General features: G+C 38.1%; 1 protein-coding gene and 1 non-coding gene across 2 annotated transcripts; one reads left to right on the forward strand and one right to left on the reverse strand.

The window, feature by feature from the left end:
• Positions 1 to 23,837: 23,837 nt before the first annotated feature.
• On the forward strand, positions 23,838 to 27,994 carry LOC100805790 (TPR repeat-containing thioredoxin TTL1). Its single transcript, XM_003556758.5, has 7 exons — positions 23,838 to 25,091; positions 25,710 to 25,905; positions 26,000 to 26,184; positions 26,274 to 26,607; positions 26,692 to 26,896; positions 26,987 to 27,093; positions 27,214 to 27,994. Exons 1-7 carry the CDS (start codon positions 24,241 to 24,243, stop codon positions 27,364 to 27,366), a joined length of 2,031 nt encoding a protein of 676 aa, XP_003556806.1. The 5' UTR covers positions 23,838 to 24,240; the 3' UTR covers positions 27,367 to 27,994.
• A 15,219-nt stretch (positions 27,995 to 43,213) lies between these two features.
• Positions 43,214 to 43,320, reverse strand: LOC112998662 (small nucleolar RNA R71). The gene has a single exon (XR_003263756.1). It is a non-coding gene; the product is annotated as a small nucleolar RNA R71 (small nucleolar RNA).
• Positions 43,321 to 72,089: the final 28,769 nt, after the last annotated feature.

The following is a 72,089-nucleotide window of genomic DNA, read 5'->3' on the forward strand; positions in this document are numbered from 1 at the left end:
CACACTCGCTTAGCACCTCTGTGCAACACATCCTTCTTCCAGATTCTTCTGCACACTTAGCCGGAGCATGGTGCGCTTAGCAGATGGCTCGCCCAGCACGTGGCCTGGCTTAGCGCGTTCATAAATTCTACACTTCACCAATCTTGCCCATTTTTCCTGAAATTGAAAAGGAATGATCATGAAATACACAAAATTGGGATACTGAGCACCTATTACTTAAATTAACAAAAAGTAATTACTATACTATCAAAAACAACCATAAATGGGAGAAGTCATACAATTTACAATAGTTTCTTACACAAAAGTTAGTCGTATTTACCGACTAACAGTGACCTGACTTACCAGTGTGTGGTTTGTCTTGTCATGTACTCCTGGGCGCCCGACAAGTTTTTTCACTGACATGGTACCACATTGCATCTAAGATTGAGTCTTAGTATATTTGCTACATAATGCTTGTGTATTGATCATTATTGACTAGTTCAGTGATATTGTATTTTGATCCTTGAGTACGTTAATGATGTGAAAATATGTGAGACGTGTTATGTTGAGACGTGATGTTATATGATAAGTGTTGGATCAAGTGGCCTCAGAATAATTAAGAAGGGGGGTTGAATTAATTATTCCTAAACCTTTACTAATTAAAAATTTACTCTTCTAAGGCTTTTACTATGTTGTTAAGTAAATGAAGAACAAAAAAGAAACTTAACCAAAAGTAAAAGCGGGAATTAAAATGCACAACGGAAATTAAAAGAGTAGGGAAGAAGGAGACAAACACACAAGAGTTTTTATAGTGGTTCGGCAATAACCCGTGCATACATCCAGTCCCCAAGCGACCTGCGGTCCTTGAGATTTCTTTTCAACCTTGTAAAAATCCTTTTACAAGCAAAGATCCACAAGGGATGTACCCTCCCTTGTTCTCTTTGAACAACCTAGTGGATGTACCCTCCACTAGAACTGATCCACAAGAGATGTACCTTCTCTTGTTCTCAGTCAACAACCCAAGTAGATGTACACTCTACTTATACCACAAAGGATGTACCCTCCAATGTGTTAAAACAAAGTTCTCAGGCGGTTAAACCTTTGAAACTTTGTGAATGGGAATACAAAATAATTCTCAGACGGTTAGTCCTTTGAAATATTTTGTATATGGGAAAGGGAAGAATTAAAAGTGTCATACACTAATTTCGTCCGGGGACCATTGTTTGATGGCATGCAACCTTTGTTTGACCGCTTCGAGGTACTTGGCACCCTTTGTTGCACATTACATGAAGTTCCGAGACATGCCGAAAATCAAAAGGAAGCATTGTTACGCAATCCGTGAAATTCCGTAACATGCCGGAAATCAAAAGGAAGTATTGTTACACAATTCGTGAGTTTTCGTAACATTCCGAAAGCTAAAAAAGGAGTAATTACATGACTCGTAAGGTTCTGTAACCTTACGGAAAGAAAACAAGTATCGTTATGAAATTCGTAAAGTTTCGTAACGTTACAGAAAAAGAATCACCAAAAAAGCAAAGGGGTGTATTTAGTAAAAAAAGGGGTGCAAATAGCAACCATGCCCACTTGGGCCTTCCAGGATGTTCCTCCAGATGGCGGTTGCTTCTGGAGGAAGCAACCTGGCTCGCCTGGGCGAGCTGGGTGGCAAGCTCCTCCCCTATTTTCCTATAAATAGAGGGAGGAGTGAAGGAGAAAGGGGTTCAGCCCTTCTGGTACTTCGTAATCACTTAAAATTAGTGAGGAAAATTGTTTCCGTGAAGAAAATCCAAGTCGAGGCGCTTCCATAACGATTCCGTAACATTTCCGTGGGTGATTTCGCGAAGATTTTCAACTGTTCTTCGTCATTCTTCGTCGCTCTTCGGTCTTCAACCGGTAAGTTCTCGAAATCAAACTTTTTAATTCATTCTATGTACCCTTGGTGGTTCCCATTTGTTTCGCGTACTTTTATTCTCGTTTCATTTACTTTCCGTACCCTCTTTTGACGTGCTTTAGTCATTTACTTAAGTCATTTTCTCGCCTAATCAAAAAATAAAATAAATTTCCACCGATCATTTGATTTGTAATATTCGTTAATTTCTGTTAAAATGAAATCCAACCGTTCGGTCATGCTGTAACCACGTTGGAAACCAAAAAGAGGTAAAATAATAATATAATAATCAAAAAATATCTTTTAGTAAAATAAACCAAAAAAATCAATCGGACGTTTCTCTTTGGGATATCTCTTTCTTAATTGAATTGACTAATAACTAAAGTGAAACTAAGGCTAAAATCAACTCACAAAGTCAAGCTCGTCCTCAAAAAAATCACTAAAAAGGATTTTAAGGTTCGATACCTCAATTTTTCTCACCAAGTAAAAATGGGTCATTTTAAGGTCCAACGCCTTAAAAGGACCTCCTTCCAAGTAAAAGGAATCGCTTGGCTCGCCCTTTAGAAAGAACTACGTAGGTCTGATTTCCTCTTCAATGGAGGGTACGTAGGAGCAAGAGCCCCGCTTTTGTCGACCTCAAAATAAAAAAGGAAATAAAAGTTTAGATACATAATTTCACACAATTCTAATCTAAGGATGTTGTCCTTTGGGACAAACGTGAGAGGTGCTAATACCATCCTCAAACGTAAATACAACTCCCGAATCTGGAATATTTTTCATGACCGGTTTCCTTTGGTTTTTCCGACGTTTTCCATAAATAAACGTTGGTGGCGACTCCGCGCATTTTCCTTCTTTGGAAGACGCACCCGTGAGCCTCACCTCGCTCGCCCGCCAAAGGGTAGGTTGCAACAGTTGGCGACTCCACTGGGGACTTTTTTTGTGAGTTAGGCCTATTTTAGGAAAGTGTGGAATTATGAAACTTTGTGTGTGCGTTTTTTTCTTGAACTTTGTAAAAATAATAAATGTTGTCTTTTCCACATTTTTACACCGCATTCTAAGCACCCACGGGTTTGAGTAAAAAAGGGGCCCTATACCCGGGTTCATGGAAATCTAAGGAGTGGAGGTGAGTCTATGGTCATGCTAGGTCTTCGACTTGCTTGATAATAGTGAAACCTCGTCTAGAGCTTTCTCTCTTTATAATGTGTTGTCACTGGTATTCCATACTGCCGCAATATTATTATCTTGAGTGATGATATCTCTAGAAAACAGCCATATGAGATATCGATCGTTGGGAGTAGTTATTAGAGACCCCTAGATATTATCCTATAGGTCCCTAAAATAGGGGCACGGAGCAAACACGCTGCGTGCCATTTTAAACACTGTCATGCATGTAGTCCTAAATGTCATGTACGCCTTTGCTCGTAATTATTTGTGGATATTGTCGTACTCTATGCATCCCCGTGTTATGCTTTTGCGCGTCTACATTATGTCGTCACGCACGCGTTGTATGTTGGTCTCATCTTTTGTCATGGGAAGCCGGAAGATCCATATCACCTTCTTAACTACACATATGGGGCACTGCTATAATTTTTCGGGGCTCCCGTGTCCGTAAATGCATTCATATCATGCATCGCATAAGCATCTCTTCATGGCATCATAATGAACATATCGTTCCTGCATTTGTCCGTTATCATATTCCAGCTTCACATTTTGCATAAGTCATTGTATCATCATGCATATGCGTTCAACAAACTTTTTTTATCTACAAATTGCATACCAATTGTTTTCATGTTTGCTCATGCATGATCCTTGCATTTTCCTTTGCAAAACAAAAACAAAAAAGGAAGCTTGAAAATTCATGATGCATTCTTAGTTTCATATATTCGGTACCATGAGCCAACCATGTTGGGATCATAAACTCGTTTCACTTAAAAACAAAATGATTGAACATGGTACCTAATGCGTGGTTAACTAGGAAATGATGTCTCTTTGGGCATCTCAATCTCATAATTACATTTTCCATGTGTAGCATGCGTATTCCCAAGTCTTTCATCCCTATGAAATGTTGTCGAAGTATTGGCGATCAAATTGTCATTCTTTGGATTATGGGGTTGAACCAAGCTCATGCTTTTACGAAAAGGTTCATCAAGTCAAGTTGAAGCATGGAAGTAACCATTTTGCAAAAAATTGGGGCAAAAGATGGATCGAGTTACATCCTTGCTTCGTCTACTGCCAAACACGTTTAGGATTGTTGATATCCTTGTTACTTCCAGTTTCACCTTGACAAAGATGTCATGGACCATGTTGAAAATCTAAATTGATTCAACCCCATGTCCTGCGTAAAAATTCGCAATACTTCAACTATGCATCATTCGCATACATCCATGCTTTTCATTGGTTGCATTGCTCATTGCATTCTTTCCTTGAAAAAAAAAAGAACTTAATCATTGTTATAAAAAAGAAAAGAACACGCTTTACGGCGCCCTTGCCGAACCTGTGCTAGATCAAGAGTAATGGGTGAAGTAGAGGAGGTGCAAGAGTAGATGGAGGCCGACATGGAGGCCATGAAAGAGCAAATGACCGCAATGATGGAGGACATGATGAGCATGAAGAAGATAATGGAAGCCAATGTGGTTGCAGTTGCCGCTACCAGCACTGTTGCTAAGGTGAACCCGACGTCCCCATCCGGCCTCAACCAAATGAATCATCCAACCTTAGCTATGATTTGGGAAGTACCGGCGGCCCCTATTATGTGCAAATTCAAAACAAGCACGTCTTCCCGCCATATGGCTTGCCTCCCAACTTACACCACCCAATGTGGCGCACACTCCCAATGAGAATGTCAAAAACTTCACTTCTATACTCATTGAGAGCCAACAACCTCAATCTGATCAGGCACATGTCTCTCAAACCATGGGGGAGACACATGAAATTCCCCACCACAATCTATCCGACTTCGAGCCTTGCCTCGGATATGCCATTGAAGGGCAAGCAGTTGGTGGTATACCCCTGCAAAACACTTTGGAGGGCCCTCAGTATCACCCACAATCACACCCCTTGCATTCCACAGCGGGTAAAAACCCTCATGCTATGGAAGAAATGGGAAAGTTGGATCATCTAGAGGAAAAGGTCAGGGCCATAGAATGAGGCGAAGATTATGCCTTAGCTAACCTAGAAGAGTTGTTTCTAGTACCCAATATCATCACCCCTCCCAAGTTCAAAGTGTCGAACTTTGACGAGAACAAGGGGACTACTTGCCCTAAGAACCATTAAAGATGTATTGTCGGAAGATGGGGGCATGCGCAAAAGATGAGAAACTGCTGATACATTTCTTCCAAGAAATTCTTACTGGGGTGACTGCTACCTGGTACACTAACTTGGAACCTTCCTGAGTCCATTCTTGGAAAGACCTAATGGTTGCATTCATTGGGCAGCATCAGTGCAATTCTAATATGGCTCCGGATAGGATGCAACTATAGAAAGTGTGCAAAAAGGGGCACAAATCTTTCAAAGAATATGCCCAAAGGTGAAGAGACCTGGCAACTCAAGTGGCACCTCCAATGATGGAGAAAGAGATGATCACAATAATAGTAGACACATTACCAGTGTTTTACTGTGAAAAATGGTGGGGTACGTGCCTTCAAGCTTTGCGGATTTGGTCTTCGCTGATGAAAGGATTGAAGTGGGTCTAAAAAGAGGCAAATTTAATCATCCTGCTTGGACAAATGAGAAAACTGGGGCAAATGAAGAGGGTGAGAATAAAGGAGAAACCCATGTTGCGACTGCCATTCCTACATGCCCAAACTTCCCACCAGCCCAATAATGTCATTACTCAGCCAATAACAACCCTTCTCCTTACCTACCACCCAGTTATCCACAAAAGCCATCCCTAAATCAACCGCAAAACCCACCTACCACACAACCAATGCTAAACACCACCTTTAGCATGAACCAAAACACCAACCAAAAAAGGAATTTTGCAACAAAAAGCTTGTAGGATTCACCCCAAATTCCGATGTCATATGTTAACTTGATCCCATATCTACTTGATAATGCAATGGTAGCCATAACCCCTGCTAGGTTTCCTCAACCTCCATTTTTCTGAGGATACGACTCGAACGCAACGTGTGCTTGTCATGTAGGGCCCTGAAGCGTAAGGTGCAAAGTCTAATTGATGTGGGCTAGCTGAAATTTGAGGAGAATCGCTTGTGAATCCTAACATTGACAAATGACACCACACATGGGGCAATTTTGAAAGCTGTTGTTAGATGTCTCTAATAACTCGTCAGGATTTTCAAGTTTATGCCATTATTATAAACCACAGTTACAATGCTAAAATGGATGAATTTGACATCTTTGTCCCTCATCCTCTCACAAACACATCTTTTGCTTATTCAAACTTCCACCGGAATATGAGTGCAAGCCATTGGTCTGTTTGCTCAAGCGACCTGCGCTCCTGAGTGTTGACTTCCAAGACTTTTCAATCAGAGATTACTCGTCTTGCACATTGGTGGGGGTGCCGTAAAACGACGAGTAAAGTTCAAAACAATAAGTTTCAAAATAAATAAATAAAAAAGCATTTGATTGACTGTGTTTTCAAGTAAAAATATAGACGTTCATGTGACCTCATTTTATCATTCCAGAAAGTTTGTCTTTTTAGAGAGAAGTGAGTTATCAAGAATAGGATGTGGGACAAATGGCCTCAGTTATCTTAAGAAGGGGGGGTTGAATTAAGATACAAAGACTATTCCCCAATTAAACTTTCACTCTTTCTTTTTTGGATTAACAATGCACCCTTAACATGAATTACTCAAAAGACAATTCAAAATAAACTTCTTTAAAGCAAAAGATAAATAGCAATAAATAAAAGAAGTTTAAGGGAAGAGAGGAATGCAAACTTGATTTATACAGGTTCGGTCACTTCCAGTGCCTACGTCCAATCCTCAAGCAACCCACTTGAGATTTTCCACTCTCTTTGTAAAACTCCTTTTACAAAGTCTGAACCACACAGGGACAACCCTTCCCTTGTGTTCAGGAATCCTCTACAACAAGAGACCCACGGTCTCTTAATCCCTTTCCAGAAATAAGAAGAAGAGAAGGAGAAATCTCTCTTAAAAGAGATAGATTGTACAATGAAGATCAATCAAAATTCCTTATTGAATATGCAAGTGGTTGACCAAGGAATCTTTTTGAGAGGATAAAACTTTTTGGGCAATGAAAACTCTCTTTAAATTCGTGTTTCCAGGTCACCTTTGATGGCCATTCATAAACCATTTGAATAGATGTGACTCTTGGAAATTATTTTCTGAAAATCCCCTCTAGTAATCAATTACAAGACTTGTGTAATCGATTACAGGCTTTAAAATTTGAATTAAAACGTTCAATAAACTGCTGGTAATCAATTATCATCCATGTGTAATCAATTACACATTATAAATTTTGAATTTCTAGTGACTGTTATAAACATTTTCAGCTGCTGGTAATCAATTACCAGAGAGTAAATCTCAATTTAAAATTATTTAGATAGAATTCTTTGGTCAAACCTTTTGCTTTTTCAAATTGGAAACTTCTTCCTAAGATTCTAGAGATCAACTTGATCATATATCTTGATTTTCTTGGATTCTTGGATTTTTGTCTTAGAAGCACTTGATCCTTTGGCATCATCAAAACATCAAAACATCTTGCTTCTACATAGGAGTCATTTGACTTAATCCATCAACTGAAAAAATCCTTCAACAATTTCTCGTCCTTGGAAAATTCTTTTTGCAAGAATCAACTACTTCTTTCATTCTTCCTCACTACGAGGTTGTGAAAACAAGACAATGATGGTTACCTCATAGCCCTACACTGGGGCAATGAAAGGCACCATGCAAAAACCTTAAGCGAACCTAGGGGCAGATTAGAAGTTCTCACCCAATAGGTTCCCAGCTACAAGGTCATGACGAAAGATAACAATTGGTACCTCAAAGCCTTACACTGGGGCAATAAGGAGCCTCAAGTGAACATAGGGGCAGATCAAAAGTTCTCACCCGTCGATGTTTTTAAAACACAAAAAAAGGGGGGGACAAACCTTGGAATTTCTATGGATTGATTAAACGTCAAACGGCTCCATTGCCGTCACTCCAAAATGGTCAAGTGACTAAATCAAACAGAACAAACACTCGGAGGGAGTTCCCGGTGAGATTAGCAAAGATAGGATAAGGTTGCATGAATTATCGCCTCTTTCAAAAGGACAGTCAATCTGTGTTTTCCAAAAAAAAATAAATCAAAATCAAAACCACAAAATAGTGAAAGAATGTCATGAACATTGTACAACTTTCCATTGCCTTGCATTGTTTCATATGAGGTCCGCATTTACCAAATTTCATGACAAAGGTTGCATGCATCTGCATCCCTAAAAAAATCATGTTAACTGCATAGATTTCCTACTTCTTATGTCCAATCTTTTGAATTTGGGATGATCGGCCCTCTCAATGAGTCAATCTCTTGCTTACTCATAAGGGTGGACCCTTGGGTACTAGTGCCCTCACCTTTAGAGGGCTACAAGCCCTCGCTTTCAAAGGGCTGCACGCCCTCGCCTTCAGAGGGCTGCACGCCCTCGCCATCAGAGGGTTGCACACCCTCACCATCAAAGGACTGCACGCCCTCACCTTCAGAGGACTACACGTCCTCGCCTTTAGAGGGCTACGCGTCCTCATTTTCAGTGTGCTCCATATCCACGCCTTAAGAGAATTTAAGGTCCTCTGCCCTTAAATGCTTAACCGAGACTTGCGCTCCTAATTAAGGGGCCAATAGTTCCCTTTTATTAGTTCCTGGGCCACCCCCTGATATTGAAGGGCGACCAACTATGCGAACACAACTAGAGAGGAAGGCTATCACGCAGCTACTATGCATACCGGGGCAAGATTTCACCCATGCCACTGCAAAGAGACGAGTGCGGATCATGCACACCAACATGACCACTCTTACCCCCTGCGAAAGTATCAGTTGGTCTGTGCCGTCTCGACATAGGTAAGTATGCATTTGGTTCAAATGATTTCTGATGTCATCTATTATTTGCAGGGATAGCGCCCACAAGACACCCAGTGGACCCGGAGGAGCCCAACAGGGCCCTAGGGTTTCCAGCTCTGGTTACGGGTCTCTGTCAGTCCTACAGGGAGCCCGTCCCCCCAGCAAGTTCATGCCATCGTGACATAGGTAAGTATGCACATCTCTCAACTGATTTCTGATGTCATCTATTGTTTGTAGGGATCATGCCCGCAAGACACTCTGTGGACCCGGAGAAGTCCAACAAGGTCTTGGAGTTGCCAGCTCTAATTACGGGCCTCTGTCGGTTCTACGGGGTGCCTGTCGCCCCCAACAAGGTCATCAGGCCCCCTACTAATCGAGCTTTCATCAAGAAGTACTGCGCCCCCAGGCAGGCGCAGGGCGAAACACCCCAGTAGCCTGGGGACGGCCGACAGCGGGCAACAGACGCACCGCCCCCACCTCTAGAGTTCACCTCAGCTCATCCACAAAAAGGTTAAAGCATTGCCTACGACACATGGTTGACCAATAGACGACCAAGTCCAAAGCCAAAGGTAAGCAAAGTACTAGGTCAGTGACCGACAAGTCATAAGGGGTCTAGCTCAAGACGTTAAAGAAGCGCTACTAGGAGGCAACCTAGTAACTTTTAAATCTCTACTTGTTATTTGATCACCATTGTTTCTCCAGTCATAGTAGGACACACCTAGTTGCTCATGATCCTAGGAATTTAGATAAAACAAGCACAAGCTCAGAAGGTAGTCATACCTCACAAAACATATATGTGTATGTTTAGGTAGCAAGATACCTTAGATATGCATGTATATAGCAGAAATACCTCACAAAATATATATATGTGTATGTTTAGGTAGTGATGTGCCATCATTTTCTTCTATTTTCTAAACCCTTTTTGCACCATTTTAATTACTGATTGGTCTTAATTGTCAATTAATTAGGCAGTTTTATTATTTGGGCTCATTTAGCTAATTTGATGTTTTTAATCTAATTTCAGGAATTAATGAAACATTGGGCTTAATCCGGATTTTGGTTGTGGACTTGAAGAGGGCAAATAAAGCAGCGCTTACCTTAGTTAATTTCTAATTAGGAAATTTCGCAATTTTATTTTATGTGGTTCAGTGTTTATTTCGTTTTGGGCCAGAGTATTGTAATAGGGCCCAGTGACTTTGAGTGACTCTTTTTAAATAGCAGCCTTGGGATTCGTGCAAGGCTATTCTGTCATGTTATTCATTATTCAGAGCTTTGTTTAGGGTTTTTACGTTTTTCTGCTTGAAGGCTACTGTTTCGTTCTTAATGCAATTTTCCATTTTCTGCTTCTAATAACAATTTCGTTCTTTCTTCTTCTTCTACTTTCATTTACGTTTCTGCTTCATTTACATTTCTGCTTCATTTACGTTTCTGCTTCATTTACGTTTCTGCTTTTAGTTTCATTTGCGTTTTCTGTTTGAATTTATGGAAGGCTAGATTTTCTGGTGTTGTTTCTTTTTTAGGATGAAGCCCAACTCTCTTTGAGGTTTCGTTAATAATGTGGCTTCCTGGCAGTTTCCCCTTCACCAGTTAACCCAAATTCGTGAACATTAATCAATGCACGCATTGTGTTCGATTAATTGCCTCTGAGCCTAACTTGCGTTCATGCTTAATGGACGAAGGGCTAACTGGTGTATGTGTTGCCTAATCACGTATTGACAACCCTAAGTTGATTTTCGCTTAGTAAATTGAAATAGGGTTGGATTAAGTGGTTAACTGTTAGGGACAAATTCTCCATAACCCAGGATAAGAGAATGGCTTCTGAATCAGAGGAAACAACCCATTTTTAATATTAGTAGTTTCGTATTCCAGTTTACTTGTTCTGTCCTTTAAATCACAAAACAAACAACCCCCCCCCAATCGTTACTGTTACTGCAAGTGTATTATGAACATTTGGTTTATCATTGCTCGTTGGGAAACGACCTAGGATCACTTCCTAGTTACTGCATTTTCATGTTTATTTGATTCGGGTAGGGCCTCGATCAGGTAGCAAAATACCTTAGATATGCATGTATATAGCAAAAAATACCTCACAATATATATATATATATATATATATATATATATATATATATATATATATATATATGTATGTATGTATGTATGTATGTTTAGGTAGCAAGATACCTGGGATATGCATCTATATAGCAAAAATACCACACAAAAATATACATATGTTTAGGTAGCAAATACCTCATGAAAAAAAAACAAAAAATAGAAAAATAAGTTGTCTAGATGAAAAAAAAAAAAAAAAAAACCAACATGCTTTTGAAAAAGAGATAACTTCCAGCTTTTCTTTGAAAAAATTCACTGATCATAACTAGTTTTTGAAAGAAAATGTGTGTGATACACCTGAAGAGTGAATGCAGTGAAAATTTTCCTGAACGCCCAAAAGGGACTCGGATGAATGCATAAATTGATAAAGGAGCATGTTTTGGAAACACTGGGTTGACTAAAATAGGGAAAATGAATCCTGAGCCCTAGTGTCACATGACCATAAAAACTTGATGCTTGAGTGTCCACATGGGTGCATGCATGACCAGTTTTGCATAAAATTTCCTAATCATCATTGTTGCATGTGTATCATGGAAATAATATGGGACATCCCCTTTATCCCCGAACCGCTGGCCAAACCCTGACATATATCATGACCAGCCGTTCTACAAGCCTTGAGCCAAAATCCCAACTTATCATAAACCTTGACCCAGGGTGAGAATGTCAATCCTTGCCCTCGGAAGAAAACAAAAAAAAAAGAAAAGGAAAATTCCCAATCAAAGAGTGGGAGAAAGCAAAAAAGGAAAGAAAGTTCCTGATCAAAGATCGGAAGAAAACAAAAGAAATATGCAGAAAGGTCTTTGGACCAGACAATATCTGAACAATACATAATTGTCACCAAGTAAACAAGAAAAAGAAAGCAAACCACAACCTAAAGTGGTCATCTCCCTTTGATTGCCAACCAAAATCCTGTGCGCTTGCGACTTTCTCGCCCCGCACTAAACAAAAATAGAAAAGGAAAAGGCAAAAACACTCAAAGCCAAATTCCCCACCAAAAAACCATTCCCAAGAAAAAGTTCTATTGATCCATGATCACGCATGTAATCTTTGATTTGATAGGAAATAATTTGCAAAATCAAGTCATGACATATCTATGGTTCGGAATTAGGATAAAACACTTACCTGTGTGAGATTGATACACTTTGAGTGATTTTCTTCTATTTTTGTTGAACCCAGTGCTTCCTCTAAATAGTAATTTAGAAACGAAAGGCTAACATCCAAAATCTCATTTACGGTTATGAGAAAATTTCATCAGCATACTCTCCTTCCCCGATAGACACATTGTTTTTCATCTAAAAAGCATATGTTGCTCTAATCAATTGGAAGTTTTGTCTCTTTACTAAAGCATGTTCGCATTTTAGTGAAGAAAACACTGAGACTATTTTTAGTCTCACAGTTATCAAGAACTACATAGGTCTGAGTTCCTCATCACAAATTGAGGATACGTAGGAGCAAAAGCCCTGCTTTTGTCAACCACCCCACCTTTTGTTACCGTGACCCAAGAGTCTGGTGGCATGCAGAGCCACATGACCGTGGGATCCCCAAATTCGTATGTTCCATCATTTATCATTTGTATGTTATCTTGATTCTATGACTTGAGGGACTAACGTTTTCGATTGTCTTTTGTTTTGTGCATACATTTTGTTTGGACTGTTGCGTTAGTGCTTACTTCGTTATTGTCAATAATGTTTGTTGAAATTCTGGAACCCTGTAGAGTTTTCCTTTAGGAACGTCGTCCTAAAAATAAAACGAACAAAAATCATGATAACACCAAGAATAGAAAAAGAAAGAGGCGTTGTGAATAAATGTCGTGTCTATATATAAAGAAAAGAAAAAAGTTTTTTATATGTAAAAAGTGTATGGAAAGATTTTGTGTGTGTGTAAATAATGTGTGAAAAGAAATTCTTGTGTGTGAGCAATGAGTGTATATAAAGAAGTTTTTGTATAAACCACGAGTGTATGTTGAAAAACGAAAAAGAAATCTTTGAACAGGAATAGAGTTTTTATATAGACCGTGTTGATATAAAGAGAAAGAGTTTTTAATGCGCGTGTATACAGAAAAAGTTTGTCGTGTATAGGAATGTAGGTGTACAAAGAAAAGCTTTTCTCATAGATGGCGATGGATGTATAGTTTTTGCAAACATAAAAAATGAAACAAAAAGAAAAAGAAAGAAAGACCTCGAAGGTCGGCATGTTATGGTCATAGGAAGCATAAATCATTCGTAGAGAGCAAACATATCTTTTGGAAACAAGAGACTGACGCTAAGAGTTTATTTTCCAGAATAACTGAGATGAGAATGGATGGATTCATTGAACCGATGAAAGAACATAATTTGGAAATATTGGGTCTACTTGCGTAAATCCCAAGCCCTAGTATCACAATGCCATAAAATGGATTCTTAAGTACCCACCTAGCTGTATGCATGACTAATTTTGCGCGTTGTTTCCAAATCATCATTGTTATGCGCGCCTCGTAGAAATAATATGGGAGTTCAACCCGAGACCAGCACCTTGACACACGAATTTGTTTTGCCCCAAATATCAAAATCGGGCACATGCGGTGAAAAGACCATATTGAGACACAACCTTAAGCTACCTTGAACCTTGGCCCATGAAGAGAATCCTCACCCTTTCCCCCGAAGAAGTGGACAGCAGAATCTCCTCAAGGGAGAGCGAATAACGAATGCAAAAATTCGAATTCCCAATCAAAGATCGGAAGAAAATGAAAAGAAAGAAAAAGAAGGAATGAAAGCAAAGAAAAGAAAAGGAAAAGAAGGATTCCCGATCAAAAGAAAGTAAAAAAGAAAAAGATCGGAGGAAAACAGAATAATTCCCGATCAATAATGGAAAGCAAGAAAGAGAACAGGAGATCTCTGGACCAGATAAATTTTCGGCGAGGTAAATAACCGCCGACAAAGAGAAAACCCATTTTTAAAGTGGTTCTTCCTTTGGGATTGCCATTCGAAGTCACTCTTGACTGGCGATTTCTCTCCCCACATAAACAAAGAGAAAAAGACCGAAACACCCAGCTTCCTCTCCAAAAACACTACCCTCGAGAAAATCCTATTGATCCGTGATCGTGCGTGTGATCTTTTGGTTCGATAGGAAATCATGTGCAAAATAAAGTCATGGTGCAGTTATGGTTTGGGATTAGGGTAAAACACTTGCCTGTGTGAGTTTTTATATACTATGAGTGATTTTATTCCCAGTTTCAGTTTGACCTGACGTTTCTCCTGAATGTTCATTTAAAAGCTAAATGTTGACATTCTACCCTTCATTTTCGGTTACAAGGAAAATTACTTTTGGCATGGGTGTATTGTTTCTCTAAGATATGGTGCTCTCGAGAATGATTTATTTTTCCTTGCTAAAGCATGTTCGCCTTTTTAGGTGAAAAAAACCGGTGGACCATTCGGTCCTACCCTCAAATCTTATCCGGAGCCCCATGAATTGATTGTCATTCATGCATCCTCCACCATCGAGTATGGAGCCCCACGAATTGATTGCCTAGCGCTGTTCGTCTATCCTCCACCCTCAAATCTTATTCGGAGTCCCATGAATTGATTGCCTAGCGTTGTTCATGCGTCCTCTACCATCGAGTCTGGAGCCCCACGAATTGATTGCCTAGCGCTGTTCGTCTATCCACCACCCTCAAATCTTATTCGGAGTCCCATGAATTGATTGCCTTGCACTGTTCATGCGTCCTCCACCATCGAGTTTGGAGCCCCACGAATTGATTGCCTAACGTTGTTCGTCTATCCTCCACCCTCAAATCTTATTCGGAGCCCCATGAATTGATTGTCATTCATGCATCCTCCACCATCGAGTCTGGAGCCCCACGAATTGATTGCCTAGCGCTGTTCGTCTATCCTCCACCCTCAAATCTTATTCGGAGTCCCATGAATTGATTTCCTAGCGTTGTTCATGCGTCCTCCACCATCGAGTTTGGAGCCCCACGAATTGATTGCCTAACATTGTTCGTCTATCCTCCACCCTCAAATCTTATCTGGAGCCCCATGAATTGATTGTCATTCTTGCATCCTCTACCATCGAGTCTGGAGCCCCACGAATTGATTGCCTATCACTGTTCGTCTATCCTCCACCCTCAAATCTTATTCGGAGTCCCATGAATTGATTGCCTAGCGCTGTTCATGCGTCCTCCACCATCGAGTCTGGAGCCCCACAAATTGATTGCCTAGCGCTGTTCGTCAATCCTCCACCCTCAAATCTTATTCGGAGTCCCATGAATTGATTGCCTAGCGTTGTTCATGTGTCCTCCACCATCGAGTCTGGAGTCCCACGAATTGATTGTCTAGCATTGTTCGTCTATCCTCCACCCTCAAATCTTATCCAGAGCCCCATGAGATGATTGTCATTCATCCATCCTCTACCATCGAGTCTGGAGCCCCACGAATTGATTGCCTAGCGTTGTTCGTCTATCCTCCACCCTCAAATCTTATTCGGAGTCCCATGAATTGATAGCCTAGCGTTGTTCATGCGTCCTCCACCATCGAGTCAGGAGCTGTACGAATTGATTGCCTAGCGCTGTTCATCTATCCACCACCCTCAAATCTTATTTGGAGTCCCATGAATTGATTGCCTAGCGCTGTTCGTCTATCCTCCACCCTCAAATCTTATCCGGAGCCCCATGAATTGATTTTCATTCATGCATCCTCCACCATCAGGTATGGAGCCCCACGAATTGATTGCCTAGCGCTTTTCGTCTATCCTCCACCCTCAAATCTTATCCGGAGCCCCATAAATTGATTGTCATTCGTGCATCCTCCACTATCGAGTCTAGAGCCCCATGAATTGATTGTCTAGCGCTGTTCGTCTATCCTCCACCCTCAAATCTTATCCGAAGCCCCATGAATTGATTATCATTCATGCATCCTCCACCATCGAGTCTGGAGTCCCACGAATTGATTGCCTAGCACTGTTCGTCTATCCTCCACCTTCAAATCTTATTCGGAGTCCCATGAATTGATTGCCTAGCGCTGTTCATGCATCCTCCACCATCAAGTCCGGAGCCCCACGAATTGATTGCCTAACACTATTCGTGTATCCTCCACCATCCTATTCGGAGCCCCATAAATTGATTGCCTAGCGCTGCTCATGCGTCCTCCGTTATCAAGCGCGGAGCCTCCGGTGACTGGGAAATATGGTTTTTTGTTATTTTCCCGATTGGTTCCTTTGCCAAACATGTGTATATGTGTATATTATGTTATTAGTGTTTTTTTGTTGTTTGTGTTTGTTTTGTGTTGTGCAGAGAAAGAAGAAGGAGAGACGGAAGTCGTCATAGAATAATCACGGAAAGGGTGAAGACGGACGAAATCAGTGTTTTATCTTTGCTTTCCTCTTATCTCCGATAAAAGGTAAGTAAAGAGGGGCAATTGTCATTCCCTAATTTCGTCTAGGGACCATTGTTTGATGGCATGCAACCTTTGTTTGACCGCTTCGAGGTACTTGGCACCCTTTGTTGCACAATACGTGAAGTTCCGAGACATGTCGGAAATCAACAGGAAGCATTGTTACGCAATCCGTGAAATTCCGTAACATGCCGGAAATCAAAAGGAAGTATTGTTACGCAATCCATGAGTTTCCGTAACATTCCGAAAGCTAAAAAACGAGTAATTACATGACCCGTAAGGTTCCGTAACCTTACGGAAAGAAAACAAGTATCATTACGAAATTCGTAAAGTTTCGTAATGTTACGGAAAAAGAATCACCAAAAAAGCAAAGGGGTGTATTTAGTAAAAAAAAAAGGTGCAAATAGCAACCAGGACCACTCGGGCCTTCCAGGATGTTTCTCCAGAAGGCGGTTGCTTCTGGAGGAAGCAACCTGACTCGCCTGGGCGAGCTGGGTGGCAAGCTCCTCCCCTATTTTCCTATAAATAGAGGGAGGAGTGAAGGAGAAAGGGGTTCAGCCCTTGTGGTACTTCGTAATCACTTAAAATTAGTGAGGAAAATTGTTTCCGTGAAGAAAATCCAAGCCGAGGCGCTTTCGTAACGTTTCCGTGGGTGATTTCGCGAAGATTTTCAACCGTTCTTCATCATTTGTCGTTCGTTTTTCGTCGTTCTTCAGTCTTCAACCGGTAAGTTCCCGAAATCGAACTTTTTAATTCATTATATGTACCCTTGGTGGTCCCCATTTGTTTCGCGTACTTTTATTCTCGTTTCATTTACTTTCCATACCCCCTTTTGTCGTGCTTTAGTCATTTACTTAAATCATTTTCTCGCCTAATCAAAAAATAAAATAAATTTTCACTGATCATTTGATTTGTAATATCCGTTAATTTCTGTTAAAATAAAATCCGACCGTTCGGTCATGCCGTAACCACGTTGAAAACCAAAAAGAGGTAAAATAATAATATCATAATCAAAAAATATATTTTAGTAAAATAAACCAAAAAAATCAATCGGACGTTTCTCTTTGGGATTTCTCTTTCTTAATTGAATTGACTAATAATTAAAGTGAAACTAAGGCTAAAATCAACTCGCAAAGTCAAGCTCGTCCGCAAAAAAATCACTAAAAAGGATTTTAAGGTTCGATACCTCAGTTTTTCTCACCAAGTAAAAATGGTTCATTTTAAGGTCCAACGCCTTAAAAGGACCTCCTTCCAAGTAAAAAGAATCGCTTGGTTCGCCCTTTAGAAAGAACTACGTAGGTCTGATTTCCTTTTCGATGGAGGGTACGTAGGAGCAAGAGCCCCGCTTTTGTCAACCTCAAAATAAAAAAAGAAATAAAAGTTTAGATACATAATTTCACACAATTCTAATCTAAGGCTGTTGTCCTTTGGGACAAACGTGAGAGGTGCTTATACCTTCCTCAAAGGTAAATACAACTCTCGAATCTGGAATATTTTTCATGACCGGTTTCCTTCGGTTTTTTCGACGTTTTCCACAAATAAACGTTGGTGGCGACTCCGCACATTTTCCTCCTTTGGAAGACGCACCCGTGAGCCTCGCCTCGCTCGCCCGCAAAAGGGTAGGTTGCGACAAAAATGTAAATCATGAAGATTTTGATGATGTCAAGAAGAATTAAGAATTTGCTTGAGAAAGGGGGAGAATGTAAATCATGCAAGCTTTGATGGTGTTGAGAAGAAATCACATGTTTGTCATCATCAAAAAGGGGGAGAATGTGAATGTATGTATACATGATTTTGATGATGTCAAAAGAAGAATTAAACAAGGCTCATTTTGCTTCAAGATTAATACAAGATTGTTTCAACAAACAAAGCCTTGATTCAAGATTTCTTCAAGATCAAGCCTTGCCTCACAATGAAAGGTTTCAAGTCATTCAAGGCACATGTAATCGATTACCAATACATGTAATCGATTACCAATGGTTTGAAAGTGTGTAATCGATTACACATCATATGTAATCGATTACTAGAGACTCTGAACGTTGGGAATTCAAATTTTAAATGAAGGGTCACAATTGTTCAAGAAAAACAACTGTGTAATCAATTACACTAATTCTGTAATCGATTACCAGAAAGGATTTTCAAGGAATATTGCCAACAGTCACATCTTTTCATTAGATTTGTGAATGGCCATCAAAGGCCTATAAATAGGTGACTTGGGCACGAATTTTATGTAGAGAGTTTTGCTTGGCAAAAATGTCTTATCCTCTCAAAAGACAATGAGAGAGATTCCAAAAGAACTTCATTGTCAAATGCTCTCTCAAGAAATCCTTGATCAAACACTTGCAAAATCTATAAGGATTCTTACATGATCTTCATTGTAATATTCTTCTCTTGAAGAGAGAATTCTTCTTCCATTCTTCTTATTCAATGAGATTGGTTAAGAGACTGTGAGTCTCTTGTTGTAAAGGATTCCTGAATACAAGGGATGGGTTATCCCTGTGTGGTTCAGACTTTGTAATGGATTTTACAAAGATAGTGGAAATCTCAAGTGGGTTGCTTGAGTACTGGACGTAGGCACGGGTTGTGGCCGAACCAGTATAAAACTGTGTTTGCATTCTCTCTTCCCTTATCTCATTTATGTTATTGCAATCAATTTTGCCTTGCATGTTTATAAAACATTATTAAATTGATTGTTGTTGCTTCTTCTGCATTCTAAGCCTATCCCTCTTAAGATTATTGAGGCCACAAGGTCTAACAAAAAAGAATTCTCAAACTGTATCATTTTGAATTCTTTGACAAGGGAGAAGGGAGACACAAAAGAATTCAGGCGGTTAGTCCTTCGTTCTTTTGGAAAAGGGAGAAGAGAGACACAAAAAGAATTCAGGCGGTTAGTCCTTGGAGAATTCTTTTTGGCAAAGGAAGAAGGGAATGAAAAAGATGAATAGCACAAGTTTTGTTTTCAAGGTTTGGAAAACCAGAAAACTTTAGAAAGCTTTTGGCAAAGGAAGAAGAAGAAGGAGTTCAAAGAGATTCAGAAATCAATTGGCAAAAGTTTGTTGTCTAAAGAATGAATTAATAAAATGCAAATCAAAGCCTTGCTTCTATAGACTCTTCAAGTCTAGTCAAGAGACCATTAGAATAGTTATAACCTTTAGAAAAACTTAAAAACCATTAGGAAAAGTTACGACTTTTAGAAAAACTTGAAAACTATTGGAAGAGATACATCTTTTGATTTTGTTCAGAAAGTATCGCTGGTAATCAATTACCAAATCAGTGTAATCGATTACACAAAGCTTTTTTGTGAAAGGATGTGACTCTTCACAATTAAATTTGAATTCCAACGTTCAAACATACTGGTAATCGATTACCAAATCATTGTAATCAATTACAACATTTTGAAATCAATTGGAACGTTGTAAATTCAGTTGAAAGCTTTTTGAAAAACATTTTGCTATTGGTAATCGATTACAATATTCTGGTAATCGATTACCAGAGAGTAAAAACTCTTTGGTAAAAGGTTTTTGAGAAAAATTCATGTGCAACTCAGTTTTTGAAAAACTTTGTAATACTTATCTTGATTGAGTCTTCTCTTGATTCTTGAATCTTTAGTTTTGAATCTTGATCTTGATTCTTGGAACTTGAATCTTGAAACTTGATTCTTGATTCTTGAAATCAAATTTCCTCTTGAACCTTGAAGTGTTCTTGATTCAATCTTGAACTCATTCTTTGATTCTTGAGATCATCATCTTTGTTATCATGAAGTGTTCTTGACTTTTGAGCTTTGCTTTTTGTCATCATCTTTGTTATCATCAAAACTCTTTGAATCAATCTTGATTCATCATGAAGCTTGCTTCTACAATAAGTGGTGGAATGACGTGAGTTGTGTTTAAGTTGTATTTCATTTATATGATATGCATATCTACATGTTGTCTCATTTCTCTCTATTAGCTATGAATGTGATAACTCACTCCCTGTGTGTTGTTTGTGTTTGGATCCTGTGATGATCTCAAATCTTGTATTCATGGGAGCAGATGATTAGGTGGATGGTTATGGAGAACCTCATGTTAAAGGACGTTGGGATATCGTGCTCTAATAGGATGTGACATTGGGGCATGGGTTTCTGTATTAATTGCATGAAGTTCTAGACATGTAATTTTTATCATTTTTTTTCATATGTTGAGTCTTTAGTTCATTCTTTGGAGTTTTGGACAACCTTGTTTGAGCCGAAGATGTTTTCATACCCTTAATTGATAAGTTTTTAATTTGGTGATTAACACGAATGTGAACAAAAGTACCCACATGAACTTTTTTATGCTTATTGAATAAAATCATTGTATGTAATTTCGTATTTTCATGTATTATATTATATAAATATGTATATCGGGGTAGAGGGTGTCCCAGATTCTAGAGGTATAAATTGGCTAGCTTGGGACAAGTTGTGTGTCTCAAAAGAAGATGGTGGATTGGGTTTCAAGAATCTGTTTTCTCTCAATTTGGCCATGTTAGGAAAACAATGGTGGAAATTTATTTATGCTCCTAATGCTTTGCTTACAAGAATTTTCAAAGCTAAATATTTTCTAGGATTGGACTTTATGGGTTCAACTTTAGGGCATAACCCATCATTTACATGGTAGAGCATATTTTCATCTAAAATGGCTCTTAGAGAAGGTTTGAGATGGAAGCTTGGAAATTGGTCTAGCATCGATGCGCGTGAGGAGCCATGCTTATAGGATGAGGGGAAAAATTATTTCAACATCAGTCTATGTTGGAATGAAGACCTTAAAGGTGGGAGATATTATTGATCATTAAAATAGTTGTTGGACTAATGGGTTGATAGAACATGTATTTGACTAAGAGGACGTGAAAAACAATCAAAAGAGTACCAATTGTTGATATTACTAGAGAAGATTTACAATTATGGGCAACTACTAGTGATGGAATCTACTCGGTGAAGAGTGCGTACAAGATTATCATGGACAAAGTTCTTGACCTTAAGCATCTTAAGGTGTCTAGAAACTAGAAAAGTGTGTGGAAGATTCATGTTCCACCTAGGATGAAGTCCTTGGTATGGAGACTTGCTCATGAATGCCTTCCTACAAGAGCTAATCTTAGATCAAGAGGAGTTGATTGCTTTTTGGTATGCCCTCTTTGCGAGAATGATGTGGAGACTACATTCAACATCTTCTTTGACTGTCAGGTAAATTTTGGTTGTTGGGACATCATACAACTGCATGATACTCTAGAGAGAACTATTGATGGTGCTGACTCTTGTAATGAGTAGTCATGAAAAAGTTAAACTAAGTCATCCCTCATCAACAACAGAGGGTAGTTGTGTTGCATTGGAACACGTGGAGAAGGCAGAACGATATGCTTTGGGAGCTCAAAGAGAGGTCAGACAATGTTGTTTGATGCTTGGAGATGATTTCTTCCAAGATTGGGCTCGAGTTTAGAGAGTGGAAGAGAACCATCAATCCTATTTCGGTAGTAGCATCGATAAGTGGATGAAGCCACCACAAGGGCATTTGAAATCTAATGTAGATGCTAGTTTTTATTTGTGTCCAAAACTACGAAGGAACTGCTATATGCTTTTGTGGTGATATTGGTAGACTGGTGGTAGCAAGAACAATGTTGAAGAAGCCATGTATGAAAGTGGACGAAGGAGTGATGTGGGGTTTGGTAGTTGTGCTGGAATTCGCATAATTCATTGGCCTTCATCACATTGTGTTTGAGACAAATAATGAAATTGTGGTTGATAAGATATCAAAATTTACATCGGGTTTATCAGAAATGAGTGTCTTGGTTAAAAGATGCAAGATAGTTCTAGGTCTGAATCCTACATTTAATGTATGTTTTCTTAGGAGACAAGTCAATGAAGTGGCTCATGCATTAGCTAGGGCTACTCCATCTTTACCTAGTATATGATTTCATTTCAATCATGTAATTCCTTGTGTTGAACACTTGATTACCAATGAAATACTATAAATAAGTTTTCATAAAAAAAATAAAGGAAAAATATGTTTTTTACATAAGAAAAAAAATTATATTCTTGTTTGGTTAAATTGTAATTTTGATATCTTTAATTTTTCGATATGAGATTTTAGCTCTCTTATTTTTTTTTTTCACAAATTTAATTCTCACATTTTAAAAAATTTATAATTTAGGTCAAAATTTTAATTTTATTTATATTTTTTTAATATTTTAATTAATTAAATTATTTTGATGATACTTTAAATCAATATATTACTGTTCAATTGAAAAAAAAAATAAAACATAAGCAACTTAAAAATTAGATCAACATTTTCTAAAAGATAAGAATTAAAATTATCGAAAAAAATAAGAGACTCCAATTGCCAATAAAAAAATAAAACTACAATTTAACCTCTTTGTTTTAATATAATTAATTAAATTAATATGCACGACAAGTGTCAAACGAAAGGTAAAAATGACAGATGAATGGGAAACTTGGCTTTGGCTCCAACTGCACCCATGAGAGAGAGGGGGGGAGCACCAGAGCAGATTGATTCTCACTTATCTCAATTGACAGTAGGTAATTTGTTTTTTCCTCAAAAATAAAATAACAAATAAAGTTTTTGTTTCAATTTTTTTCTCACTTATCCCTTTTTTTCTTTAATTTATTTTATTGTAGCATATTTTAGTATAAGAAATTAAACTATCTTTTTTTTTTACCGATTATGGCCATTTTTTTATACGAATTATAACAGTTTTTATCGCTATTAAAATTAATAATTTTAGATAAAAGACCAAATTAAAACGAAAAAAATAAATGACTGTAAAAAAATTTTTAAAAAAATTTGACCTGAATTAAATCAATCAGTATAATAATTGAATAAATTTGTCAATATACATCAACACCATTTTCTAAAAGGAATGTATTTTTTGGGTACATTTTAAAAGGGCTGTATTCTATTTTAATTTTCTTAAAATATACTTAAAAAATGATTTATTAAAATTTTTTGAAACGAAAATTATATTTATATATATATATATATATATATATATATATATAAACCCATAATTATTAACATATTCTCACTTTTTTTCAAAGGAATATATTAATAAATTATAACTTAATTTTCTTAAGATATAACTTATTATATTAATTTTCTTAAAAAATAATGTGCATTAGTAAATTTCAATATTAAATAATCCATTAATTCGATCCTTAATTTTATTAAAAAATATCAAATATAATTCTTTATCCTTATTTTTATAATTTGAAAATTTGAAAACAACCGTCATTCAATAATTATGGAAATAAATTCAATATTTTATAAAAAAAAATAATTTACTATTGACAATTTCATTTTTCTGAAGAATTTAAAAATTAATTCAATCCAATATATTATTCCTTTCAGAATTCCAGAATAATTACAGGCAATTGACAGAAAAAATGAAAAAAACAAAAAAAAAAAGAGAGAAAGGAAAAGGAAGTAATGATAATTGAGGAACAGTGCATAAGAAAGACGAAAAATTAGAAAGATAAACAAAGAAGATAGAAGAGAGAGAGAGAGAGAAAGCTGTCTCGTGAAGCAGCAGGTGAAGCTCAAGCAAAAGAAAATAAAAGCTCACCTCTTTCATCCTTTCTTTCTTTCTTTCTCTTCCTTCTTCTCTCCATTTTCTCTCTCTCTCTGCATAGCTTTCAACACTTCACAACACAACACACCCCATTTTCTCTCTCTAACAATTCATTCCTCACTTTCACGAGATCCCCATCACCGCTTGTGACATTGCTGCTGCAAATTCACAGAGAGAGAAAGAAAGAAAGAAAAAAAATTCAAAAATTTAAAACAAAAGAGAGATTTTAGTTTTTAAGATACCCTTCTTGTTGTTTCGGTTAGTGAGTGAGTGAGAAGAAAAAGAAAAACGATGTCACATTCCAGGAAACCCGTGTCGTCCGAGTTAGGGTTCACCGAGCGGTTCCGCGACTCACTGAGTTGCTCCGACGACAACACCAACAAGCCCGATTTCCGAGAACTCGATTTGGGTTCACCGGTTTCCACATTGCGGCCACGTCACTACCACAGTGCACCCACTACAACGAGTAGCACTAGTACGAGCACTAGCAGCGGGTCGACCGGGTCGGGTTCGGGTCGAAGCGGAAACAATAACGCGGTTTCCAAGAGATCCCATTCCGGCGAGTTGTCTGGGTCGAGCGAGACCAATAGTCCGACCCGTGTTTCCAAACCGGGTCACCGGAGATCCAATTCGGGTCAGAGCCAGAGATCTCCGTCGTCTTCCTCCTCCTCCGCCGCGGTGAATTCACCGCCTCTGAGCGTTCTCCCGGCCGGGAACATCTGCCCGTCCGGGAGGGTTCTCAAGGCGGCGACCGCAGCGGTGGCGCCCAGCCGGAGCTCCCGGTCGGATGTTCTGGGATCCGGCACGGGGAATTACGGCCACGGGAGCATAATGCGAGGTGGAAAAGGTGGTGGTGGTGGGGATGTGAGGATCGCCGGAGATTCAGCGAAGCGCGTGGATCCGGAGGAGGTGAAGAGGATGGGAAATGCGGAGTATAAGAGAGGGCACTTTGCTGAGGCGTTGTGTTTGTATGATCGGGCAATTGCGATGTCGCCGGGCAATGCCGCTTACCGGAGCAACCGTGCGGCGGCGTTGACCGGGTTGGGACGGCTGCCGGAGGCGGTGAGGGCGTGTGAGGAGGCTGTGGTGTTGGATCCTAATTATGGGAGGGCGCATCAGCGCTTGGCAATGCTGTTTCTCAGGTGAATCTAGTGTGTGTTTGGATGAGTGTTTGCAAGATTGATTTTGATGGTAAAGGTTTTATATAAAACCTGATTTTGGCTTCAGTGTCAAGGTTTTTGCAACTGTGATTTTGGGTGCAATGTCAACGTTTTTGGGGCTGCATTTGTCTGCAATATCAAGAATCTATTATCCGCATTTTAAAATCAACTAATTTGATGACAAAAGTTGTTGCTTTTCATGTGACAAAATTGAGTTTAGTTGAAAACAGATTTTCAGAAAACGGCTTTAATTTTGATTGATGACAAGGTTTTTTAGGGTTTCAGAGGCCAAATTTGTCAGCAACTTTCAGCAACACCAGGATTGCAACTGAAATTTGAAACCTTGGTTGAAAATGAGTTTGAAGTGAAGTGATTGATGTAGGAAAACAAGTTTCGAAACTCTTTTTCTTATGTGAATTTATTAACTGAGCAATAAGATCTGATTCGAATTAATGAATGTTTCTTAGTTAGTTAGTTACCACAATATTGGATTAGATGTCTTTTTGCTGTTATGAATTTTGGACTTGTTGCTTTTTACATTGTATGTGGTGTGTTAGTGATGTGAAAGTTGTGTGGTGAATAATATCTGAAATGTGACAGGTTAGGACAGGTTGAGGATTCTAGGAAGCGCCTTTGTTATCCTGGGCTGCAGCCAGATCCTGCTGAGTTGCAGAAGTTGCAAATTGTGGAAAAGCATATTAACAAATGTGGTGATGTGCGGAGGATACGAGATTGGAAAAGCGTACTGAGGGAGGTTGATGCTGCTGTTGCTGCTGGAGCAGACTCTTGTGTTCAGGTACTTTTTAATCATATGTGAGTTGATCTGAATATGTTATTGAGGTGTGAAACGTGTGAAAAATGTCTGAACTGGTTGGAAAATGAATTTACAGCTCTTTATGTGTAGAGCAGAAGCCCTTCTCAAGCAACACCAGATGGATGATGCTGAATCATGTTTATCACAGATTCCCAAAAGCGAGCCACGACCTGGTTCCTTATCACAGGCAAGATTTTTTGGGATGTTTTCCGAGGCTTATTGCTTCTTCGTTAGAGCTCAGATTGAGATGGCTTTTGGAAGGTGAGTTCAGAAACTGTAAGCTTCATCAGAAATCTAATCTGGAAAAGGTATCTGTTGCAGAGTGAGAATGGATGATGGATGTGTTGCAGGTTTGAGAATGCAGTTACAGCTGCTGAGAAAGCTAGTCAGATTGACCCCCGAAATGTTGAAGTTGCTGTTTTGCTCAACAATGTGAGGATGGTTGCTAGAGCTCGACTGCGTGGTAATGATCTTTTTAAGTCAGAAAGGTTCACTGAGGCCTGCTCGGCATACGGGGAAGGTTTGAGGCTCGACCCTTCAAACTCTGTCCTCTATTGCAATAGAGCAGCATGTTGGTTTAAGCTTGGGCAATGGGAAAGATCAATTGAAGACTGCAATCAAGCTTTATGCATCCTACCAAATTATACAAAAGCCATTCTTCGAAGGGCTGCCTCAAATAGCAAGGTAAATTTGACTTCTTATTCATTTTGTTACAGTACTTTGTCATACTCAAAGGTAAATGGAGTCATCTCTTGCCTTATTATGCAGCTAGAACGGTGGGAAGAAGCAGTAACAGATTATGAACTTTTGCGGAGAGAACTACCAGACGACAATGAAGTTGCTGAAAATCTGTTTCATGCACAAGTAGCATTAAAGAAATCTCGTGGGGAAGAAGTACATAATTTAAAATTTGGTGGTGAAGTGGAGGACATATCAGGTCTTGAGCAGTTTAGAGCTGCAATATCTTTACCAGGTAATTAAAATGGATAAGGAAAATTTTCTGCAACTCATTTTACTGATTGGTTATTTTGCAAATCTCCTGTTATTAACTCTAATTCTACAGGTGTTTCTGTTGTCCTTTTTGAAACTGCATCAAACATGCAATGTAAGCAGATATCGCCATTCATGAATACACTATGTAGTCGTCATCCATCTATTAACTTCCTTAAGGTAGCTCCCTTCACATTGTACTTTTGACTTGCCTCCATCATATTTTGATAATTAGAGATAAAAACAAAGCTTTGTGGTAGTTTTCTTATGCTTTCAATTTTGTGTTTGATTTGATCAAAGGTGGATATTCAAACAAGCCCCGCAGTCGCCGCTGCTGAGAATGTTAGGGTTGTACCAACCTTCAAGATCTACAAAAATGGCAGTCGAGTGAAGGAAATTATATGTCCTAGTCATGATATGTTGGAACACTCCATTAGGCATTACAGCTTGTAGAACTTTTGACCTTGTACTGCTTCTGATGTATACTGCATTTCTATCCTGCCACCTGAACATGCCGCAAAACTCTCCACATTTCATCCAGTCTTATGTTCCCTCACAAAATGGTCTCTTGATACCTGTGGCATATTCAGAAACCACATAATAATCTTGTTAGCAGCCAGTGCTAGTGGAACCAGGAAATAGTCTAGTTACTTTTGCAGTTGTTATTTATTCATTCATTTCTAATTGCTTTCTGGTTCCATGTTCCTCCAACTTTCCCTTTGTCAGTTTTCTTTTCTCTTCTCCTTTTCAGTTCATGTAGACCAGCTGTTCTTGTATCCCCAATTTCCTTGTGGGTGAAAAAAAGGGAGATTTTTATGTATGTACAATTGATTAAATTGTCAGTTTATATTTACCTTTAAGATAGATAGACAAAAGGGAGAGGAGGTTGGTCCGCTGCCAGAGGAGGATTCTGTACATGTATATATGTGTTGATTATATACCAAACACTGGAAACCTTAGAGGGAGATAGAATGAGTGGTGGGTACTTAATGGGTTGGTGAAATGAGGATGAATATGTTGTTATTGTTATTATTTTTCTGTCTTAGCCATTTAATCAATAAAATTTCCCATTTTTTCTGTTGCCACGTTGTCATAGCCTTTTTCTGTTGCCTACATTATTATGTTCTGATTGGATAAACTTATTCCTAAACACTAATTGGAAAATAAGATAAGAAAGTAAAATGCAATGAATTTTTTATAAGCTAAAATTAACTTATCTGCCTTAATTTTTCCGAGAAGTTAAATAAAAAAAACTTCAATAAAAGTAAGTGTATAAATTGATTTTAGCTAATGCAAGAACTTTAATTTATTTATTTTCTTATTTTCTTCTTCTATAAGTATTAATAGGAGAAGTTTATTCCAATATGATCTTACTGTACAATGGTAAACAATGTTGAGAATGAATTGTCATTTATTCAATTGGGCAGAGGTAGGAAAAGATGACCTGGTCTTGAGATTGGGAAGCAAGCTGTTATGGCATTTAAGTTCCCTGGTGGTTTTTCATGTTAAGTTTGACACTAGAGGGCAGGTGCATGTGTTTTTAAGTGAAGACAAATGCTAATAAGTATCTTAAGCAAATTGGTCAAGGAACTTAAAGTAGAAATGTTTTATTGGGAGAAGAAAAATTACACTACTTAAGATTATTTTTATGTTTTTTTATGATTTATACAATAAATATTTTTTTCTTTTAATTTTTTAACTAATACTTTAAGAAGATTGGTTAGTCAGACTCTTAATTAAAGTTTGGTTGTGTAGACTTTAGAGTGGAGTGTACTTGGGTGGTTGATGCAATTCAGAGATCTTAGCTTTTATCACAGCCCTTATTATTATGGAAGGTGGACAACCAAATTATATTTAACATGTAAATCCTGATGATAAAATATACACTAAGATGATACATGGGAAGCACAAGAATAAAACTAATGTGAGAGAGAGAGGGAGGGAGGGAGAGAGAGTCACGTGGACATTTAAGATGTTGCTCTCAAATGGAAAGAGTACTCAACCTTCCCAAAAGCCAGCAAAATTTCGGGAGGTTTGACTAAAAGGAGGTAATTTCATTTAGAATTTATTAAATGGGAGTATTTTTTAATTAATCTCTAAATGGGGATAAGTTGTAGGAATTTGTATGATTTTTGAGTATGAAGTCGTAAAAAAAATTATGACTTTGGTTGTTTTTTTAATAGTAAAGTTGTAAAAAAATCTAATGACTTTAATTTTTTTAATTATTTATATAAAGTCGTAAATTTTTCTCTACTTCAAAGTTGTGATTAATTTTTTTATTTTAAAATTAATTTTAAACGACTTTAAATTCATTTTAGTTATAATTTTATATTTTGTTTTCTAGTACTTTTATTTTGATATAAGTTCATTTTTCTCCAGTCTCTTTTTCTTTTAACATATTTTTAATATACTTTTCAATCAATATAAAAAAATATATTTGCACAAACAATGAATATTGTTGCCTTTCTTTTATAATTTTATATTTTATGTTATGGTGTTTTTACTACTCTATTTTTCTATCATGTCGTTGTGCACGATAATAAGTTCATTTTTCTCTTATTTTATTTAATATTTTCTATATTTTGTTTTGTAAATTATTATTATTTGTCAAATTTGGAAACAAAAAGGAATCTAAACCATATAAATTAATAATCTAAAAATAATTCCTTGTTCATTTTATCTAATTATTATTGGTTAAGAAAATATTAATTAAAAAATAATTAATGGTTAAGAATAAAAAAAAGCCATTGGATTATAAAAGAATTAGTCGTTTTAATTATAATTATTATTTGAACGATAATAAAGTCGTAAATTATAAAAAAAATATTAATTATAATTATTTTTAATTTTAAAATAATAAAACTACTAATCATGGAATATAAAATTAAAATTAAAATGACTTTAAATTCATTCAAAATTAATTTTGAAATAAAAAAATTAATCACGATTTGAAATCGTGAAAAATTTATGATTTTATGTAAATAATTAAAAAAAATGAAAGTCATTGGATTTTTTACTTTACTATTAAAAAAAGTGAAATCGTGAATTTTTTTTATGATTTCATACTCATGTAAAAATTCTTACTACTTATCTCCTTTTGAGAATTTATTCGAAAAATATTCCATTTGATAAATTCCAAATTGAATTACGCTCTTTTGGTCAAACCCCCCAAAATTTTGTTTGATGTGCTGCTCTATATATTACCTGAAGTAAAGGAGGAAATGACAACTCCTAAACCCTACCTTGGTGGCCTTAATGAGGGAGCCATCCTCAAAATGTTTCCTTTTAGTATTTTAAAATATCTTTGTTGGATAAAATTGGTCTTTTCATCCACTTTCAAGTTCAACAATGGGTATTAGTTTTGACTAATATGAAAAATGCTCAAATTAAAGTAAAAAAAAAAAAAAACTTTAGGGGCAAAAATTAAGATGGAAAGACTAAAAGTATATTTTAATTTTAAATAATTAAAAGTAGATATAATCCAACAAATTATTAGAAAGTACAAAACAAGTCTTTAATTTTATGATAAATGAATTTATACACTTTTTCTATTAATGTTGCATTTTTGTAAACTGTTGAATTAAATACTTATTCAATAAGTTGTCGCGTGACAGCTTATGTTTCATATTTGATCATGAAATTTATTGAAATAAGCATCATCACAGATGTTTCAATAAGTTGTCAAAAGTTCAAATACTTAATAAGTTGTTGGTGTGCCATTTGGAATGTGTAGATGAATTGAATATATGAATAGATGCTACAAGCGTCCCTGTCATCTATAACAAGAATATTATAAGTTTAAATAAGCTCTGTAGAAAGTTCTTTCAAACATTTCTTAAATAAGAAAAGTGCAAATTGAAGATGGTTTCTAAAGGAATTTCAAGAAAGAAACTGGACAGAGGGAAGACAAAACCATAGCTTCTTCTAAAAAAGCTTCAATGGTAGCCAGACAAAGCTAATAACTTCTCCAACAGAAATATAAGGTAGTTGGATGGTTTAGGAAAAAGAGAAGGGAGAAAAGGTGACTGGTATGATTCCCTCTACTAGTAAAACTAATATTTTTTTGTGTCAAACAGGGATTAATGCCCCATAGAAGATATTATTAAACACCACTCATGGAAGACATGCAAACTACATCAGTAAAAACATTAATTGAAGTGAAATCAAGTATAACGTCAAAGACTCTCCCCTCGCCATCTAAAGAAAGGTCGAATTTAACCAAAGAGTCAACAACACAATTTGCATCCTTGAACTCCAACTCTATCTGTAACCCCTTTAATATTGTGGATCATATTGTAGCAAGGATGGTTTTGATGACATTCCTTTTCAATCATGGAGATTGCACTTTGAATTAACATTCTAACAACAAATATTTGCGGTTTAAAAAAAAACTAATAACTTTTGTTGTATATTTCTTAGATGAAAAAATATACACTTCACAGATGATGTCTATAGATGATCTAATAGGATAAGTGGATCATGATGATCAAAATAATAAGGCTCGTTAGATTTATTATAAAACTAGAGAGACGTCCGTGTCGATGCACGGGCTCATACTCCTATTTGAGTATTGATAAATGTAAATTATGACTACATGTATACAGTTTGATAATTTTGTTTATTGGGATGATAATAATATTGAAGTATTGATAAAAAAAACATTAATTTAAGTATGTATTTGAAACTAACCTCATTGTATTGTAGAATGTTTCAGATGGTGTTGGTGTGATTATCATTAGTAATATGTTGATGTAGTGAATGAGAGGCTGGACAATGAACAGAAATGAATGAATTGGTTGCATATGTTGATAAGGTGAGTGAATATTTAAAAATCCCAAGTAGGAATTTGCTACTATATACATCAACACTAACCTAAAAAGGGGTGAATTGAAATGAATACGCATTAGTGGGTATGATTCCATAACAAATTTTGATCATTTGTGTTGTTGTTGATCTCCTGCAATAGTAAAGAAATAAAAGTATTATATCAAATTAAATTGAGAACTGAAGATAATGAAATTGCAATAGAGTGCTGATGTTGAACAAAGTATAAGTAACAATAAAGTAAAAAAAAACATAGTATATTGTAATTATATTATTAGAAATTGATAAATTGAAAATGAAATCAACGAATAATATTTTGATAGAAAATGAATTTGATTAATGATAATGCATATGTAGAAATAAGAATTTGGGAAGCATACCGTGTTTATAAGTTTACAAATACTTCTTTGTATACTGCATTAATGGTAGTATTTTTTGGAGTGCCTTGATTATCATGAATAAGAATATGGAGTCCTTTTTTGCTTTGAACTCGTGAAAGTGCAACATATAGCTGGCCATGAGAAAAAATTGGGTTTGGCAAATACAATCCTACATGTGCCAACGACTGTCCCTGATATTTGTTAATGGTCATTGCAAATGAAACCATGAATGGAAACTGTCTTCTAATTAGCTTGAATGGCCATGGAGAATCAGAAGGAGACAAATTCATTCTTCGTATGTATGTCCTATGACCTACATTGGGTCCAGTAATAATCTCTACTTCAACCACATTTGAACCAAGTCTTGTCACATAAGCCTAGTTCTGTTGCATAACCCATCAACATTGTCCAAATTCCATAGTAGTATGATGGGAGTACCAACCTTGATTTTGAGCTTGTGATTAGGTATTCCTGATGTTTTCAATGAGTTTAGAAATTCAGGTGTTAGTACTCCGAAAGCAGGATTGAGTAGTTCATCAGATTTATCAATACTATCAGCACTACAATATTCTTTTTCCTCACTAGGAATCAAAGATAGGGCATAGTCATTTATTTTGTCAACAACATGTTTCGTAGAGGCTACAACATCTTTTTTTTTGCAAGAAATCTTCGTTGCTATAGTTATTAAATAAATCTGGATATGTTGCTTGAACAATTGCCTGGATAGGATCTTGAGCGTCCTTGATAAGAAACTCATCTGGGATGGTGATTTCGCCATATCCATCATTTGGTTCTCCAAGTTTACCATCACCCATGTCTAGGAGCCAATTAGAAAATAGTTTGAGGTCATCACAATTGGTATGGGCAACAGGATTGCAATCACATGTTTTTTGTCAGCTTAAGTGATGGAAGCTTGCTTGTGGGGCTTCTATGGAGGCTGGATCTTTGAGCTTCAATGAGGTCCTTTAATGGTGATTTTCTACCATGAAGATGCAGCGAAAGACAAAGGAGAAGAGGTGAGAGGAGGCACCATCCACTAGGGAAAAAGCCATGGAAGAAGGAGCTTCACCACCAAGATGAGCCTTGGATAAGAAGCTTGGAAGGATGCTTCAATGGAGGAAAAGAAAGAGGGAGAGAAAGAGAGAGGGGGGAGCACGAAATTGAAGGAATAAAAGAGGGAGAGAAGTGGAACTTTGAAGTATGTCTCACAAGACTCTCATTCATCATAGTTACAACAAGTGTTACACATGCTTCTATTTAAAGACTAGGTAGCTTCCTTGAGAAGCTTTCTTGAGAAAACTTCCTTGAGAAGCTTCTTTGAGAAAACTTCCTTGAGAAGCTAGAGCTTAGCTACACACACCCCTCTCATAACTAAGCTCACCTACTTGAGAAGCTTCCTTAAGAAGATTCCTAAAGAAGCTAGAGCTTAGCTACACACATATCTTTAATAGCTAAGCTCACCTCCTTGAGATGAGAAGCTAGAGCTTAGCTACACGCACCCTATAATAGCTAAGCTCACCCCCATAACAAAATACCTGAAAATACAAAAAATTCCCTACTACAAAGACTACTCGAAATACCTCAAAATACAAGGCAAAAACCTTATAATACTAGAATGACCAAAATACAAGGCCCAAACGAAGGAAAAACCTATTCTAATATTTACAAAGATAAGCGGGCTCATACTTAGCCCATGGGCTCAAAATCTACCCTAAGGATCATGAGAACCCTAGGGTCTTCCCTTGGATCTCTGGCCCAATCTGCTTGGAGTCTTCTATCCAATGCCCTTGCGGGGTAGGATTGCATCATTAAGAATCTGACAATGGTCCCAAATATATGATGCATTTAGAGTTGCATGGACAATATCATAGCGATTACCTCTTGCCACAACAGGTAGTATTTGATGGAAATCACCACAAAAAACAATGACCTTTCCTCCAAAAGGTTTATCGTTGTGCATGATGTCTTTTAAGCTATTTTCAAGTGCCTCAATACTGTACCTGTGACACATTGGAACTTCATCCCAAATTGATAGTTTTGTGATGTGCAACAATTCAGCCAAGTCACTCCCATGATAAATGTTGCATGTAGAATTTTGTGTTGCAGACACTGGGATAGCAAACTTAGAATGTGTTGTTCTACCCCTGGGCAGCAATATTGAAGCAATCCCACTTGAAGTCACTGTTAAAACAATCCCACTTGCATGTATTTATTTCTAATTATCCTTTTCTTTTCAGTTTTTTAAAATTCTCATTTTGTCCTTATTTAAGTGATGTGTCGACAATATAGGATTATTGGAGTCATATACTTGGACCAACAATTTATTTATTAAAAAAATGAATGGAAATGACTTATAAACTTTGATAATTTTATTCTTCTCAACTATAATTGAATAAATGAATATATTGGGCACAAATTATATTGTTATTTAATAACAAAATTATCATATATGATAAATTTATTATTTTTTATAATAATTATTTTATAGGTTATACGAAAAAAATTATGATTGATTAATAATAGAAAAACTTTGATAAGAAATCAAACTTTTGAATAAAATTTCATATAAAATTTCTAATATTACTAAAAAATGTTGTATCTATTATTATATTTTGTATAGATAAGGAGGTCATCACGTGGTGGTAAAAGGGCTTGAGAATTAGAAGGTTTCAGCAAACTATACTTTTAATATATTTATATATTCTTTTAAGATGAATGAAAATGACTTATAAACTACTTGTTGTATCTATCATATAAAATTATTATATTTGGTATTTGGGTTTGGATAAGGAGGTCATCCCATGGTATATGAAGGTCCTTTTAGAAAGTCTCATCAAACTATACTCCTTTACATATATATCTATGTATTCTTTTAAAGTGGATGAAAATGACTTATAAATTTTGATAGTTTACCCTCTCCAACTATAGTTTAATAAATAAATAATATGTGCACAAATTATATTACTATTTAATTACAAAATTATCATATATGATAAATTTATTAATTTTTATAGTAAGTATATTGAAAAAAAAAATTATTAAATTTTACAATAATTATTTTATAAGTTATGTTGACAAAATTTATGATTGATTAATGATATAAATACTTTTATAGAAATTAAACTTTTAAATAAACTTTCACATAAAATTTATTATATTATGAAAAAACACATCTTCATTTCTACTTTCTTTCCTTTACATATCACATGATTAGTGTTACGTCCTCTTCCTTGTGTTTATTTTCCGGTTATCTTTCTCTTTTAAGTTTTAAAATTCTCATTTTGTACTTGTTTAAGCGATGTGTCAACAATATAGGATTATTGGAGTCATATAATTAGACTAACAATTTATTTATTAAAAAATGAATGAAAATGACTTATAAACTTTGATAATTTTACTCTCCTCAAGTATAATTGAATAAATGAATATATTGTGCATAAATTATATTGTTATTTAATCATAAAATTATCATATATGATAAATTTAATAATTTTTATAATAATTATTTTATAGGTTGTACTAAAAAAAATTATGATTGATTAATAATAGAAAAACTTTGATAAGAAATCAAAATTTTGAGTACACTTTCATATAAAATTTCCTATACTACTTAAATTGTTGTATCTATTACATTAAATTTCTTATACAACTAAAAATTGTTGTATCTATTAATATATTTCTTCTCTAGGTTTGGATAAGGAAGTCTCAACAAATTATACTCTTTAATATATTTATATATTCTTTTAAGATGAATGAAAATGACTTGTAAACTACTAAAATTGATGTATCTATTATTATGTTTGGTATATGAGTTTGGATAAGGAGATCATCCCATGATATTAGAAGGTCCCATCAGAAGGTCTCATCAAACTATACTATTATATATATATATATATATATATATATATATATATATTATTTTAAAGTGAATTAAATGACTTGTAAATTTTGATAGTTTTACCCTCTCCAACTAAAATTTAATAAATGAATAATATGTGCATAAATTATATTATTATTTAATCACAAAATTATCATATATGATAAATTTATTAATTTTTATAGTAAGTATATTGAAAAAAAATTATTCAAATTTATAATAATAATTTTATAAGTTATGATGAAAAAATTTATGATTGATTAATGATATAAAAACTTTTACCAAAATTAAACTTTTAAATAAACTTTGATATAAAATTTCTTATATGATGAAAATTGATGTACCTATTATTATATTTTAAAACAAAATTAAGATAATTTTTATTTAATATATTTTAAAATCAAAAAAGTTGATAGGGTGCAAAGTGTTTGCAAGGAAAAAAAGCGTGTGGACTGGGAGTGCAAGCTATGGCTATGGCAGAAGACAAAAAAGAAGGGTGATAACAAAAACAACATTCAATACGACAGTATAAAAGCTAATGCCTCAAAAGCTTTAGAAATACAAATAAAAAATAAAAGGTGAAAAATCATTTTTTTTTTTATCAAAACTCTCATGTGTCAATAATATAAAATGTTTGTTTCGATCATTGAACCTATCTATACTTTTTATATGTTTAAAATGATGATTTTGCTAGGCTACTCTTCTATATATTTATATACTTTTTATATATTTACTACTATTATATATATATATATATATATATATATATATATATATATATATATATATATATACTAAAAATAACTTTTTAAAAATTTGAATGACTAATAAAAAAATACTATTTGAAGGAATTTTTAAAAATAATTAACAAATTTTAAAAAACATATTTAAGCCTTAAAAAATTAATCAGTACTGGAACGGTGGGAAGGGAAAGGAAGATTCTGGAGTTGGATGGGGAAGTGGGAAAGGAAAGTGTGGGGGAAGGGAGAAGGTTCTGTGGGAAAAAGAAGAGGGGTGTGGGAAGTGGGAAAGACAACATTAGGAAGGGGGAAGGTTGTGGTGGGGAGAAGAAGAGGGTAGGGAAGTGGGAAAGGCAACATTGGAAAGGGTGAAGGTTCTGGTGGGAAAGTGGAAAAGACAACATGAGAGGGGTGAAGGTTCGTGGGGAAAAGAAGAGGGTGGGAATATGAGAAAGACAACATAGGGAAGAGTGAAGGTTGTAGAGTAAAAAAGTGAAGTGGAGTAATTGAAAAAAAAATACAAAATAGTGGCAATAATAAATGGAGAATTAGAGTAAAATAAAAAATTAAATGAATTATTTTATTGCAATAATTATTGTGGATTATTGCAATTTAGGCAGAGCTACAGAGGAAGAAAGGTCTAGTGCCATTTCTAAATTGCTTGTTCCAATGTGTATGATTTGATGGGTTACTTGATGTAACTGTCCTGCAATTATTGGGGAGTGGAAAAGTCTGTGTTCAAGTCACGTCTAATAAAAATAAAAGTACAAAGTCTGACTAAATATAATATTTAAATATTAAATGTAACTGAAAAGATATATTTGATACATAATAAATAATTGAATAAACATAATGAAAAAAATATAAATCTAATAAAAATAAAAATACAAAGTCTGGAAAAAAAATATATTTAATATTTAAATGTAACTGAAAAGATATATTTGATACATAATAATAATATGAATTTTGAATAATCGAATAAGCATAATGAAAAGAAATATAAATCTAATAAAAATAAAAGTACAAAGTCTGGCAAAATATAATATTTAATATTTAAATGTAACTGAAAATATATATTTGATACATAATAATATGTATTTTGAATAATTGAATAAACATAATGAAAAGAAATATGAATGGAAAAGGTGATTGCTTCAAGAAACACCGAAATAGTGTGAAATAATGAGAGGAAGAGGTTCAAAATCTTAGAAATAAATGGTGTTGAGCTAACTTGATAACATAATGAATGGCTTTAAACTTAAAGCTTTAAAATGGTCATTAACAAATTGAACCTCACTCTAACAGAGTTCACAAATAACAATATAGTTCATGCTTGCATGTCGTTTGAAAACTCATATAACAAAAGGTAGAGGAAATATGGTCAAAAAAAGGAAAGAAGAAAAAATGGTTCATCTCATCTTGATAGCCGAGGGTGCAACTGCAATTTGTGAGTTACAGTCCGACCAAGGTGACCTTCAACAACAACTTTTCTCAACCATGGAATTTTCTTCAATGCAGCAGCAGCCTTGTAGACAACAAGCGACACTGCCAAAATAGCATTGGCTCTAAGCTGAAACTTTCAACTGTAGAAATGGAAGATTCAATAAGTCAAATTCAATGTATGATGGATGAGAATAGACACTTACTCACGACTTGTGGCTACTCGTAGAAAACATCTTGATTCATTAAATGAAAAACATCAATAAATCCATTATATCTTGAAAAACGAAAATGAAGAAAATAAAAAAATAATGAAAGGGAAGATTTAATAAGTCAAATTCAATGTGTTAGTTAATGAATTATCAGCTGCTATCTATGATAAGTAACTTATAATTTGGTATAATCTTGGCAAACTCAGATGTATGATTGAAAATTCATAATAAATTAGTATAAAGTGCCTCTATTCCATACAACTACATTGTTCACTTTCAAATTTAAAATCACATGTTCTTAAATTTATTTGATATATGTAACTATTGGAATAAAGTTTCGAGCATTCATAATGTCACTTTATGCTAAGCATTTTAGTCCTAACAAAATAACACAATAACTACTCCTACACAAACTTAATAATGAAAAACACTTAATGCCAAATTGCAAATAAAGCCAACACCACCACTACTCAAATTTTCCCTTCATAACAGACTCAACCGAGCATGAACAACATTGAGAAAGAATAATTGCAAATAGAAGTGTATTTTTAATTAGTTCATAGAGCTATAAATCATGTAAGAAATTTAGAGCACACTCATAATTTTATAATTTTATTTTTCTTAAATTAAACAAAAGACACATTTTCAATATATTTTGACCTTTTTTTTTGTATCATACAATATGTGCAGATTTTTAATCACAAAAAAAGATGAATGAGAATAGACACTTACCCATGGCTTCTTGTTGCTTGTAGAAAACATCTTGATTCCTTAAATGAAAAACATCAAGAAATCCATTATACCCCAAAAATGAAAATGAAGAAAATTAAAAAAAAATGAAATAGTAGTAACAAATCTGCAATGCGTGAGAGATATCCTATATCGACACATTTGTGAGGAAGGAACTTGAGAATAGTGTAATTTTTTTTTTACAGAGAAAATTGCAGCTTTGATGTGTTTATGAACTGCTACTCATGGAGTTAAACCGTAAATTAAAGAAACAAAGAAAAGGAATATTGATGTGTCATTATTTTCTCCTATTTCTTAACCCTTTTGGCACCATTTTAAGTACTGATTAGTCTTAATTGTCAAATTAATTAGGTAGTATTATTATTTGGACCTGAAATTCTGATACCAGGGGACAGATGTCGTACCGGATGTCACGACATCACGCTTCAGAACATGCAGATTATATGTGTCCGTATGAACAGATTAAACAAGTAAATAACACAAGAGAATTGTTTACCCAGTTCGGTGCAACCTCACCTACATCTGGGGGCTACCAAGCCAGGGAGGAAATCCACTCTCAATAGTGTTAGTTCAAGGTCTAACAGCCCCTGTTTACAACCTTCTCACCTAACCACTACCCGTGCGATCTCTACCTAAGAGCCACTCTTAGATATGAGAACCTCCGCTCACTCCCTCTCACTCACACTCCCGTGTTTACAATTAAGTCAAAGACACACCAGAGATCAACTCTGAACAAAAGAGATCAACTCTACACACTAGAGATCAACTCTAGACACAAGAGATCAACTCTACACACATAGGTCCAACACTTGATGTTAGGGTACCATCAAGGTGGCTCACAAAAGACTCAAGTCCCAAAACTCACAAAATAACTCTTCAATCCCGGACTTGGTACAGAACTCGTGCAGCCTCCATGATTATATAGCCGTGTACGATTCTGGGCTGCAACTCCTTGATGCTGGAGGAGATCTATCTTCTTCTGAAAAATCTGCAGTTAAAGAACTAAAAGATAACTTTTGATCTTTTAGTTTGAATCTTTAATCTTTAATCTTTAATCCCTGAACGAACTCTTCTACTTTGAAATTCGAACTTTAATGATCTTTTAATTCGTTCCTAAAGATAGATCTTCTAATCTCTTGCTAACTGCACAATAATCTGTTAAAGATATAACAGATTTATATGTCCAGTATTATCGGGCCGGATGTCAGGACATCGTGTCCGACATCGTGGATCCTGCAGCTTCACTTCTGCACTTGACTTTTATCTTGCATTGTACAGCAACTCCAGTATTCTCGGGCAGGATGTCAGGACATTGTATCCGACATCGTGGATCCTGCAACTTCACTTCTGCACTTGACTTTTATCTTGCATTGTACAGCAACTCCAGTATTCTCGGGCAGGATGTCAGGACATTGTATCCGACATCGTGGATCCTGCAACTTCAATTCTTCATTTGACATTTTATCTTGCCTTGTGCATTGTGCAGCCCGATCTCATTCCTTGATATAACGTTGGGCATCATGTGCAGCAACTCCAGCTTTCCTTCATTGTCTAAGTGCTTATGTTTTAACAAAATCTTAGCCAATCTTTTAAAGCTCAGTAGAGCTAAACACTAACAGGACCCATTCAGCTAATTTGATGTTTTTAATCAAATTTCAGGAATTAATGAAACATTGGGCTTGAATCCAAAATTGGGCTTGGACTTGAATCCAGAATTGGGCTTGGACTTGAAGAGGGCAGACTATTTTATTCTACAAAATTAGATCTTATCTTATCTTATCTTATCTAGATATTATTTAGATTTGATCTCATCTAGATATTATTTCATCTAGATCTTATCTTATCATATCAAGATTTGATTTGATTTTATTTATGTGCTTGGATTTAAAACAGATTTGTAAGCTTTCGGGCTGAAAAACTATATAACAGCACCAAGGTTCTAGTTTAAACTCTCTCTCTCTCTCTCTCTCTCTCCTGTTTTCGTTTTTAGTTTTAGGCTTTTCTTCTTTTAGACATTTTTTCGTTTTGCAATTCCAGTTTTTACTTTTCGTTTCAGCAATAAAATTTCGTTCTTCAATCTATAATTTCGTTCTCTATTGATTAATGGAAGGGTAAGTCTATAGCGTTGTTTTCTCTTGAGGATCAAGCACAGTTCTCTTTGAGGTTCTATTATTACTATTAAATTATGTTCAGTTTTTCCTCTTCACTAATTACTTTGAATTTGTTGCTATTAATTCATGCATGCTTAGTGCTTGATTAATTGTCTCTGCGCTTAATTTACGTTCATGCTTAATGATCGTTTATGATTAATTGGTGTATGTGTTGCTTAATCACATAATGAATGCCTTATGTTAAATTTTTCTTAGTAATTTAATTTAGGGTTGGATTAAGTGGTTGAACTGATAAAGGATAAACTTTCGTAACCTAGGATAAGAGACTTGCTTGTGAATCAAGGGGAAGCAACGTGTTTTAATTTTGATATTTTATAGTTCACATCTATTCGTTGTTTAATTTACAAAAGCAAAGAACCCCCCCCCCCCCCCAATTCGTTACTATTTTCCTACTATCTGTTATGAACATTTGGTTTATCATTGCTCGTTGGGAAACGACCTAGGATCACTTCCTAGTTACTGCATTTTAATGTTTATTTGATTCGGGTACGGCCTCGATCAAATTTGGCGCTGTTGCCGGGGAGCAGTGTCCAAAGGTTCATAATAGCTAGTGTCGTGTTAGTGTTTAATTCTTGTGTTAGTGTTTAATTCTTTTGTGCTGTGTTAGTATTGTTTAGTACTTTGTTATTTCATTTATTGTGTGTTCTATTTTAGTTTTTTTGTTCAGCGCTTCCCTTGTTTCAGTTTTGGTGTGTTGCTGTGAATAGTGTTTTGCGACGGATTTAGCGACCACTTTTGCTGAATAGAACAATTGCTTGAAAACAGGGTAGTAGTGGAAATCCCTTAGCGACGGATTTTAGAGACCACACTTGCTGAATTAATTGGGATTTTTTTTTGGTAGATATAGTTGTTATTTTTGGCTGAATTTTTGTGTGGTCACTTCTTTTGATCCATATTTTGTGAGAAAAATAGTTGGAGCCCTTAGTTTGGTCAGATTTGAAAGTTCCAAAAAAGTAGCAAATTTGATTTTTGTCAAAACTTCAAACAACCATAACTTTTGCTCTGATTATCAGAATCACAATTATTATATATGTATTTGGGGTAGAAAAAAATTTCCTATGCCATGGCAGCCCGCCATAGGCTGGCTAAGGTCTCCTTCTTCCAAAAATTGCGATTCTGTCAAAAGTTTTTTATTTTCCAAGTATTATTCTCTTATTTTTCTCAACTTATCATTTTTAGCTTCTATAGTTAGACTTTGAATTTTTGCTTGAAATTTTTTGTGCTATCTTCTCATCATTTTATAAGGTTGTTCACAAAATTTTAAGTCATTTGGATATCATTTAATGATAGCTGTAGTTCAAACCTACACTGTTACTTGCATAAGAAGGCAACTAGCTGTGCATGCTGAATATAGTGTATGACTAGAGGCAATCCATCTGACTTACAACCCTTTGATCCTGAGATAGATAGGACATTTCATAGATTAGTTAGACATCATTTAGTACCTTTTGAGCATCCTGAGCATTCTGTTATTGGTGATTTTGAGCATTATTATTTTGAACATTCTGATTTTGAACATTCTGAGAACATGGCACAACCTCCACCCCGTGAGAGGACTCTAAGGGAAATGGCTGCACCTGATTTCACCTACAAAAGCTTGTGCATCCAATACCCTGATGAAGATGTCCCATATGTTTTTAAAACTGGACTGATCCATTTGCTTCCAAAGTTTCATGGCCTTGCAGGTGAAGACCCGCACAAACATCTGAAAGAATTCTATATTGTCTGCTCCACCATGAAACCCCTAGATGTCCAGGAGGATCACATATTTCTGAAGGTCTTTCCTCATTCTTTAGAAGGAGTGGCAAAGGACTGGCTTTATTACCTTGCTCCATGGTCTATCACGAGCTAGGATGACCTCAAGAAAGTATTCTTAGAAAAAATTTTCCCTGCTTCCAAGACCACGACCATCAGAAAGGATATTTCAGGCATTAGACAACTCAGTGGAGAGAGCTTATATGAATACTAGGAGAAATTTAAGAAACTATGTGCTAGTTGCCCTCACCACCAGATTTCAGAGTAGCTTCTTCTCCAATATTTTTATGAAGGACTCAGTAACATGGAGAGAAGTATATGTAGGAACACTATCTATGGAGTTTGGTGATATAACTGTTCATTTTAATATTCTTGATGTTATGAAACACCCATCTGAAGATCTTTCTGTATTTCGTGTTGAAATAATTGACCATATTGTTGATGAATACATGACTGATCTTCATTCTAATCTGCATGCCTATCACTCTTCATGCATTGAATCTGAATTTGTACCTGATCATATGACTGAATTTGATGCTGAGAGTGAATCTGAATTTGATATTGATTACATGTATGATGTTTTACCTCTTGAGATTGATTTTATAAAGTCAGATAGAACTAACCATGTTTCAGGAAGTACACATACTTCTGACTTTCTTTATGAGGTACAGGCTGAGAAACCATCTCTTTCTACCACTATCTAGCCGGCCACACCAGAATTGAAGCCTCTACCATCAAATTTAAAATATGCTTACTTGGATGATAACAAAAGTTTTCCAGTAATTATATCTGCCTCCCTTGCTGATGAGCAAGGGAGAGGCTGTTATCAGTTCTCAAGAAGCATAAGAAGGCTGTAGGCTGGACCCTGGAGGACATTCCTGGTATTAGCCCATCCACATGTATGCATCGAATAAATTTAGAAGATGGGGCTAAACTAGTAAGACAGCCACAGAGAAGACTCAACCCGGTGATTCTTGATGTAGTGAAGAAGGAGGTAACCAAGCTTTTGCAAGCTGGCATCATTTATCCTATCTCCAACAACCAATGGGTGAATCCCGTCCAGGTAGTCTCGAAGAAAACCGGCCTCACCGTGATAAAAAATGAGAAGGAGGAGCTGATTCCTACTCGGGTGCAGAACAGTTGGAGAGTCTGCATCGACTATAGGAGGCTGAACCAGGTTACCAAAAAGGACCATTTTCCACTACCATTCATTGACCAGATGCTTGAACGCCTGGCAGGTAAATCTCACTACTGTTTCCTTGATGGTTTTTCTGGTTATATGCAAATCACTATTGCTCCTAAGGATCAGGAAAATACCACATTCACCTGCCCCTTCGGCACTTTTGCCTATAGGAGGATGCCTTCGGCCTTTGCAATGCCCCTGGTACTTTCCAGCGGTGCATGATTAGTATTTTTAGTGATTTTTTAGGAAATTGCATATAGGTGTTTATGGATGATTTCACTGTATATGAATCCTCTTTTGATGTTTGTTTGGATAGTCTGGAAAAGGTTTTGAATAGATGCACTGAAACTAACCTTGTTCTAAATTTTGAAAAATGTCATTTTATGGTTGAGCAAGGTATAGTTTTAGGCCACATTATTTCCAATAAGGGCATTGAAGTAGATCCTGCAAAAAATTCTGTTATTTCACAATTGCCTTACCCCTCTTGCGTGCGAGAGGTGCGATCTTTTCTTGGTCATGCAGGATTCTACAGGCACTTTATAAGAGATTTTAGCAAAGTAGCCCTTCCAATGTCCAACTTGTTGCAAAAAGAGGCACCTGATTGGACAACCCCATTTGAGCTAATGTGCGATGCATCCAATTACACATTGGGGGTTGTCCTTGCTCAAAAGATCTCCTTACTTCATCTCACTTTTTTTCCGCCATGACTTAGGGAGTTTTTCTTTTCCTATCTCCTTCTTTACTTTTATTACATTTGTCCGACTCTATTTGATGGTTTAATTGCTTTTAATCTTTTAATTGTGCTACATTGAGGACAATGTGTTGTTTAAGTATGGGGGGGAGTGTTCTTCGGTTTTGGTTTTGCTAGTTTTGTTAGTTTTTTTTGTGTTAAATTTGTTAGTTTTGTTAGTTTTGTTGGGTTTCTAGTTTAATATTTTAGGTAAATTCTGTTTGCATGTACAACTTTGCATATTTTTCTTTGAATTATAGGATATGTTCAAGAAATGGGTAATTGTTTTGAAAATAAAAGTCTCTTGACATTTTGTGATTTGAAATCCTTGTTTTTCCTCTACATGTCATGATAGTTTTGAAAGCTCAATTTGAAAGTGATAAGTTTACCTTTGTGAGAATTTGAGCCATCCATCATCATAATCTTTTGGTGTGTTTTTCCCCATTGATTGCTTGCACAATAGCCTTGGCTTGATTCTTCTTGATGCTTCCTAATTCACATGCATATTTGGAAATGATTTAGGCAATTTTGTTCTTATAAACTTCTAGCCAAATGGACTTACCTTGAATTCATTCCTTTGATAGCCCCTTTGAGCCTATGTTCCCCTTTCTTTGTTTTGAAGCTCATTACAAGCCTTAAGTGAAAAACCATGATATCACCTTACCCTTAAGGAATTTTGGAGCTTTGGAATTGTTTTGGGAATAAGTGAGGGGGGTATGTTTCATTGGAAGATACAATTTTTGGCTATGCTTACTGTTTTATTTTGGCCATGCTTGAGGTATCTGTATATTGCCTAGTTCTTGCTTTAATCTTCAAATTCGTACTAAAAAAAATGAAAAAAAATTGAAGAAAAAAATTCAATTGCTGCAAATTTGTACTGTTCGAAAAAAAAAGAGAAGAGAAAAAGAAGTGAAGTTGAATAAATGAGGTCTTGTTATGAGGACTTGATTTGGGAGCCTTGGTTGATTTTGTTGATATTAGAGGGTTTGGGTTTACTACTTGTGCTTAATTTCCACTTATTCCCCATTGCTCCTCTATTCCTTTGGGATTTAGCCACTTATTCAATATTTTTCTTCCCTACCTTGTCCTTGGTCCCATTACAACCTTTAAAGACCTTTTGATCCTCATGTGCATGTGTTTGTCAAGTTGTTTGTCAATTTTAGAATTTTGCCAAGTCTATGTGGTGTTTGTTTTCATGGGTGCTTTGAGAGTAAACAATAGCCTAGACACTTGAGAGATAGAGTGTATATCTTGTGAGGCTTAATCATTTTTCATTCTTGAGCTGATTAACTATTTTGCCATGATTGGGTTGCTTGGATGATTTTCACGAATGTCTTGACTCTTTGGATCTCTTCATATTAGATGTTACCCATTCCTTTCATTCCTTGATGTTCATTGAGAAATATGTAAATGTTTTTGTTTGTCTTTCTTTGATATCCTTGGATTTTGTTCTTTATTTCATTTTGCCCAGGAGTGCAAAAGGCTAAGTATGAGGGGTTTTGATGTGCCATTATTTTCTCCTATTTCTTAACCCTTTTTGCACCATTTTAAGTACTGATTAGTCTTAATTGTCAAATTAATTAGGCAGTTTTATTATTTGGGCCCATTAAGCTAATTTGATGTTTTTAATCTAATTTCAGGAATTAATGAAGCATTGGGTTTGAATCCAGAATTGGGCTTGGGCTTGAATCCAGAATTGAGCTTGGACTTGAAGATGGCATACTATTTTATTCTACAAAATTAGATCTTATCTTATCTTATCTAGATATTATTTAGATTTGATCTCATCTAGATATTATTTCATCTAGATCTTATCTTATCTTATCTATATTTGATTTTATTTTATTTATGGGCTTGGATTTAAAACAGATTTGTAAGCTTTGGGGCTGAAAAACTATATAACAACATCAAGGTTCTAGTTTAGACTCTCTCTCTCTCTCTCCTCTCTCTCCTGTTTTCGTTTTTAGTTTTAGGCTTTTCTTCTTTTAGACACTTTTTCATTTTGCAATTCCAGTTTTTACTTTTCGTTTCAGCAATAAAATTTCGTTCTTCAATCTATAATTTCGTTCTCTATTGATTAATGGAAGGCTAAGTCTCCAGCATTGTTTTCTCTTGAGGATCAAGCACAATTCTCTTTGAGGTTCTATTATTACTATTAAATTCTGTTTAGTTTTTCCTCTTCACTAATTACTCTGAATTTGTTGCTATTAATTCATGCATGCTTAGTGCTTGATTAATTGTCTCTGCGCTTAATTTACGTTCATGCTTAATGATCGTTTATGATTAATTGGTGTATGTGTTGCTTAATCACATAATGAATGTCTTATGTTAAATTTCGCTTAGTAATTTAATTTAGGGTTGGATTAAGTGGTTGAACTGATAAAGGATAAACTCTCGTAACCTAGGATAAGAGACTTGCTTGTGAATCAAGGGGAAGCAACATGTTTTAATTCTGATATTTTATAATTCACATCTATTCGTTGTTTAATTTACAAAAGCAAACAACCCCTCCCCCCAATTCGTTACTATTTTCCTACTATATGTTATGAACATTTGGTTTATCATTGCTCGTTGGGAAATGACCTAGGATCACTTCTTAGTTACTGCATTTTAATGTTTATTTGATTCGGGTACGGCCTCGATCAAACATGTACTCATGGAATTTGAGATAAAAGTCACAGTTTTGGTGTGTTTATGAATCGCTACTCATGGAGTTAAACTGTAAAGTAAAGAAGCAAAGAAAATGAACCTGTACTCATGGAGTTTTGAGACAAAAATCGCGGCTTTGGTGTGTTTATGAACCGCTCCTCATGAAGTTAAACCATAAAGTAAAGAAACAAAGAAAAAAAAACATGTACTCATTGAGTTTGAGATAAAAATCACAGCTTTGGTGTGTTTATGAACCACTACTCATGGAGTTAAACCGTAAAGTAAAGAAACAAAGAAAACAAACCTGCACTCATGGAGTTTTGAGATAAAAATCGTAGCTTTGGTGTGTTTATGAACCGCTACTCATGAAGTTAAACCGTAAAGTAAATAAACAAAGAAAATGAACTTGTACTCATGGAGTTTTAAGATAAAAATCGCAGCTTTGGTGTGTTTATGAACCGCTACTCATGGAGTTAAATCGTAAAGTAAAGAAACAAAGAAAACGAACTTGTACTCATGGAGTTTTGAGATAAAAATCGCAGCTTTAGTATGTTATTCCACCTTCTGTGCATACAAAAGCGATTCATAAAAAATGTAGAACATGCAAAAAAATTAAGCCAATTATACAAAAAATTCACAGCGCAACAAAATGTTTTGAAAAAACAAAAAACCAAAATAACATTGAAGTGAAACATCTGGATCTGAGCGGCATCGAAAATGCATACAATGACAATACGATGCTAAAGTTCCTATACGAATCATACACAATAGAGGTAAAAAAAACGCAGAAGACGGGGAGGGAAATGAAAACTTACGAAGTCTTATGTGTATGCAGCTACGGTGGAAAATGAAAATGAAAAATGGAGAGAACAAGGAGAAAAAATGGAAACCAATATCGGAAGCTGGTCAAAGACTGGTGGAATACCAAATGGCTATCTAACCCCATAACCCTTCGATGACCCCAAAGCTCATTGGAAATGCAAATACAATGGAAACCCAATTGGAAATCGAAAAGCAAGCAGTCACTTCAACAACAAAATAAATGTCGTTGGAAAGGTAAATGCATTGGTAACCGTAGCGTCAAGTAAGTAATATGGCAAAAATTAATAAATTAATTAATAAATTAATAAATGCACCATGATAACGACGTTTTTGGGCGGGAATTTGGGAGCACCACAGGCCGACACGCTAGCCTTAGAAATGCGAAGTCAGCATTGTTAGGGCCTTGTTTGTATATTATAAATGATTATCAAAGGGTTGAGATGAGTTAGTGGTAACCTGTCCTATCATTTATTTTTAGAGAAAAAAAAATGTAATTTACGTGCTTATCCTTTTAAGGTTTAGGTTTAATGTCATTATTGTGCTTATGGGTGGTGGTAGCTGACATATGTAATGAAGATGGAAGGAGGCTATAGAGGCAATTAAAGGTTGAAGAAATCCGTGACACCTTTAATTGCTACCACCCATAGAGTTTGCAACTATTGAGGATGACCATCGTTGTTAATTGCTACAAAACAAAGGGCTACATGGAAGTGTGATAGGGCTCGATGATGGATCAATGGCGGTGGGTATTGTACAGGACTAGTTTGTCTTCGGTTGGCTCCTTACTGATTGATCAACTGATTTCCTTTCCTCTATGACTCCACCATCTATGTGTTTGGATGTGAAAGCTCCAATCTGTTAATGGGTCGTCTCTACTGCCACTACACCGACCCTCCACCACACAATAACTTCATAAGATCCATGGCCTTTCGATTGCATAGGTCCTCTACGATGTTGATTTTACATATTCTATGGTTCTGATTTAGAGTTTTTTTTTCTTTTTCCATTTTGTTTTTAATTTTTGGATGAAATAAACCACTAGAAATTTTCTAATATGTATTTGTTAGAAATAATAATAATAATAATAATAATAATAATAATAATAATAATAATAATAATAATAATAATAATTAGATAATGAAGGATTGTGAGTTAGTGTTATCTAACCATTAAGAATTAGAAGAGATATGATCATTATGCTCATTAACTGGGTTAAAGGAAGAATTGTGTAATGCTTATGGTTGCTCTACTATAAATAGAGCACCAAACCATGTAGCCAAGTATGCCAAATGCAGATAATTTTTTCTATTATCTTTAGTCTTTTCTCCTCTTTTTTCTAACAAAGTGACATCAAAGCAAGCATAGATTTTGAATTGAGAGAAACATTTTGAATTGGGAGATTTTGAAGACATCCCTTGAAGGTGTTGACAAGGTGGAAAAGGTGTGTCTACAAACTCTTCGGGGAGAGTTTGAATCCTTGCGTATGAATGAGTTCAAGTTAATTTCACATTTTGGCAATAGGGTGATAATGGTTGTGAACCAAATGAAGCATTATGGGAGAATATGGAAGATGTTCGTGTTGTAGAGAAGGTCCTTTGTCCTCTAACCACTACATTTGATTTTGTGGTTTGTGCAATTGAAGAGTCAAAGGACATCAAATCAGTGATTGTGAACAATTATTGGGTTCATTTCAATCATATGAAGAAAGGTTCAAAAGAAGAAATGATGAGCCTTTGGAGCAAGTTCTTAAAGCCAAAACTTCTTTGAAAGAAAATATAGGAGAAAAAAGTCAAAGAGGACATGATCGTGGAAGAAGATGTGGGCATGGACAAGGAAGAGGAGGAAGAGGAGATCATGACAATGTTGATATTAATGAAAGACGTTATCAACTCATTAGAGGTCATGGAAGAGGAAGAGGTAGAGGTAATTTTGGAAGAACAAACAAAAGGATGTATAATAAATCAAATGTTGAATGTTATAATTGTCATAAGTATGGTCATTTTGCTTGGGAGTTAGAACCGATGTTGAAGAAAGGGCCAAACTTGTTGGTGCCAAAGAAGAAAATGAAGAGCCAACAATATTGTTATCACTTAATAATGATGAAAATGATGATAAATGCTTGTGGTATTGTCGCAACATGCCCTTTTGCGGGCGAGCGAAGGCGAGGCTCACGGGTTCGCTTTCCAAAGGAGGAAAGATGCGCGGAGTCGCCACCAACGTTTATTTGTGGAAAACGTCGGAAAAACCGAAGGAAACCGGTCAAAATGAAAATTCTAAGTTCGGGAGTTGTATTTACGCTTGAGGAAGGTATTAGCACCTCTCACGTTTGTCTCAAAGGACAACAACCTATTTTTTAGAATCGTGGAAATTGTATTACCTTAACTTTTATTTCTTTTTATTTTTTGAGGTCGGCAAAAGTGGGGCTTTTGCTCCTACGTACCCTCCATCGAAGAGGAAATCAGACATACGTAGTTCTTTGTTAAGAGTGAATTAAGCGATTCTTTTTACTTGAAAGGTGATCATTTTAAGGCGTTGGACCTTAAAAATGATCCATTTTACTTGGTAAGAAACTGAAATTGTAAACTTTCAAAACCCTATTTTTTGTGGACGAGCTTGACTAGACGAGTTGATTTTAGCCTTAGTTTCACTTTAGTTATTAGTCAATTCAATTAAGAATGAGAAATCCCAAAGAGAAAACGTCCAATTGATTTTTTCGCTTTATTTTACTAAAAGGTATTTTTTTTATTATTATATTATTATTTTCCCTCTTTTTTGATTTCCAATGTGGTTACGGCATGACCGAACGGTCGGAATTCATTTTAACCGAAATTAACGGATGATACAATTCAAACGATCGGTGGAAATTTATTTTATTTTTAGATTAGGCGAGAAATGATTTAAATAAATGACTTAAGCACGTCAAAAGGGGGTACAGAAAGCGAATGAGAACGAGAATAAAAATACATGAAACAAAATGTGGACCACAACGGGTACATAGAATGAATTGAAAAGCTCGGTTTGAGGTACTTACCCGTTGAAGACTAAAGAAAACGAAGAACGAACGATGAATGTTGAAGAACGGTCGAAAATCTTCCCTTAATTACTCACGGAAACGTTACGGAAGTGCCTCGGCTTGGATTTTCTTCACGGAAATAATTTTCCTCAGCAATTTCGAGAGAATAAGAAGTGCCAAGAAGGCTGAACCCCTTCTCCCTTCACTCCTCCCCCTATTTATAGCAAAATAGGGGAGGAGCTTGCCACCTAGCTCGCCCAGGCGAGCAAGGTTGCTTCCTCCAGAAGCAACAACCTTCTGGAGGAAGAATCTGGAAGGCCCAAGTGGGCCTGATTACTATTTGTACCCCCTTTTTACTAAATGCACCCCTCTACCTTTTTTGGTAATTCTTTTTCCGTAACGTTACGAAAATTTACGAATTTCATAACGATACTTATTTTCCTTCCGCAAGGTTACGAGTCCTTACGGATTATGTATTTACTCTTTTTTAGCTTTCGAAGAAGTTACGAAAACTCACGGATTGCAAAAAATACCTCCTTTCGATTTCCGTCACATCACGGAATTTTCACGGATCGCGTAAGCCTGCTTCCTTTTGATTTTCGGCACGTCTCGGGACTTCACATATTGTGCAACAAAGGGTGCCAAACATCTCGAAGCGGCCAATCAATGGTTGTATATCATCAAATTATAATCCCCGGACGAAATTAGGGTATGACAGTTGCCCCTCTTTACTTACCTCTCATCGGAGATAAGAGGAAAGCAAAGATAAGACACTGATTTCGTCCATCCTGCCCTTTCCGTGATGACGATTCTCGTCTCTACTCCTTCCTTTTTTTCTGTACAACACAAAACAAAATACAAACAACAACAAGAGCAACGAATATAATATACATATACACATATACACATGTTTGGTGAAGGAACCGATCCGGAAAACAACAGAAGAACATATTTCCCAGTCACCAGAGGCTCCGCGCTTGATAATGGAGGACACATGAACAGCGCTAGGCAATGACATTCATGGGGCTCCGAAAAAGGTGGAGAATGGAGGATTGCCTTGAGGGTCCGCACTTAGGCAATCATGAAACACAGCTCCAAACTCGAAGGTGGAGGACACATGAACAGCGCTAGGCAATAACATTCATGGGGCTCCGAAAAAGGGGGAGAATGGAGGATTGCGTTGAGGGTCCGCACTTAGGCAATCATGAAACATAGCTCCAAACTCGAAGGTGGAGGACACATGAACAGCGCTAGGCAATAACATTCATGGGGCTCCGAAAAAAGGGGAGAATGGAGGATTGCCTTGAGGGTCCGCACTTAGGCAATCATGAATCACAGCTCCAAACTCGAAGGTGGAGGATACATGAATAACGCTAGGCAATAACATTCATGGGGCTCCAAAAAAAGGGGGAGAATGGAGGATTGCCTTGAGGGTCCACACTTAGGCAATCATGAAACACAGCTCCAAACTCGAAGGTGGAGGACACATGAACAGCGCTAGGCAATAACATTCATGGGGCTCTGAAAAAGGGGGAGAATGGAGGATTGCCTTGAGGGTCCGCACTTAGGCAATCATGAAACACAGCTCCAAACTCAAAGGTGGAGGACACATGAACAACGCTAGGCAATAACATTCATGGGGCTCCGAAAAAAGGGGGTTGGTGGGACCGAACGGTCCACCGGGCTTTTCCACTTGAAAGGAAAACATGCTTTTTGTAAAGAAAAATAAATCATTCGTGAGAGCACCATATCTTAGAGAAACAATATACTTGTGCCAAGGGTAATCTTCCTTGTAACCGAGAATGAAGGGCAGGATGTCAACTTTTAGCTTCTAAATGAACATGCAGGGGAAACATCAGGCCAAGCTGAAAATAAATCACTCATAGTGTATAAAACTCACACAGGCAAGTGTTTTATCCTATTCCCAAACCATAACTGCACCATGACTTTATTTTGCACACGACTTCCTATCGAATCAAAGATCAAACGTACGATCACAGACCAATAGGATTTTCTCTAGGGTAGTGTTTTTTGGAGAGGAAGCTGGGTGTTTCGGTCTTTTCCTCTTTGTTCAGGTGGGGTGGGATATCGCCAGTCGAGAACGACCTTGAATGGCAATTTGAAAGGAAGAAACACCAAAAATGGGTTTTCCTTTGTCGGCAGTCACTTACCTTGCCAAAAATTTATCTGGCCTGAAGATCTTCCTTTCTCTTTCTTTCATTGATCGAGAATTGCCTGTTTTCCCTTTTTACTTCCTTTCAATCTTTGATCGAGAATCCTTCTTTCCTTTCTTTTGTTCTTTTCTTTATTTTCATCTTTTTCTTTTTCTTTCTTTCCATTTCTTCCTTCTTTTTTTTTTCTTCTCCTATCCCTTTCTTTGGGAAATCGGGTTTTAGCATTCTATTCGCTCTCCCTTGAGGAGATTCCGCTGTCCTTTGCTTCGGGGGAAAGAATGAGGATTCCTTTTTTACAGGCCAAGGTTCAAAAAGGTCTAAGGTCGTGTTTCAATGGGGTCTTTTATCGTGGGAACCCCAATCTTGATATCTGGGGCGAAACAAATTTGGGTGTCAAGGTGTCGATTTCGGGCCGAACTTCCATATTATTCCATAAGGCACGCGTGACAATGATGATTTGAAAACAACGTGCAAAATTAGTCATGGCTACAGCCAGGTGGGCACTCAAGCATCCCGTTTATGGCATTGTGATACTACGGCTGGGAATTTACACAGACAAACCCAATGTTTCCAAGTTATGTTCTTTCATCAGTTCAATGAATTCATCCATCCTTATCTCTGTTCATTCCGGAAAATAAACTCTTAGCATCAGTCCCTTGTTTCCAGAAGATACGTTTGCTCTTTACGAATGATTTATACTTCTTAACTATAACATGTCGACCTTCGCGGTCTTTCTTTCTTTTTCCTTTTTGTTTTATTTTTATATATATTCACTAAAATTATACACCTGTGGTCCTTTATGAGGAAAACTTTTCTTTGTACATCTACATTCTTATACATGACAAACTTTTTATGTACACGCATTAGAGCTCTTTCTCTTTACGTCACATGGTCTATATACAAACCCTATTTACGTTCAAAGATTTTTTCATTTTTCCCAACACACACTTATGGTTCACACAAAAGTTTCTTCATATACGCTCGTTGCTCACACACACAAGGATTCCTTTCCACGCATCATTTACACACACAAAAAAAATCCTTTTATACACACTTTCCTTTTTCTTTGTATACACAGACATTTTATTCACAATGCTTCTTTCTTTTTATTAGGATTTTTGGTTCATTTATTTTTTAGGACAACGTTCCTAAATGAAAAACTCTACACGGTCCCGGAATTTCAACAAACATTATTGACAACAATGAAACAAGTACTGACGTAACAACTCAAACGATATGTATGTACAAAACAAAAGTCAATCAACATGAAACAAACGTTAGTCCCTTAGTCAAACAAAAATATATAACAGGAAAAATGGAAACAAAAAGAAATATGGATCAAGGGATCTCCCAATCATGTGGCCCCGCTTCCTCCTAAGAAATCAAGTAAATCGGTCATCTCCTCGTCCTCGCGGGCCTCATCTGCCTCGTCGGGAGCCTCTACTGGTGCCTCTGCTAGCGCCTCTCCTGCCCGGGCCTCAGGCCAATCTCCAGGCCATGCGACCTCTGCCCTGAACTGGTCCGGAGTAGGGCACGAAAAAGAAGTAAAACCCTGGCTCTACAGGCTGAGGCTCATATGGTAAAGACAATCATGAGTTTGTACATGAGCCCGGTAGTTGGCCGCCTGCTGGCGAACCAAATGCCGCAAATACTGCTCCGTATCAAACGATCCGGCTGGACCAACCTGATGAGGTGGCGGCGCGTCTGCAGCCTGCGGAGCATCCCCCTGGGCCTGTCTCTGTGTGCAATACTTCTCAATAAAAGCTCGGGTGATGGGCGGCCGAATCACCTTGTTAGGTGCGACGGGGACTCCGAACGTCTGGCCGAGTCCTGTGATCAAGGCGGGAAATCCCAGGGCCTTGTTGGACTTATCCGGGTCCAGAGGGTGCCTGGTAGGCGCCATACCTGCAAATAGATAGATGGCATCAGCGATTAACTGAGCCACGTGAATGCTCATCTGTGTCAGGATGGCATACACTAGCTGACACTTCGGCAGGGGGAGGTCGGAATTATGATCGCTGGGCTGGATGTTGCTGAGCAGCAAAGTCATCCAGATTTGAGTCAGGGTGGTCATGTTGGTGCGCATGATCCGCACCGGTCTCCCGGCAGCAGTCCGGGCAAAATCCTGCCCCGGTATACATAGCAAATGGGCGATGGCCTCCTCATCAAACCCATCGGACCGGTTCCTCCTCTGGCCATACTCGCACTCCTGACCCTCTTCCAGCACTAAAGGGTATCCCAGGAACTGGCTGATAGCATCTGCATCAAACGGGATCCACTGACCCCTCACCTAGGACCTCATATCTCGCACGCCCTCCTCTGTAGGCCAAGCATTGGCATAAAATTCGAGGACTATGTCTGGATCGAACTTGGCCATGGGGGTAACCAGTGATGCCCACCGCCGGCGAACTATCTCCTCCTGGAAATCGATATACTCGTCGTCCCTGAGCTGGACGTGTCGCTCCCGGAGAAATGACCATCCCTTGATGGCCTCGAAACGCTGCTGGTGTTCAACGCTCCTAAAGCGGTGACTGTCATACTCGGGAGCGGAACTGGTTCCTTCGGCCACTTTATCCTTCTTGGATCTCTTTGAGGCAAGTTTCCTCGAGGCCATCTCCTACGAAAACAAACATTTGGAAGTTAGTTTTACAAGATAATGCTTATCTTAACGCAAAAACGTCGTACTAACCCCTCTGATTTAGACCAAACTCATGTAATCCATTTATGCACACGCGCATGTGTAGAAAATATCCTATTACTCATGTCAACATACAAGAACATCTAATATATTCTAATTGCCATACACCTATATACATTCTGAAAAAGAAAACACACTTTCATGCTCAAAGTGTTGCGTCAAACTTTACACCTAATTTATATCCTAAACATTTGCTATCACAAACTACTTACATACATTTGAAGTACACCATACAAATTTTTACTGTTTCACTCATATTTATTTATATGCATATTGGAAAGCTAATTACATCCTGCACATATTTGCATTCAAAAAGGCATTCCACGCTATCATACATTCATTTAAGAAAACAATTATTCATACTTGGCGAGGAATTTTATGCCGCTTATATTTACACATATATCTACATACCATTGAAAACCATTTCCCACGTTACTTAGGTGCAAAGTACCAATCATGGGGCAGCCCGAATTCTTACAAGCAAGTCCCTATTTTCATGCTTTTCTAATTTTAAAACCAAATTTTGGGTTCCTAGTCATGAGTATGTTTTCTTGCATTGAAGCTAAAAAGTTTGGGTTCCTAAGCTTGGGATTGCATTTGGGCATCTATTTCGACTTTCCTATGCTGTCTCTACATACATAAAACAGCCCCACCATCCCAATTTTGCAAAATCATATTCATATATCATTGGGGCATTTCACCGAGCACTTGATGGGCGCATGTTTGGACATAAATTGCAAGAGAATGGGGGCAATGTGGCATGCCCCATTGCTTCAGAATACAACATAGGCCTAAGGCCTTCTCATTCAAATCCTCAACTCCACAAAACAAGCATGGATTCATATGCAAATTGCTTCACGAATTTTGCAAAAAATGAACAACTAAAGCACCAAAACACATCAATGGAGAGCCAAATAACCAAGGGAAATTGCACTTACTTGTGGGGAGTGAATTAAAGCGTGAAAAGGGAAGCAAAAACTCAACAATGGAAGCTTGGGGGCTGCTGTTCTTGTAGTTCCCATGAGCTTGGGAGTTTTTGAAGTGAGGGGGAAGAGTTTTGGGTGAAGAAAACGTTCCCCCTCCACCTCTTTATATTTTCGTACAGGGGTTGCTCGCCCAGGCGAGCTAACCTGTACCCTTTTTTTTTTTTTTTGAGGGGAACATTAACCATGTCTCCTCCTTCCTTATGGGTTAGCGTTTGCCCACTTGAACCTACTTAAATTAGAATTAGGTGTCGATTACTTATTTAAAACAAACAATAGTAAAAGAAACTGCGAATGCAAAGGATACTGGGCTGCCTTGCAGCGACGTTCTCTGCTTGTTTAGTGCCGGGAAGGGGCAACGATCGGTCGGTCGTGACCTTATCCCCACTTGCATCCGTCCCTATGTACCTGTAAGTAGGAAACAAAAAATCCAATGGCCAATCGTGTCCAGCTATCGTCTTACCTTGGTTGATTTCCGCAGTCAACTTGTCTCGACTTCTAACCGTGACCTAAGAAGGCGCTGCCCCTGTTACCACAAAATATGCATGAGTATGTGCATGTATGTTCCTTATGCGATAACTTTCTTAGTGAAGGCTGGTTAGATTCAATTTTAGATAAGCGTTTGGGGCACCCCATACACCGAGTGAAGAGGGCTCAAGTTATAACAAATCTAAAACACAAGGTTTGAAACCAAAGGGAGGACTGAAACCTCGCCCATCTTTTCTTTTCAAAGAAGCGAGACAAATACAGTGAATGGGAATCCCTAGAGGAAACCAAGAAGAACGAGAAAAACTCGGAAATAAAAACATGCAGCGGTCCTCTTGATTGCCCCAGACTTCAAGCGTAATATCGTTTAACTACATCAGAGTTCACGGGCGAGGGCAGCTCCTCGCCATTCATGTTGGTGAGTATCAGAGCACCCCCAGAAAAAGCTCTTTTCACCACGAAAGGTCCTTCATAATTCGGGGCCCACTTGCCTCGACTATCCTTAACAGCGTGGGACATCTTTTTCAGCACGAGGTCCCCCTCGTTGAACTTGCGCGGACGTACCTTCTTGTCGAATGCGTTCTTTACTCTTCGTTGATACAGACGCCCATGGCTCATGGCTGTCAAACGCTTACCTTCAATGAGGTTGAGTTGGTCGTAGCGTGCTTGAGCCCATTCCGACTCTTCTAGGCCGGATTCTGCTATTATCCTCTGAGAAGGAACTTCTACCTCAAATGGGAGTACTGCCTCTATCCCATAAACCAAGGAATACGGCGTTGCCCGAGTAGAAGTTCGCACCGAGGTTCTGTATCCGTGTAGGGCGAAAGGCAACATCTCATGCCAATCTTTGTATGACACTGTCATCTTTTGAACAATCTTAATATTCTTATTCGTAGCCTCTACAGCCCCATTCATCTTTGGCCTATAAGGGGTAGAGTTATGATGCTGGATCTTGAAGTCCTCGCACATCTCCTGCATCATCTTATTGTTCAGATTGGTGCCATTGTTAGTAATGATCTTCCTGGGGAGTCCGTATCGACAAATCAACTCCTTCTTTATGAATCTAACTACCACATTCCTTGTGACATTAGTATAAGAAGCTGCTTCGACCCATTTGGTGAAGTAATCTATCGCCACAAGAATGAAGCGGTGACCATTCGACGCTTTGGGTTCGATGGCCCCAATGACATCTATTCCCCACATGGAAAAAGGCCAAGGGGCGGACATAACATTCAGAGGATGTGGCGGAACATTGACATTGTCCGCGTATGCCTGACATTTATGACATTTCCTGACATGAGCGCAGCAATCGCTTTCCATGGTGAGCCAATAATAACCGGCCCTAAGGATTTTTCTGGCCATAGCATGCCCATTGGCATGTGTCCCAAAGGAACCCTCGTGGATCTCCTCAATCATGAAGTTCGCCTCTTTGGCATCTACGCATCGTAGGAGGGTCATGTCGTGGTTTCGTTTGTACAGGACGGTACCACTTACAAAGAAACCAGTAGCCAATCTCCTCAACGTCCTTTTGTCATTGTCAGAAATCCCTGGTGGGTATTCTTTGTTCTCGACATACTGCTTGATGTCGAAATACCACGGTTTCCCATCCCGCTCTTCCTCTATTGCATAACAATATGCCGGCTTGCCTTGAGATTTGAATTCGATGTACGGCAGATCCCTGTGTGGGGCAAGTTGAAACATGGATGCCAGGGTGGCTAATGCATCAGCCATTTGATTCTCTTCCCGAGGTATGTGGTGGAAGGAAATGTCATCAAAGTACTTGGCTAACCTCAAGATGTGAGTTTGATAGGGTATCAACTTTGGATCCCTAGTTTCCCATTCTCCTTTCAACTGGCATATCACCAAAGCTGAGTCTCCATACACCTTGAGTAGTTTTACATCAAAATCAATGGCCGCCTGAACCCCGAGGGCGCATGCTTCGTACTCGGCCATATTGTTGTACAATCAAAACCTAGCCTAGCCGTGAAAGGAATACACTGATCATCCGGGGATACAAGGACTGCCCCTACTCCGTGGCCCAAAGCATTAGATGCCCCATCGAAGCAAACAATCCATTTGTCTATGTCCTCGTGCGTCCGCTTCTCTTCAAACAGGGCCATGATATCTTCATCTGGGAACTCGGGGTGCATCGGCCGATAATCCTGGAGGGGTTGCTGGGCCAAATAATCTGCTAAGGCACTTCCCTTTACCGCTTTTTGGGTGACGTAAACGATATCGAATTCAGATAATAATACTTGCCACCTAGCGATTCGTCCCGTGAGGGCCGGTTTTTCAAAGATGTATTTCACGGGATCCATTTTGGAAATAAGCCACGTGGTATGGCTGAGCATATACTGCCTAAGCCGATGTGATGCCCATACCAGAGCACAACACGTCCTTTCCAGCATTGAGTAATTCATCCACATGCGGTAAACTTCTTGCTCAGATAGTAGATGGCTTGCTCCTTTTTCCCAGAATCATCATGCTGACCCAACACGCACCCCATAGACTCGTCCAACACGGTCATGTACAGGAAAAGAGGTCTTCCTGTTATAGGTGGCATGAGCACCGAGGGATTCGCGAGACTCTGTTTGATCTTCTCGAAGGCCTCTTGGCAGTCACTGTTCCATAGAACCGCATGGTTCTTTCGTAATAGCTTAAAAATGGGCTCACAGGTAGGGGTGAGTTGCGAGATAAATCTCGCGATATAATTCAACCTACCCAAAAACCCCCGAACCTGCTTCTCCGTGCGTGGTTCCGGCATTTCAAGGATGGCCTTCACTTTCTCGGGATCTATCTCTATCCCTTTCTGACTTACGATAAATCCTAGCAACTTCCCCGACTTCACCCCAAAGGTGCACTTGGTTGGGTTTAGTTTTAATTGGTATTTCCGCAACCTTCCAAACAGCTTACGCAGATTGACAAGGTGTTCGTCCTCAGTCCGAGACTTGGCAATCATGTCATCTACGTAGACCTCTATTTCCTTATGCATCATATCATGGAACAACGCCACCATGGCACGCTGATAGGTTGCCCCAACATTTTTCAGCCCGAAGGCCATCACTTTATAGCAGAATGTTCCCCATAGGGTGATGAAAGTGGTCTTCTCTACATCTTCGGGCGCCATCTTTATTTGATTATACCCCGAGAAACCATCCATAAATGAGAAAAGGGCGAATTTGGCTGTATTATCTACCAATATATCAATGTGTCGCAGGGGAAAATTGTCTTTAGGACTGGCTCGGTTCAAGTCTCGGTAGTCTACACACATTCGAACCTTGCCGTCCTTTTTCGGGACAGGGACAATGTTGGCCACCCACTCCGGGTACCGCACCACAGCTAAGAAACCTGCATCAAACTGCTTCCTTACTTCTTTAATTTTTACAGACATCTCGGGTTTCATTCTTCGTAACTTTTGCTTAACCGGGGAAGACCCAGGATTCAAAAGCAACTTATGCTGCACAATGTCGGCATCCAGACCGGGCATGTCTTGATATGACCACGCAAAGACATCTTGATACTCTTTAAGAAGGGTTATCAAGCCTTGGCGGATAGGCGCGGTCATATCGGTTCGTACCTTTACTTCTTTCTTTTCCTCCGTGGTCCCCAAGTTTACCAATTCGGTTTCTTCTTGGTGAGGCTTCATTTCATGTTCTTCCTGAGCGACCAACCTCTCCAACTCAGGTGACAGGACGTCCTCTTCTTCTTCCTCGTTTATCATTTGGCTTATATCTCGATCGAAATCGATTGTCACACCCTCGTTGTTAGGATCCTCAAAGAATCGACCCTCATATCTATACCAAACAAGACAAAAGAAACAAAAACACGCAAAATGATATGAGAAAAGGTGGAGCCGCAAGAACAGATGAAACAATATCTCTTTGTTTATTTAATAAGGTAGGTTTCACAAAACAAAAGAGAAAGGAAATCTATAGGCTCTAATTACATTGAATCAGCGGTATAGACTTCTGACTGGCTTATCACGCACCAGTTCTCCACTTGGGAATCGGGGTGGCATGGTTGCACAAAACTTGGTGGGTCTTGAGGGAACTCCTCTTCTATTGCGGCCACCTCCTCCTCGGACACCATTCCAGCGCTGGTGAAACACTGGCTAATACGGCCGGGCCATACCCTATCCGCCCGAAATCTTGACGGCACGTTCCTCCTCCCCAGCATCCCGAGCTCATACCCTAATCCATACTTGTATGGATTTCCCTTGATATCGACCACGTCGGCATTCCCGAGGCAGTCCTTGCCTAGACCCATTCCGGGCACAAATCCGTTCCTGAGCATAACACGCGCCACCATTATGGCCGCTTTGGAGAGAGAAGGTAGCGACGAACTTGGTTCCACAGAGGCGCAGCTCACCACCTCAAAGGATTGGAAAGCCGTTTCCAATGATTCTTCCGCCGCTTCTACGTACGGTGCGGAGGAGGGGCAGCTCACTAACATATCCTCTTCACCCGACACTATCACTAAAAGTCCACCCACTGCGAACTTCAATTTCTGGTGAAGCGTTGAAGGGACCACTCCCAGGGCATGAATCCAAGGTCTTCCCAAGAGGCAGCTTTAGGCGGGATTTATATCCATTACTTGAAACACCACATTGCAAGTGTCGGGGCCTATCTGAATGGGAATGTCGATTTCCCCCATCACTTCCCGCCGAGTACCATCAAAGGCTCGCACCACCATCGAGCTCGGTTTTAAACGTGACGCACTAAAAGGAAGCTTTTCCAAAGTGGTCTTCGGCATTACATTTAAACTCGATCCATTGTTGATAAGTACCTTTGCGACAACGTGGTCCATACATCTCACCGACACATGTAGAGCCTTGTTGTGTCCTCTCCCCTCAACGGGAATCTCTTCTTCCGCAAACGCGATATAATTGTTGGTGGTTATATGATTAACGATGCCTTCGAAACCCTCCACCGAGATATCATATGCTACATGGGCATTGTTAAGGACCTTCATCAACAGCGCACGATGAGGCTCGGAGTTTATGAGTAGTTCAAGCAAAGAGATCCTTGCCGGAGTTTTATTCAGTTGCTCGACTACCTTAAACTCGCTTTGTTGGATGAGGCAGAGGAACTCATGGGCTTCTTCCAAAGTCACTGTTTTTCCTTGAAGTCCTTCTTTCTTTTCGGCCCCTCTTACTACTGGAGGATCTACTTCTTTCGAGGGGGTGGCTATGTCTGTGGGCTCTTGGATCATGGGCGCTTTCCCTTTGGAGGGAAATTCCGCCGGGTGAGGGGAAGTGAACACCCGACCACTGCGGGTTACGCCACTAAGGCCGGTGATGTTGGTTACCTTAGCTGATAGGGAGTCAACTTCGGTTGCAACTCTTTCGCTAGACGCGGGAGGGGTATACTTCCACGGAACGGCCTTATTACTTTGATATGCAAATGGCGTTGGCTTGGGCACCGCCCGGGGGTATATGGGTGTGGAGCCGGTCCCTTTTCTAGTAAAACATATCACTAGGGCCTTGGGGGTTAGAGGAACCCTCTTCTCTTCCGACTGCATGCAAATTTGTGGTTCATCCCTCCCTCCTATGGACACTTCAAGCTGCCCCCAGTCCATGAGCCGCTGAAGCAATTCTTCTACCGCGGGACAGGTTTCCATGTCGTGCGACTCCCCGAGGTGAAACAAACATTCGTCCCTTTCGCCTTCGCCACGGGAGACCATGCATGCCACTTGCAGTGATTGATAGATGAAGTGTCTAGAAGTAGCTACCTCTCCTAACCTCTTTGCCCGCGATGGCCCATCCTCTTCGACGGCGTTCACGCTAGCCCCTCCATGACTAGCTAGCAGGTTGGTTCTAACATTTGGGCCTTCCTCTTGAAACGATAGCCAACCGGCACTGATTAGATGTCGTACCTTATATTTGAACGGGAGGCAGGAGTCAATGTTGTGTCCGAGAACTCCACTATGGTACGCACACTTGGCACCCGGGTCAAACCACTTGGGGTAGGGTGGCTGGAGGACCTTCCCGGGTATGGCCACCACCAAATGATTCTCCAATAATGAAGGCCATAACTCGGAGTATGCCATAGGAATAGGAGGGAAGTTGTCTTTCGGGGGCGGGTGCTGTGCATATCTATAGGTCGCGCCGGGGGCTGTATTATTAACTGGCCGGGGTGCGGCTAGAGTTGTGCGTTGGGCCGACGCTCTTTCTGCTGCGGGTGGTCCTTTTACTTGAGTCGGGAGGGAATTCCCGGCTCGGATTAAAAAATTTGGGGGATTGGGCTGGTATGAGCTTTGGATATTTTGGGGTGCTTTCATCCACGTCGGGGCGGTGGTGACCGCGTGGGCGTCTCCTTCCTTTTTCCTCGCGCCCCCTACTGGGGCTCTTCTGTTGTTGTTGGGGGCCATATTGGCAGCATATTTGAATTTGCCTTTTCGTAGTCCGGATTCAATCCTTTCTCCGGCGAAGACGAGATCCGCAAAGTTAGCTGGCATATAGCCTATCAGCTTTTTATAGTAGAACGTGGGTAACGTATCTACCATAATTGTGATCATCTCCCTCTCCATCATGAGCGGTACGACTTGGGCTGCGAGATCTCTCCATCTTTGGGCATATTCCTTAATGGACTCATGCTCTCGCTTAGTCATACCCTGAAGCTGGTTCCGGTCGGGAGCCATGTCCGTATTGTACTGGTACTGCCTAATGAAGGCAGTTGCCAAGTCCTTCCATGATCGGATCTGGGAAGCTTCCAGATTGGTATACCATGCTACAGCTGCACCGGCCAAGCTGTCTTGAAAGAAATGGACCAACAACTTTTCGTCCGCAGAATACGCCCCCATCTTTCGGCAATACATCCGGAGATGCCCTTTTGGACATGTCGTCCCTTTGTACTTATCAAAGTCTGGTACTTTGAACTTGGGAGGGATGACGATGTTGGGCACGAGACACAAATCCGCCAAATCCGAGAATGGGTAATTGCCAAGGCCCTCGACTGCTCTTAACCTCTCTTCAAGCGCCTCAATCTTTCCCTTATCTTCCGCGAAGGGAACAGATTCTTTTACGGGTGTGGGTGAGGCCGGGATATGGCGGACTATGTTCGGTTGGGGTAGTTCATGTGGGGACGGATATTTGAGGTGGAGCAGGGGGCCAAGATGGGTATCTCCTTCCTCATCGTCTTGCCCGGGATAGTCGTCATAAGGTGGGAGTTGCCCCTCGAAAGTAGGGGCTTGGCTTTAATCTTCCGGGGTGGCACGGGGGGTGAAGTCCGGAGGCAAGCCATAAGGATAAGCTTGCGGACTATACCTTCGACCAAACACGGCCGTGTTTCTGTCTCGGCCCGGATTTAAGGCGGGTTGCAGCACCGGCTCCGCTTCCCTAACTGTACTGGAGGCGGTTGCCGTGGCTTTATCCTCTATAGTTTTCTGGAGTTTTAACATGACCTCCGAGATGGAAGCCATTTGATCTTTTAAAGCCGATAGATCGGCCTTCATCTGTTCCTACACGCCCTATTCATTATCCATTTTTCTGGATCAAGTGTTATAGGGGTGCCTTGGTGTTTTCTTAGTTATGATGAAATTCCCAAAGAAATAAACAACGGTGAGTATGCCACCAAAACATGAATATGCAAATGGATGATCGGAGCACTTGGATCCACCCCAAGGTTTTTAGATAACATGATGAGTTCAGAACTTCTCATTTTATAAAAAGAACAAAGCTTTCATCTAGCCAAGATTTTACAAAGGTATTACAAGAGAACCTAACGGTTTCTAATTATGTGGGCCATCAAATCTATCACGTGTTGACAGTAATTGATTAGCCCATGAATCTCCTCGGGGGTCGTACACACTTCGGCCATGGCTTTTGCTTTGGCTAATAGACGCGGGAGGTCTTGACTTCCATTCAAGGTCAAGGCGAACCTATCCATCCACATAGTCGCTTCTTGATGCAATGCATCAATCACCCTCCCTCTTACTTCTTTTTCGGCGTACACTTGTGCAAAATCCTCCACTAGCTTTTGTTCATGGGCCATAGACTGGTTCAATTCTTCCTTGTATTGCCCTATGATAGCTAGCATGCTTTGCTCCGTGGCTTCCAAGTGTTGAGCCAAACTCCTTTTGGACCTCGCGCAGGCAACCAACTCTTCTTTTAAGATCATGCCATGCACCCGTGACCGATCTCTTTCCTCTCTTCGGAGCTTGAGCTCATTGTTGCTACCCCACAATGCTCGTCAGAATTTCTCTCGGCCGTATTCCTCCTTGCGGACCCTTTTGGTTTCTTGTTCAAGGGCTCTTGCAGTGGCCGCGTTTTTCTCTTGTAACTCGGTGCACTCTTTCCGGATGTGTGTAGCAGCTGCTTTGAACTTCTCCTTGGCGAGTCTTGCCTTCCCTAGTCCCCACACGACAAAAGAACTCCTTCCTTGCCTTCCTTCCAACGAGGAAACCAATTGATCGCGCTGCCCCCTATCCCAGCCAAATGTTGGTCCCAATCGACTCTTCCTTTTTCGGCGCATGAGCGATAGCTTTGAAGCGGACACGGGTGTCTCGTGTCTTGTTGGAATAGGTGTGAAATCAACCATACAAAGAGAGCGGGTAAACAACAGACAATCCGTGCACTGTTTTTCTCACACCTCCGGTCAAAGGTGTCAAACAAATCTGCCAAGATAGCCACCACTGGACTTTCCTTGCTATGGTTATATGCGAGGAAAGCATCAATGGCGGCTAAGTTTACCAAACCGTCAACGTTCGGAAAGAGGACAACCCCAAAAATCAGCAAAGCTAAAATATCTGCAAACGGGCCCCACTTCTCTTGGCTCGCCATATCCCTTGCCTTGCCTTTCAAGTATTTCTGAGGCAGGCCCACTACGCCGTTCCGAGTTTGCTTCATGCGATCCAACTATTTTGCCGAATCTCCAACCACAGCTGCAATCTTGCTCAAAGAAGGAAGAAAGCCGGAGAAAAAATACAGTTTTCTCCCCCCAAAAGGGCATCCTAATATCTCCTCAAACTCTTCAATAGTTGGTACCATTTGGAAGTCCCCAAACGTGAAACACCTCAACGGCTGGTCATAGTATTGGGCGAGGGATACGACAGCTTCTGTAAATACCTCCGCTGCGGTCAAATCTAGAATCTTCCCGTACACTTTGCGGAAGGCTTGCCTTTGGAGAGGTCCCATTAGTCGTCCCAATTCCTTGAGGCTAGTGACATCTAGACTTTTAACCTTGACTTGATAAAACCTTTTGCCGTTTTGATTTGTCCCCATCATTTACCTAAAAAAGGGGTGGATCAAGACTCCGACATGAATGATGCAATGCGTATGCATGAAACAGAAAGAAAACAACACAAAGGGGTAATTCACACATACGAGACCACATAGATCCAATTTTAATGCTATGTTTGGGCATGATGGCGCCTCGACGTAGCATTAAAAAGGTTACGTATTACTCTAAAGAAACCAAACACCACTAGCAAAAAACTATAAACTAGTGCTATTTATCAAAAGATGCATGAGAACAAATGGCACGGAGCGTGTTTGCTCTTTGCCCCTATTTGGGAACCTATAGGATAATATCTAGGGGTCTCTAATAACTACTTCCCAACAATTTATAACTCACACGGCCGTTCTCTAGAGGTATCATCACTCAAGATAATAATATTGTGGCGGTATGGAATACCAGCGACAACACATTATAAAGAGAGAAAGCTCTAGACGAGGTTTCACTATTATCAAGCAAGTCGAAGACCTAGCATGATGATAGATTCACCTCCACTCCTTAAATTCCCATGAACCCGGGTATAGGGCCCCTTTTTTACTCAAACCCGTGGGTGCTTAGAATGCAGTGTAAAGAATGCGAAATAGACAACAATTATTTATATTTTATACAGTTCAACAAAAGCACACACGAAGTTTCACAAATCCACAATTCCTTAAAATAGGCCTAACTCACAAAAATAGTCCCTAGTGGAGTCGCCAACTGTCGCAACATGCCCTTTTGCGGGTGAGCGAAGGCGAGGCTCACGGGTGCGCTTTTCAAAGGAGGAAAGATGCGCGGAGTCGCCACCAATGTTTATTTGTGGAAAACGTCGGAAAAACCGAAGGAAACCGGTCAAAATGAAAATTCTAAGTTTGGGAGTTATATTTACGCTTGAGGAAGGTATTAGCACCTCTCACGTTTGTCTCAAAGGACAATAGCCTATTTTTTAGAATCGTGGAAATTGTATTACCTTAACTTTTATTTCTTTTTATTTTTTGAGGTCGACAAAAGTGGGGCTTTTGCTCCTACGTACCCTCCATCGAAGAGGAAATCAGACCTACGTAGTTCTTTGTTAAGAGTGAATTAAGCGATTCTTTTTACTTGAAAGGTGATCATTTTAAGGCGTTGGACCTTATAAATGATCCATTTTACTTGGTAAGAAATTGAAATGATAAACTTTCAAAACCCTATTTTTTGTGGACGAGCTTGACTAGGCGAGTTGATTTTAGCCTTAGTTTCACTTTAGTTATTAGTCAATTCAATTATGAATGAGAAATCCCAAAGAGAAAACGTCCGATTGATTTTTTCACTTTATTTTACTAAAAGGTATTTTTTTTTATTATTATATTATTATTTTACCTCTTTTTTGATTTCCAACGTGGTTACGGCACGACCGAACGGTCGGAATTCATTTTAACCGAAATTAACGGATGATACAATTCAAACGATCGGTGGAAATTTATTTTATTTTTAAATTAGGCGAGAAATGATTTAAATAAATGACTTAAGCACGTCAAAAGGGGGTACAGAAAGCGAATGAGAACGAGAATAAAAATACATGAAACAAAATGTGGACCACCACGGGTACATAGAATGAATTGAAAAGCTCGGTTTGAGGTACTTACCCATTGAAGATTGAAGAAAACGAAGAACGAACGATGAATGTTGAAGAACAGTCGAGAATCTTCGCGTAATTACTCACGGAAACGTTACGGAAGTACCTCGGCTTGGATTTTCTTCACGGAAATAATTTTCCTCAGCAATTTCGAGAGAATAAGAAGTGCCAAGAAGGCTGAACCCCTTCTCCCTTCACTCCTCCCCCTATTTATAGCGAAGTAGTGGAGGAGCTTGCCACCTAGCTCGCCCAGGCGAGCAAGGTTGCTTCCTCCAGAAGCAACAGCCTTCTGGAGGAAGAATCTGGAAGGCCCAAGTGGACCTGATTGCTATTTGTACCTCCCTTTTTACTAAATGCACCCCCTCTACCTTTTTTGGTAATTCTTTTTCCGTAACGTTACGAAAATTTATGAATTTCGTAACAATACTTATTTTCCTTCCGCAAGGTTACGAGTCCTTACGGATTATTTATTTACTCTTTTATAGCTTTCGAAGAAGTTACGAAAACTCACGGATTGCGAAAAATACCTCCTTTTGATTTCTGTCACATCACGGAATTTTCACGGATCGCGTAAGCCTGCTTCCTTTTGATTTTCGGCACGTCTCGGGACTTCACATATTGTGCAACAAAGGGTGCCAAACATCTCGAAGCAGCCAATCAATGGTTGTATATCATCAAATTATAATTCCCGGACGAAATTAGGGTATGACAGGTATCTTGAAAATGGAGCAAGTAATCACATGTGTGGTTATAAGGAGAAATGTCGTGGAGCTTGAAGAAAAGGTGAAGGGAAATGTTTCCTTTGGTGATTCTTCCAAGGGGAAAATCCAAGGGAAAGGTACTATTTTAATTTCCTTAAAAGAAGGTGCTCACAAAATGATCAAGGATGTTTATTATATTCCTAAACTAAAAAGTAATATTTTGAGTTTGAAACAACTAGTCGAGAAAAGGCATGAAGTTCTTATGAAAGATAATTGTTTGTGGCTTAAAGATCAAAACTCTAATTTGATTGCCAAGATGTTATTCATTATGTTAAGAAATAGAATGTTCACTATGAGCATTAAGACCTGTTGTATGTTGGTTCATTAACAACCAACTTAGTTATTTTTCTATTTTTTTTTTGTTATTCTGTTATAACATTTAACAATTAGGTAGTTTTAAGTTGGTTAAGTTAGTTAGGCTTGAGATAGTGATTCTATTTCTTTTTCTGTATAGCCTAGATCAATAGAGAGATTGGGTATAGCAAGAGAAATCGGCCAAGTATGAGGTTGAAAAATTCACAGGGAAAAATGATTTTGGGCTATGGCGATTGAAGATGAGAGCTCTTATTGTTCAGCAGGGCCTAGTGGAAGCACTTGATGGAGAAGACAAACTCGAAAAGATGATGGCTGATGGAGGAAAAGAAAGCACTACTGCAGAAGGCACACAGTGCAATTATCCTCAGTCTTGGAGACAAGTTGTTGAGGCAAGTCTCTAAGGAAACAACTGCTGCTGGGGTTTGGTCAAAGCTTGAAGGTTTGTACATGACCAAATCTTTAGTTAATCGTCTTTACCTAAAGCAGTCTTTGTATTTGTTTAAAATGCATGAAGATAAATCAGTAGGAGAACAATTGGATTTGTTTAATAAACTCATTCTAGATCTTGAAAATATCGATGTCACCATTGATGATGAGGATTAGGCTTTGCTATTGCTGTGCTCTTTGCCTAAGAGTTACTCTCATTTCAAAGAGACTTTACTGTTTGGAAGAGACTCTGTTTCTCTTGATGAAGTGCAGGCTGCTCTGAATTCAAAGGAATCAAATGAAAGAAAGGAAAAGAAGTCCTCTACAAGAGGTGAAGGGCTGACAGCAAGAGGGAAGACCTTCAAGAAAGATAGTAAATCTGATAAGAAGAAGCAAAAGCTAGAAAACTAGAAAAATGGTGAAGGAAACATCTTCAAAATCAGATGTTATCACTGTGATCGAGGCCTTACCCGAATCAAATAAACATTAAAAATGCAGTATCTAGGAAGTGATCCTAGGTCGTCTCCCAACGAGCAATGGTCAACCAAATGTTCATAACAGATAGTAATAAAATAGTAACAAATTGGGGGGGGGGGGTTTGTTTTTGTAAATTAAACAACGAGCAAATTTTAATTAGAAAATATCAGAATTAAAAATACGTTGTTTCCCCTTGATTCACAAGCAAGTCTCTTATCCTAGGTTACGAGAATTTATCCTTTATCAGTTCAACCACTTAATCCAACCCTAAATTATATTACTAAGCGAAATTTAACATAAGGCAGTCATTATGTGATTAAGAAACACATACACCAATTAATCATGAACGAAACTGATCATTAAGCATGAACGTAAATGAAGCGCAGAGACAATTAATCAAGCACGAAGCATGCATGGATTAATAGCGACAAATATAGAGTAATTGATGAAGAGGAAAAACTGATCAGAATACAATAGTAATAACAAAACCTCATAGAGAGTTGTGCTTGATCCTCAAGAAGAAACAATGCTGGAGACTTAGCATTCCATTAATCAGTAGAAAACCAAATTGCAGATTGAAGTAGAAAATGAAATTTTATTGCTACGTGAATAGTAAAAACTGGAATTGCAAAACCTAAAATTATTCTTTCTCCCCAAAACGAAAAGAGAGCCAAAACTAAAACCTTGGTGTTGTTATATAGGTTCTTAGCCCCAAAGCTTACAAATCTGTTTTAAGTCCAAGCCCATAAATAAAATAAAATCTGGGCAAGATAAGATAAGATTTGATAAAATAAAATCTAGATAAGATAAGATAAGATAAAATCTAGATGAAATAATATCTAGATGAGATAAAATCTGGATAAGATAAGATTTTATAAAATTGTCTGCTCTCTTCAAGTCCAAGCCCAATTGCTTACAATTCTCCTGAAATTAAATCAAAAACACAAAATTAGTCCAGTAGGCCCAAATGATAAAACTGGATAATTAATTTGACAATTAAGGCTAATTAGTAATTAAAATGGTGACAACAAGGATTAAGAAATAGGAGAAAATGATGACACACATCAAATCCCCTCGCACTTAGCCTTTTGCACTCTTGGGCAAAATCAAAAAGCAAAGCAAGGAACAAATCCAGAGACATTAAAGAGAAACAAACAAACACACAAAAACAATTACATATTTCTCAATGAATCTCAAGGAATGAAAAGAATGGGTAACATCCAACACGAAAAGAGTTAAAGAATCAAGACCGTCATGAAAATCATCCAAGCATCTCAAACATGGCAAGATAGTCAATCAGCTCAAGAATGAAAAGTGATAAAGCCTCACAAGATATGCACTCTATCTCTCAAGTGTCTAGGCTACTGTTTACTCTTAGAGCACCCATGAAAACAAACACCACATAGACTTGGGAAAACTCTAAAATTGACAACCACATCACAAACACATGCACATGAGGATCAGAAGGTCTTTTTAAGGTTGT

Source organism: Glycine max, chromosome 12 (genome assembly GCF_000004515.6).
Source record: "Glycine max cultivar Williams 82 chromosome 12, Glycine_max_v4.0, whole genome shotgun sequence".
NCBI classification, from domain to species: domain Eukaryota; kingdom Viridiplantae; phylum Streptophyta; class Magnoliopsida; order Fabales; family Fabaceae; genus Glycine; species Glycine max.

Excerpts from the sequence above, each read along its gene's own strand:
- LOC100805790 (XM_003556758.5), top strand. The coding sequence starts at position 24,241 with ATGTCACATTCCAGGAAACCCGTGTCGTCCGAGTTAGGGTTCACCGAG. Across the intron at positions 26,185-26,273 it reads ATTGAGATGGCTTTTGGAAG|GTTTGAGAATGCAGTTACAG; the intron begins GTGAGTTCAGAA and ends GATGTGTTGCAG. Across the intron at positions 26,897-26,986 it reads AGCTGCAATATCTTTACCAG|GTGTTTCTGTTGTCCTTTTT; the intron begins GTAATTAAAATG and ends CTAATTCTACAG.